Below are 72089 nucleotides of genomic sequence, written 5' to 3' on the forward strand. Positions count from 1 at the left end.
CTGTCAGCGCCTTGGGGAAAGTCGGCGCTCGGTATGTCAAGGGAAAGTCTCTCCCTACCTCTGGTCATATATCCATGAACATAATGTATTGCCGCTCATTCCTCTTGCTTCACACGATAACCAAATCAGTTAACAGACAGGGTTTTACATGTTTGACTTGTTTCAGCATGGAATCTTCGCCGAGCACAGAGTTTTACTTTTGAAAGGGCCTGAAACTAATTGCAAATCACCTCATACTGTATACCCATCATTTGGTGCAATGCTATCGATTTTAGCTGCTTTATCGGCATCTGTGGTGCTTCAGGAAATAGTTCTGTGCCTGAATCCTTTTTTGCACTGGTCATATAAACAGGTATTTGGGAAAATCATATCATCGTACTAATCTTGCAAGATCAGAAAATGCTACTTGTTGCTCAGTAGTTAATGTAATGCTATTGTTGTGCTATAACTTACCAAAGCATGTCAACTGAAAAACATCTAGCTGTATTCTCTTTTTTTTATAGATGAATATAGAGTTTAATAGGTTTAGCTTGAATCACCTGAGAATATTCACACTGTCTATATGTTAAATGCTAATGTAATTTTTTTTAAATTTTTTTTTACAAAACTGATGACTTCTTAACAGTGCTATTATCAGTCCTTTAAACTGAACCACTTTCACATTCTCACATGTGAGGAACTGGTCAAATAATGCCCTTGCCAATCAGGGCCTGTGTTCTGACCTTAACGTTGGTCCCTTTTAGTGGAAGGCAGCGTCTGATTGATATGAATTTAACACACGTTTGATTTTGTTCTATCAGTGAATATTCCACAGGCTGCACTTTATTTGCTTTTCAAAACCGAGAAAAACTAAACTCTTATCTTTCATGTTATTCTTTTGAAAAAAAATCGCATTTATCAATCTGTGTTAACCTTTCCACATATACTGTGTAATTAAAAAAGGAACAGTGGGAGCAATTATGATTAAAAAAAAAAGGGAATTTCCGATAACGGGCCCCTCCAAGAATAATACTGTCACTTGAAATAGCCTTTACATCATGATTGCAGTCTCGACAAAGAAGAATTGATAAAAAAACAAAAAACATAAACAAGACGCATCATGTCACATCAGGGAAGCACTTGTCATTCCTGGGGGAGAGTATGACTAATCGTGAAGCAATTGCCAGGTATGCGTCGTGGTAAACATAAACCATGGTCTTACGCAAACAGAGGCTCTTTGATTTCGCATTGGGTTTTGTTCTTGGTGCAAAGGCCTCACAGAATGCTACAGCATGATGATAAAAGACAAACGTCCGTGTCTGTGTGATTAGAGTAGAAGATAAACAGTGTATAATCATCCAATGAAAGGTACCAGTTAAAGGTGGAGTCAGCGATTCTGGAGAATGCTTGTTGTCTAAATCACTTTTTTGTCAGAATCAGTGAATGTCTCCTCACAATCCGCTGTCCATACTGTGTGTGCGCCGAACAAAATCCAGTGTTAATTCACATTCTAGGCTCTGTAAACTATTATGTAAAACAAATGGTATCTAAACAACGTGGGCCTAGGCTGTTTATTAACCCTGGATTTCTTTTCAGCGCAAAAACAGTAAGTACAGGTAGCAGATCATAGATATAGATATATTCACTGATTTTGCCAAAAAAGCGATTTCGACAACAAGCGTGCTCCAGAATCACTGACTCCACCTTTATTTGGATGTTGCTATTACAGAGGGAGTTCTCTGCTTTTGGAAGAAACACATCCCTATCTACTGTATCCATGGAAAAGCTGACTGATGATTTCACACAGAGTCTAGCATGATAACCATCCACTAATAACTTGGACTGACACCATTTTTTTTTTTACAGTGGGAATGGCCCATTTCGAATAGGATTGAATTGAACACAACAGTTCTATGGAAGCCGTTGGTGAATTAGCGGAGGAAGCCCCCCGTGAGAAGAATGGGAGTGTGCGTCGGTGCTCCCATGTGCCGGAATGGAAAATGTAGGCATGTGTTTGATGTGCTGACGCTCAGACAGGGTTACGCAAGTGTATTGTGCAAGTGAACATTCTTCCAACAACATACAAACTGTGTCTGTGGGATTGGTTCAGGTCTGCTGCCCTCTGTTGTCAACCTGCAGCGCACCTCAAGGAAATTTAAGGAACACTTCCCAAGCTGATAACACATGCATGACTTCAGCCATGTCAATAACATTGTAATGTTATGGTTGATGAAGTGACTGCTGCATGGTGTAAAAGATTTACATTTGAATTGATGTCGACGACTTCAACCGGATTCATTTGAATATATTCAACTGAAACAAAAACTTCATACAGACATTTTGAGATCAAATAGAAGGAAAAGACTTTGGCCCAATCCCAGGATTCTAATATTGTGCACAATGGGGCATGGGGGGCTTTCCAATGGAACTAAACCATTGGGAATATGATAAGCTCTACATGGAATTATCCTACTGTGTAAGAGAAAGTATCTGTTGTAAAACATTAAATAAAAAATTGATTTGATGCCTGTATTACGACAAAAACTAAAGTAACATATTCAGCAAGACAATAGAAACAGAGAGGATGACAATGGTACATAATGCAAATGACTGCCTGTTATGAGTTGAAAACCGTTTTAAGGAGGTACAAATCATAAATGTGGAGTGAGGAGTTTAGCATTTGAAATATGGATTAAACTTTCATTTCCATACGTTTTATTACAAGTGAGCCGAACAAATGTCATACTTCAAACTTATGACACTATCTGAATTTATGATAACTTACGAAATGATGAGAAGTTACCTAGAAATGAAAGGCGATATGATTATGATATGATTTGAAGGCCATACCTAGACAATACTAAATATAAAGTAGTGACCCTATATTGCTATATATTATTAAAAGATTGCAAAACCTGCTATATTCCGCTCATTATCGATATCACACTGACATTTAACCCAAAAGGACAGTTAATCAGGTTAAGGTGAGACACTGCAACTGAACAGGGAAGACTTTTTAACTGAAAGATATCCTGATGAAACTTTGCCAGTTCATGACTTACATTAAAATGACACATTTTTGTATTACAGTTTTTCAGAAATGTTTGAATACATTTTGCCTTATCTACCTAATTATGCGTACATTTGCTTCTCTTTAAAAAAAAACAAATAGCTAGATGTTTGATAAAGAGATGTTTCATTTTTTTAGTATCACATATAGGCTAAGTGTCCAATGTTTTTTTTCCATTACATTTCAAAATAATAAATGTTTCATATAGCAGCCGGCTGGTGTGTGGTTCAGAATGTATTCCCTACAAGAGGATCAAGTCTGCGGTACCAACAGCAGAGAAGCCAACAGTACCCGCAAATGGAAAACATACCCTGCGTTCCAAATCACATACTTTTTCTTTTTACTACACTGCATACTAAAGTACAGAAGAGGGCAACAGGAGAGAAAAAAAAATCAGATAAGTAAGATTTTTTTTTCATTATGTCCAGAAAGGTTAAGACGAATACTCTAAAATGCTATTGGAGTTACTGGGGCATTCATACTACAATTGACGTACATGTATTGGGACATCCTCAATCTTTTTCTGGCATACTAACTAGTAGGGATGTATGGGGATTGGAACGCAGGGCTGGTATCAGAAGCTCTGCACTGAGCCATGGAAGCGCCAGACAGACAGTGAACAAACAGGATTACAACATGCTCCATTTTACCTATAGTAGTAGCCTCAGTAGGGGATATATACTTTATCTAGGTAGGCTACTGGTTAACATTTAGTCAGAAGCAAGCTGAGTAAAACACCTTGCAATCTGGAGCTGTTTGAAGTCAAAATCTGCTGAATTTCTCTGCAGCACAGTGCTTAAAGCTGGGGGCCTACCAGTGGGAGCCTACAAGCTCCACTTCCCTCCATTCAAGATCAAAGGCGGTCGGCCTCAATGCTCAACATCAGGGTCACTGATCACTTTCATTTCACTGACTATAAGCTCTGATGTCTTCTCACTGATGTCTCTCTCTGTGAAGGCTGCCTCCATTCTACAATTAAATAGCTTTAAATTAGCTGGAACCATTGAAAAAAAGGGGATAACTCATGACTGGTGGGTGCATAACCATTGAAAAACTCAATATCGCTCAAAGTCGGACTTCTGAAACACACTGTCTAAAATATCCTTGGGGGTTGAAAGTGTGTGTGTCCTCCCCTCTGCGACAGGATGTGGTGAAAACCTGTCAGCGTTTAGGCGTTAGCTCAATAGTGTTAGCAGAGGTCTGCTTGTTCTCATGGTGGTAACATGCACCAATGGCGGCACCTCATCACATCTAGTATATTTAGTGGCCTTGATAACCCCTTTGAAGTTGAGACAGATAATCACAGCTCACACCCTAACATGTGTGGGATGCCACCTCAATAGCCGGATGTGTTTGGGCTTCAGCAGAGAGGAAAGAGGACACCCAGCCAGTGCAGACCAGTGTCACTGCTAGCTGTTTTCCTGAACCAAATAATCCATTCACACAAAACACAGTAGACCATTAGGAAAAAGTTTGTCTTCTTGAGATCATTTTAAGTTGTGAATACATTTCAGTTTATACTTTAATTAATTCATCTTTAATTGAAGTCATTTTTGTTTCATGTTTGTGGTTTTGTAATATTGATTAAAAAAAAAGATCTTGGCATATCAAGCAAAACCATTCCAGTTGACAGTTCACATTGCATGACGCACTGACCGGACAGCCACGGTGATCTCTGTTCAAACACACCACAGAAACAAGCGCTGAGCAGCAGCAATGGAGACAGAAGACAAACAGTGGAGTATTACCCCTTGAAACATGAAAGCACATCAGAAGTCTGTGCAGGAAAGGTTATCAAGGTGTTGAACAAGCCTCATCATGGAACTCTTAACCATTTCGGGCACCTTCAACGTTCAAATAAACTGCATAAGCAAGCAGAAGCTGCACTGCGGATTTTGTTTTGGCAATGTGTGTATCACATTAGTTAGTTGCTGGATGAGAAGACAACAGAGACTTAAAGCTGCTCTTATCACTATTTTTGCATCCACAATGGATTGAATGAGTGTAATGTGACATGGTTTACTCGTAGTACCAAACCCAAGGACAATTACAACCCAACTTTACAGTTCCTCAGCTGTGCAGAGCAGTTTAGCTTTTCTCTTCTTCACCAACTATGTTTCCAGGACGGAAACAAAGCTCTAGTAGACACACTGTAGGCCTAACCTACCTGCCAAGCATCACGGAGCAGACAAGATTTACATTGCCGTTACTTTGTCACCCTATTGTCCTCTGAAGCCTTGTATCGGTCAGACTGTGGTGTTTATTTTCATGGTGACCTGTGACCATACTTTCCATTTGAGAGACTATCTGTTGGGATGTATTAATAGGCTGAGGTAGCAAAGCACACACACACTTTCCGGGTGGGAATGTTGGAGGGTGTAACACACACTAAATGTTCCTTGTGGAACATTGGAATAGTCGATAATAGCGATTCAGATAAGGACTGCTCTGACTGATTGTGAAGCAGTTCATTTTGAAACGAACATCTAAATGAAATGTTGCCACAACTCATCAATTAAATTAAATGATTTAAATGTCCTTCTGTCTTATGAAAAACACCTCTATTTGCATTGATGTTGATAGGTGAAAAAGCAATACATTTTCATTGTCTTTAATAGAGTGGTGTATAAGGGGTTGCGGCCTTGGTCTGTTTGCGCTTCCACCAGTAGATGGGGATATAGGCTCACTATTAAATCCAAATGGAGACGAGCATCAGTGGGTAGCATAGATGAGGACACAACCACACTGCCAGATGGATACCAGTCCACTTACTTGACATGTTTACACTCAAAGATACTCATCCCGGTGTCAATGGGCAGTTTCTGAAAGGAAACTTTGCTGCGAAGAAGATGACATGCAGCTTCTCAGCCAATGCCATTGACTAGGCCCACAAGCAGATTATTTCCACTGTGAAGGGTGCCGGTGGTATTGTAGGCCTTACGGAGAACCCTGGTTGGAGAATTGTAGGCCTCCATTAAGAAGAGGAAGGAGACTGACAGCTGGCACCATGAGCAGACCAAACCTGAACTGATGCCATTTGCACGCACTGTTTAATCACTAACTGGTGCCATAACAGACATGGTCAACTAGCCCATCTAAGATCCCATTAATATGAACAACCTCCCTCTATTCAGCCAACCTCCAGTCTGAGAGGAGTCCAGGTCCCAACAGCACTCATCCCTGAAATGAGTGACTGTTCCCTGTTCTCTAAGCTGTATATTCTATTGCAGATGAGTGACGGAAGTCTGGATGACTTCTATGAGCATGAAAACCAGTCCACCAGCATTGTTGCAAATGGTCAAGTTGAGAACTGGCACCAAGTCAGACTTGGTGGGCCATTGAGAGGGTCCGATTCCTTCACAAAAAACATATCCAAACCCACAGTACAGGTCATCATCCTTAGTGGGGCTTCTCTCATGAACATGCTATGCCCTGGTGCTGCTAATAAATGTTCTGATTATATACAGAAAGTGTTCTCACCATATGACGTGTGGGATGAATATTTCCCTAAAAGTCTTGAGGCCAGAACACACAGCAGGAGAGGGAAGCGTGTTAGTAAACGCGATGAGCCATCCAGTGCCATTCTTGAAAACTGGACAAAGTGTTGCACTGAACTATTTCCTTCCTGGCAACTGGGGTGACAGCCCTCAACACTGAAAAACACCCTACTGCAAAAGGCCAGGTGTCAATACGCACAGTTGAGACGGATGTACCATTACTGGCAGTGACAGCAGCCAAATCCCTTAACAGAAATGAGATCGATGTGTAGCCTGACCAGTATTCCAAGCATTTACTGGTTGTGACACCGTCATCTTTTGGTGGCATGGACTAGAAGACAGGGTGGGATACATGGAGGAGCTTTGATGACATCAAGAGGCCCTTCTGTGTCTTGGCTGACTCCATAGACAACTGGATGAAGCAGGCACGCAAGCAGCTCTTCAACCAGAAAGGTACAACATTCTACATACACTACAGTGAGACCAAACAAAGATTACAGAGAGTGATTGTAGAAATACATTACTACAAATATTTCTGCCCTTACAGTTATATTCTAACAGATCTTGCACAAGTCTTATATTATTGTGTTTTCGCTAATTATTTGATCTAATTAATCTAATCTATTTTTAATCAGTTAGTGTAAATATAGGTGTGTAGTTTATAAGCGTTGTTTAAAAGTTAAATTGGAGGATAATGATCTGCTATTTGACCATCTTTTCCTGGTGTTGATATACGTGTTATGATGCTTTGCTTCGTACTAATACATCTGTTAAAGCCTCTCTAAAGACTATAAAAGTTGGCAGTTAGACCATCAGGCCCGAGAGGGTTATCTCATTTTAGGTTCATAACTGCTTTGTCTAATCAGCATCACATTCTTCCTGGAATCCACTTTCAATGTTGGGAATAACATCTTTCATTTCATTCAGGAAAAGGTCTGAATCTGTCATAGAAAAGGATGGGCTATATAGGTTTTGATAGAAATAACTGATTTAAATTGCAATTGATTGTGGACAATGCTGTTTTCAAAATCACTGTCAAAATCAGTGAATATCTCCTCGAGATCTGCTACCTGTTCCGTAAGCCTAGGCCTACTGCATTTGCACTGAAAAAAAATCCAGTTTTAAGATAGCCTAAAAAGTATAGGCTATATAATAATTTTAATTCCTGGCATTTCCAACAGCACCTGAATGCATCTAAACAGCATAATAATGGCTGGAGAACGCCACATGGTGGCGCAATTTACAAAGGCAAATGAACTACAAAGAAGTCAAACTTAACAGATATAACTGTATTCAAAATGGTGGAGAATTAGTTTTTAGCAGTGGCGACTGGTCATTAGGGGCAAAGCCCTACCTACTCCCACAAGAAAAATAAATAAATATATATAAATAAAAAAAAGTTCTGCGCTTTTAGTTCATTTTTAGCCGACCCTTTGTGTTTCTGCCATGTCCATGGTCTCTGCAGTAAGACTACGGCAGCCGTATGAGCCAGTCAGATTTGGTCCGAAGGGCTAAGGGGCAAGATCGCCTTTCGCCCATGAGCGTAATGCAATGTGTATTGCACTTGAAAAACTGCGAATGCGCGTGCTCATAGTATTTCTCTGTTAAAGTGGACGGAGATTATTTTACCTCAACAGGCGTTGCCCCTCCGGCATTGGAAAGGACATATATGGTTCATTCCACTAATACTGTGACAGTAGTGCCGGGAAAAGTCTAGTCCGTAGCCCGAAGAAGAGAAGGACGGAGAAGGATAACTTTGCTAACACAAAGAGGTCAGAGGCACACAAACAAAAACAAGTTGACAACATGAATGAAGTAGACCATTTTTGGAGCACAGGTTTTGATCGTTCAAGATCCAGTCCTCATTCAAGTGTACTGTGTAGGTTATGCCACGCAAGAGAAACGATAATAGTCAGCTATCACCTCAACATGAAGGAAAACTCCACCTTGAAATTTCTGTATCTGGCTGTCAGAGGCCAAAGACTGTAGCGGCACATTGAATTTTCTCCTGTCTATTTTTTAGTAAAGATGAAGGGAGCAATCCTTTCCTTCTTTGGCTAAAATGTGAAAGTGCACATTGATGTGAACAACTCATTTTGTGTTTATAAAATCGCCAGAATGCGAGAAACAGTGTCTTTGAAGCTCAAATTTTTCCTGATCCCCTTTTTTGTTGTGAGCCCCACCAGTTTTTTACACCTAGAAACACCACTGGTTTTTAGTATTAGTATTATTTAAGATAGATATGACATGTAAACTTATCCACTAACAAAGTAGGCGAGCTATAACAAATGTCACAACAATATCAGTCTGGCTACATGTGTAAATAAGATTTGAAAGAAAAAGAGGGTCCGTGTAATTATCACTGAATGTGCAGTATAATGCTAAAGCATTTCTTGGGGAGGAACTAAAGCCCTTGGTCTCCCGGCAGCATGATGACGTCATCCTGCTGACACGGAGGATGTGGTCCTTCAAAGCTGCAGATCTATTTTTAGCTCCAACCTCAAGGGCCGGACAGACAAACAGGGAGGGCATACTGTCACTCACACCACCTGCCACACGATCCGTGTTGGTTGCGCAAGAACGAGAGAAAGAATTTGTGTGTAGCCTAGGCCTAGCCTACAGCTGGTTTGACTTTCATCATGAGTGACAACTTCCAGATAATTCTGTTTAGGTTTACAAATGCCTTTATGCCCATGAATGAGGCCTCTGTATAATAAATAGGTGGAGAGTTAAAGAAGGGAGTGAAAGTGTTTGTGTCTTTTTTGGGCAGGGCAGTAATAGCTTGTAGGCCTACTGCAAACAAAAACGTCCTCTTCAGTACCTCATCCAATCATGTGGGGAGGATGTTTGAACTTCAACTTCACCAATTGTATACATGAAGGTCAATTGACTCATCATCAGCTATGGGGAAAACTACTCATGTGTTTTTGTAGCTGCAGAGGGAGCTTTGTTAAGTCTTCAGAAAAATAGATGATCAGGTGCCGTTATGCTTGAAAAAGGTAACATTGACTTTGATACGGGAAACCAGGGTTCAATTCCCAATTAGGACTGGACAAGTCAGGTGAGGGTCCTAGGCCAAACCCTAAAAGATAATGACCTACGTTCAGTTGTAAGTCGCTTTGGATAAAAGTGCAAAGTGTCTGTGCCGGTAATATGGTTTTCAGACTGCAGAAAGTAAAGCCATAGAAGAGAAAAAGGTGTATTTCTTTGACCTACCCAGTCTGTCAGCGCCAGAGACCAACACATGGCATCATGTGATAAAGTACAAACAATCAGAAGCAGCTCAGTTTTTTTTTACATTATATCGCTTTATTTCGCGTTCTCAACATTGTCACAGTACTAGTCTTACATTTATGGTCTACTTAGAAACAGAATGCATAATAAAATAAGAGCACCCCCTCCCTTCCCCCCCTTTGACTTCAAAAGTGAGTGTGAGAGGAACAGGAGTGTCTCAGGAACCAAGTCAGGAGCCAGTGAACTGTGTAACAGTTGGCCGTTTGGTCTCTCTACATCCTATGATAATACAGTCCTGTCCCGAGGCGGACTGAAGCAGTTGATGATTATGTTAGAATATCAGAGCAGGGAGCGGGAACGCAGCTTCAATGTAACTGCAGACATTGAGTGGTATAATAATAATAATAATAATCATTTACAAACTATTTACATATGGTTCCTTATTCATTACTACCGACCCCACCCCCTTGTACTTCCTTTGGAACCCTTCTTCATCAAGGTACATTAGATGGGTTGTCTTTCTATTTACACTCAGCAGTACACACTAGCTTTGTCTTAGTACTGTACAGAGGGGAAAAAGGAGGTGAAATGCACGCCACAGGGAGGACTTTTAAGATGAAAAGAAGACACACTATAGTGGACCGGAAATGATGATCTAAATGTAAACAAGCATCAGTCAGAGAAATCGAAGCTACATTGAAGGTTTTAGGGGTCTAGCGAAGCCCACTGCTTTATAGAACAACAACATTGAAAAGAAAAGAAAAAGACAAGAACAAAAGAAACGGTAGGCATCAATGGCATGCAACAAAAGCACCTCACACGGAAATCTGGACCAGGTTTTAAAACAGATCGGTTGTCTGAGGGAGCTACACTGAAAAATACTCTGATTCGACATAACTCCAACTGTCAATATGTTATGAAGCTGTGCCATTGTTCAGTAACAACTAGTCAGTCAGCGAGTCAGACTTTGGTGTCAGAGGTTGTGAATGGTCAACTGTTGGGCGGGGCTGTGGTGGTCCCATTCCCTATCCATTCGGTATAAAACTGATTTAAAAATGGAAAGACCATGCAGTAATGGCACATTTCTGACTCAGTAAAATCGAACTATGCTGGATTAAAACATCATCATTAGATTTGACAAGCCTAGAGTCACATATAGCATTTGAGTTGTTGCCATCAGTGCATAAAGCCTACAGAGATCATGAGATATTTTAGAAAATGGTACCACTGTCTAATAAGGCACCCTTTTTACAGCATTTACAGGTTATGACTAAAAGCTTCATTATATGGTTACACTGATTTTTGACTTAACTCTTTGACTTAAATGTGCAGTGTGTGAATATTAAGTGGCATCTAGTGGTGAGATTCCAAATTGCAACGCTCCCTTAGGAACCCCTCCCTTTTGAATAATTATAGAAGCTACGAGGACAAGAAGCTAGTTACTAAAGATGGCTTCATCCACCACCGCCTCAAGTCTTTCCACAATAGCGAATGATGAGGTGAAGATGTATTTAGTTATTTATTCTATAGTACTTCTTCTTGGTCTTCTAAAAGGTGCATTTCCTCAGGACGCCCACTATATATAAAAACACTGTATGGCCGTTTAAGTATTTCCATTCTGTGCTATACTGTAGAAACATGGCGGTGCAACATGGTGGTTTATAAAATAAACTAGTTTTATTTTCAAGCGTTTACCCACTAATTGAAGCATACTTAGAAATATTATATTCCATTTTTACCAAGTCTGTTCTGAAAAATGGCAATCAATTCTACACACTGCACCATAAATAAAGTTAACTGTCAGTAAAACTTAATTATTAGTCAATGAATTACGATACACCTTATAAACCATTTATATTTGGGGGCGTATTACAAAGTGGTACCTTGAACTTCTTCAAGGAAAGAAGTAGCCTATTGAATAATGCTGATTTCTACTGGACATCACCTGGCAACAGTTACGTGTGAGCCATCGACAGAGACAGATGATAAAAGGGTTCCATTCATTATAGTCATAAACCTGTCACTTATCCTTCTCATTTCCAGATTGACGGAGTGTGTGCTCTCTCCCCTGCTCTCCCTTTCCTCTCACAGCCTAGGGCCTGTGTAAACGTGCATGTTTTTATCTATGGTTGCCCCCCTTACAAAGGCCTTCCCTTTGTTTACATACCCTAGGCTGTGTATGAACACACAGCCTACTTTGTCTACATGTCCTAGGACACTACTATGTACTGTATGTGGATCAGGAAAAACAGATACAGGTTTGGTTATCCTCTGCGGTGACACAAATACATAGTCGACTTTAGTTAGCTGTAATTGAATAAGTCGAAACTATTCTACCATTCATATTGGAACAACTGTCAACTGTTAACACTGATATAGTTTGGGAAATACACAATAAGTTAGAAAATAGCCTCCAAATACATTGTTACATGCAATTATTTTGTATCTTTGACATTCGTTATCAGCGTGGAAGGTCCAGTCCCCTCCAACATCCATGTGGATACTTGCACTTCACTGAAACATTGAGGAGGAAATAACAAACGGACATTCAAGGGGGGAAGAAAGACAAAACTAACAAAACTAGCAAACATGAACAACCACCAGATTGCATTGCTCTTGGACAGAAATCAGGAAATACATATTGCACATACAAGATAAAAAAAAAATCCATCTCATTGTCTATAAGCAGATAGACTTCTCTGCTGCCACTGATATCAACTTAACAAGTGCTGTGTCCAACACTTCTGAACAGAAACTATGCTCCATCACACACCAGCCAGCCCCCTGCTTCCTCCGCTTTACACACACACACACACACACACACACGCACGCACGCGCACGCACACACACGCACACACGATGGCTCGGAGGTATTCAAGCAGCCATCCCATAATATGTCAGAAAGATGATTGATATAAAAACTGCTTTTTGTGAGAGTGCTACTACCACCATCACAGAATGATAATTCTTTTCCTGGTAGTATGGTGTCCATGTAGGTCTGCAGGGGGTATCCCTGTTGGAGAGACGCACAGTCAAACCAAAGAGGGACAGAGGCAAACACTCAGCCAGCTGAGAGCTTTTCCTCGTCGGCAGAGTCATGTTTCCCTGCTTGCTATACAGAGTGCACAGACTCAGGGTTCCATTTAAATACGCACAGAGAAATCCACTGGGGTCGCAGTACCACCACATAGGCTATAAAGGACATTTTGTATTGTTCATCGGACTCTAAAAAAATAGTTTAAAGAAATAAAATGCTGAAAGGACAAGCAGCCGGTTAGGGAAGGGCGGACATTCCTTTTTCTGCCAGCGCAGGAGAGAGACGACTCCCAACCAGAGTTAGTATAGTGTGCAGTGGATGGGACTGTTCACGCAGGTCGGCACTGGCCTTCAACAGAGTGCTAACTCAAAGGCAGCCACACACAGAAGTGTTTCAGTGTACTGAATTGCCTAACTATTGAAAAGCGTTTGATTGTGTTCTTAACAGTGAAACTACGCCACCTTATGTATGTGCGAGTATAATACTGAGAGATTTAATTGATGTGTTGGATCTGTAATAAGAATAATTATAGCAATAACAGTTGATACTATTACTTTACAAAATACTATGCATAATATACATATAGCATTTTTTTTTGTGTGACTAAATTAGTAAATGCTTCCAATACTTGGCACATTTATAATTGCTAACAGAGATATCACAGTGTACCGTGAGCTAACGCTACATTAAATACTCATACAGCTACTGCTGAGGATGACCGTCTGTTCAGCCAAACCACACACACGTTTGACACATTAAAACTATAGTGCGTAACTTTTTCCTATAAAACTTGGTTACATTCAAGCCAAAAGTGTCTCTGTATCTCTCAGTATGGCAGCGTTTACAAACTGTTGTTGCCCCCCCCCCCCTCGACACTGGTGCATTAGCTCATAAAAAATCCCATGAGGCGCAGAAGAAATGTTTCAGATTACGATTCTAATGCTAAGAAACCTGGACGTAGAGCAGAAGGTATAACATCTATGCGTGAACACCGAAGGCTTAACTCATCTCGATGATGATGACAGTGTTGTTGTAACTACTCAGAATTTCCACATGGGGGCGACGGAAGTTACGCACTATAGCTTTAAATTCAAGATTACTATTGACTGCTTCTGTAAAATACTAGTAAGCAATATATTTTGTCGACTTTCCTTTAATTTACTGAAGAGAAACAGTAGTTGTGGTCTTTGTGCATGCTCTTGTGTCGTCACATGTCGCTCTTTGAAGCGGGCAAACATTAGACTTGTGACCTGAAATGAACGGAAAGGTGAAACTGAAGGTGTTCACGTGTTCATATCCGCACCCAGTGAGAGAGAGAGAGAGAGAGTGAGAGAAACACTGAAGAAGGGGAGGCATAGGGATCTCCTCTGGCTTCCCATCCCCATCCCCAGACCAAAGAAACCAAAACAAACAACGCTGCACAGTGAGACAGTCATGTCGGGGGCAAAAAGAGCCTTGGGAGTTCAATTCAGTTCAGTTCAGTCAAAGAGGACCCACGTGTGTGTGCAAGCTCTTCAGACCACCGTGCTGATGCCGCTGTGCTTGGGCTTGGTGCTGCCGGCGCCGGGGGCCTGGAGGGTGGAGGCGGAGGTTGGTGCTTGGGGCAGTGTGCCTTTGTGGTGGGGGGGCCCTTGAGCGGGGTGGGCAGAGTGTGCAGAGTGTGGCTGCTGCGTGGCGTGGCTCCCATGAGCGTGCTGCTGGTGCGGGTGAGGCTGTGAGTGGGTAGGGGGGGTGGGCTGATGGTAGGCCTGGTGCTGGGTCGCGTGCTGCTGCAGGTGTGCGGGCGGGTGGTAGTGGTGGTGGTGGTGGTAAGGCGGAGGGTTCTGGAGGCAGAACTGGGCGTGTTGGTTTGTGTCGGTCTCTGCGCGGGCCGTGTGGTGCAGGTTGGATGGGTGCGGGGTGTGGGAGATGAGTGTGGGGCCGGGGCTTGGGGACTTGAGCCGCCGCGTGCCAAACAGCGAGCCCAGCAGAGAGGAGGAGTTGGGCAGGGACGACTGGCCGCTGCTGTGACGCGACGGGCAGTCCCGGCCGGAGGGGGTCCGCCGCCGCATGTGGGGGCTGCTAATGATGGAGCCCTGCAATAGAGAGAGGACAGGTCAGAAGTTAGGGCCATGGGGGAGAGAGAAAAAAAAAAGAAATGAGAGGAGAGGAGGACGTTTTTTTTGTCATTATGCAGTTGGAGACTAAAGTGGAAATGTCGATGATAAAGCGGAAATACAATTTTGAGAATAAAGACGAAATACAATGTGGAGAAGAAACTCCACAGCTTAAGACTGCGGTAAAGTTGACAGATTCAAACGTTTGATATTAATAACTCGTTAACAAAACACAAACGATGCATACCGTCGTATAGGGCAGACAATGGGCTACAAACTCATTATTGCCAAAGCGAGACGTCCTCTAAGCTCCACTCATAACATTGCTCTTTATGTGCAGTGGGCTGTGAGACGAGCACAGGGAGGGTCTACAAATGGCCACACTGAAGATACAACTATTTAGTACCTTTTCTTTTGGTCAGAGTTGAGAGGATGGCCTGGTTTCACCTACAATTAGGTTGTGGCAAAAATGCATCATTTGTCTTTTAATAAATGTAGCTTTGCTTAAGAGCTATTGATCCGGCAGGTTCAAATCTGTCAACATCTTTCCAGCTTGACCACTATATTTGCCGGTCAGTTTATCCCCGACATTGTAATTCGTCTTTATTATTCTCAAAATTGTATTTAGTCTTTTTCACGAAAACTTAAAAGTATTTCCACTTTATTCACTGTGCATTATAGAAAAAAATATATAAAATTTTTTCCACCTTTGACCCTACTACTCTTCAGTATGTTAACAGCAGGACAAACTAATAAAAAGGTGTATCACCCCACTGGGTTTTCAGTCTGTGAGTGCAGGCTTGTCAAAATCTTGACTGTATGGCCAGCTAACAGCTGATCTAAAATCTAACACAATTACTTGTGTTGCATTGTGGAAAAGCTTCTCCCTGACTTTATTCCAGTTGGTTGCTTTTGTTTGTCTATCCATACTAACACTTCACGGTCGTCTCTCTCTCTCTCTCTAAATGGTCTGGAGTCTGGAGGCTCAGCTGGCTGTCATGAGCAGACAAACAGCCTCTAAGTCCTCATCATACTCTCTCTTTCTCTGACTTCTGTGAGTTCATGTTACTGTTATATATCTGCTTCCCAAGGTTACGGTACCCTATTCACTTTCGGAGCCTATATACTATAGAACAATCTAAAGATGCAGCCCGAATACCGTTCACACATAAGTATGCAGTGCCGTTTTCAGCTGGCACGTTCAGGTTGACTGTCAACACACTGCTGAATAAAGTGATGTATTTAGATTTTTTTTAACTTCCCACTGAGCAAGACACACATTAAACACCTGATAAAAAGGGCAGAGTAACATAATCATGACAAGGTTAATACAGAACAATCAAACCAAGGTTTATGTTAAAGACAGTAAGCATACATTTAAAAGCCATGCATCACATGCAAACTTAACTATTTACCAATGACTCTGCAGATCCAAAAGAAAGTGTCACAGTTTTGAGGTGGAAGTGCTTATGTGTTTTCATAAACTGTTGTTAACTAAACTAATGAGAGCCAGCCTGATAATGGCACTGATTTGTTAAAGGAACCCATAAGCGAAAAGACAAATCTGTTGATATATGGTATCATATTGGATGTCAACATGGAGCTCATGTTATTGATATTTGCCCTCTGTGTGGGTGCTGAGGGCAGAAATATAATTTTAAACTAAGTTGATAAAGGAACAGGTCTCAAAGGGAAAATGACACAGGGACCTGTGTCCCATAGCACATGCCTAACTATTTCAACTCTTTAAACAGCTAACGACTTATTTAATTTAAAGTTTACTAACTTTAAATAAGCCCAATTTCTAAATAACCTACAGCTGTTTCAGATGTGTTGATTTAAAAATCAGTGGGACTTGTTGGTTTTGTTATTTTTATTGGATTCTTTGACAATATGAAACATGTAGGGGAGAGTGGGGTGAGTTGTGCCAGGGGGGAAGTAGTGCCACCCCTTGTTGCTAGAAAACCATAGAAGAAATTGGTCATGTGACCACATGTTTTTGAAGAGCCATCCATTTGACTCATCCTGTAAAGAAGGGAGACACATGGAATGAGAGGTAAGCACATTTAAGCTAAAATAAACAGTGTTTTTACTTTCAAAGTAAAATTTCTATGATAAAGCTTTTTTTTATTATTGTGTCTGAACAATTATAGACACGTTTGAAAACATTTGACACATGTTTTAGTGCCTTTGTATGCTACACTATGAGTCTATACAGTTAGCACGATGTTAGCCCTAAACTGCTGCATCATTATAGTTTTTCCAAAATGCTGGGGTTGGGGTGATTTGTGCCAAAGGGCCTGGGGTCAGTTGTGCCAGTGGTATGGCTGTATACGCTAGTCACCAAAAATAAGGTGATACAGTAGCTAAGAAGACTCTGACATCTCCATTCCACTTAACAAAACCACCGATGAGAGTTTAGATGGCCAGAATGATGATGGTGGAGACTTTGTCATTGTGAGCTTTGCAGGTAAAACCACCTAGACCTGCTAGGCCTTGTGTATATAATCGTAGTTTAACATCTGTACTTCCATGCGTATATTCTTTCTTTCTGCAGTACATTAGTTTTGGCAAATCAAACATAAAGGGGAGGAATTGCTTAAGAAGATCTGAGGTCAAAGACAGAAAGCGGTTGCGAGTCAGTCACTTCAAACTGTGTGAGCATGCAGTAGATGGAACGGACAAAGCACAGCCAGGTTCCCTTCCAGAGTGAAAGAGAAAGGGACACAATTCAGAGGATGGGCTTCAAATCAGTCGGGTTGAGGATGACTCGGAGCATCAACACAGAGTAGCCATAATAATATGAGTCAGGAGTGTTATTAGATGTGTCATGCTGTGTAGTGTACATCAAGGGTTATGTCTGCAGCCACGGCGCATCATTCCGGTTCAGCCCAGTTCATGCACAGTGACCAATGTGCTTATGACAAAAAACACCACCGAAACAGAATTAAAAACTCAAACTACAACAAAACTACAAAGACAAAAAAACAACAAAAAAAAACAACAGTCTTGTGTGTTCAGAGTGAACATCATAAAGTCAGAGGACAGCTCGGCAGCAGCAGGTGGCGTCCTACTTACTTCCATATTGCTGTCTAGTGATCCTGCACTGCTGCGTCTCCCACGCTTGCCTGCCCAGGACATGTAACATGACAGATTAGACACGCCAGCGGGTAAACACGGGAAGGTGCACATATCGCTTCTGTTAAGTTAATAACGGTGGTGCTAGTGGTGGGAGGGGCAGCTAGCACCCTATAAAGGTGGCAAGAGCAGCACACGACTAGCTAGCAGCAGTCAGTATAGCAGAAGGGAGGGCGAATAAGGACTAAAGGAAAGTGGATAAGCAAGTCACTGCTACAACTCCTTAAAGTTAGCCTCTGGGATGACAAAACGTTTCTACACAGCAGCTTGATGGACACCTGGCAGGACACCTTTCCATCAGAAGGACACCTGTAATCTGGCTGCATTAAAGGGGTACTCCTCTAATTAAGCATTTCATGTCCATGAAGTTGGAAGACTCACAAAGGACAATTTAAAAAATATATGTTTAAAATCAAAGCAGCAGAGGCTAACATATCCAGAATTTAAGTTTAGAGTATGAGTCACGATCCAAAAACACTGGGTGCTACATTTCCCATAATATAAACCAGTTACTGTATATATTTTTATTAAACCTTTCCATGTCTGTAAATGTATGATCATACAACCTGTAACTCCACACACCATGCCTCCAGTTTCAAACGGAAGATTTCTGCTAAGAAGCTAGAGCCCATGCCAAGATTACCCTGATGACATCACAATGACATCATCAGGGTTTCTTGGACATGACAATACTCCAGAGTTTCAGTAGCACTCCCCATGACTTGTAAACGGACCTTCTGTAAACCTTAAGTTCCATATAGTACCTATAGTACCTAGTGCGTAACTTCTGTTTCTTTAATTACAACATTAATTACAACTTCACTGTTGTCCCATCTACATGAGGTAAGCCTTCGGTGATAGACACTTTATTTTTTGGATTTGAATCCTTCTGCTGTACGTACAGATATTTTCTTGGCAGTAGAATCAATTCCTGTCCACCTGTCCACATCAGGCTGTAAACAATGGCATACTGAGAAATACAGAGAGATCTGTGTAGCTGTTAGGCGTTATCAACTTTGTGTCAACTCGTGGCAATGGCTTGAATGTAATGGACATTCATTCATATGGAGAAGTTACGCACTAGAGCTTTAAAGGTAGAGGAAGCTGTTTCTGTGCTGCATAAACTGCTCCTGACATTTTGACCTCCAAAATCCAGTACAGGGTGTAGTCTCAAGCACACTGATCCAACAACAAACAGCACAATGCACTAGCAGTTACTATAGGTAGCTTCACTTGTCAGAACCTGGCATTGAGGCCACTGAGTGTTTGTGTGCCGGGCAGCTCTGTGATTCACTACAACTCCCTGCCTGAATCAGCCACAGCACATTCATTCTGCTTACGGCTAAGACGCTCAAATTGATCACAGTGACCTACATAGCCCGACAGTGACGCAGGATTATTAGCTGATAGCCTGGACTAAATCACACCTGGGCCCATTAGCAAACACACTCATCTCTATTCCTTTGCTTCACTGGCTTTCATGGCTCAGGCGCTGTGTTCACTGATAGACTCTCTATTGACGGGTCAGTTGCATTGCAGTGGCTACCAGCCAAGTCAATACTGTAGTGTACAGGAAAACAGGAACTCATCTATGTCCAAGTTTCCAAATAAATGAATACATATCTGAAAGAAGTGAATAGTATCATGCCAGGACCCAGCTTGGGTAAGTACTCTACATGGTCTAGCAGAGCTACAACACAAGAGCTAGTATGTTAGCATTGTAAGCCCTGTTATTACCTGCATCCGAGAGGTCGCGTAGGGAGCTGCTGAGGGCGCTCCTCTTCAAACCTTCACCGATGGCGTAGCTGTCGTCCAGGCTCACTCGGCTCAGGTTGCCGTTGCCCGTGTCCTTCTTTAAACCTGAACTCTGGGACAAGCTGGGTCTCACCACCCCCTTCTGTTTCTCCAGCTCAGCTGTGCATGAGACACACAGTATGCAGAATTAACAGTAGTCCAGACACCCCCCTCCTTTGTCATTTTTTGACACTGATGATGACACTTGTTTGCTGTTACAGTTCATTTATAATCATCAGAGTTAAAGATGAGACTATTTCATGAACATGTAAAAGTGCCTCTTAGTCTTGTTTAATGGATATTTGTTGAGGATAAATATCTAGAGAAAATCATGATTCATTTGCATTACATTCTATCCGGTACTTCTCCATCTCTTGGACCTCAGCGATGGATTCTCGCAGATCGTCGGTGAACTTTTTGCGGTCCTGAGGGTTAGGTGCGTTGAAGTTGATGAGGACTTTGATGTCGGCTCCGGGAATGGCCGAAGTCAGACGGACTCCATTGGGATAATCTAAAGAGTGAAAATAGCGAGACTTTAAATTTTAGTATACATAACTCAGGGCTATTTCAATAACAGACAACACTTCTGCTACCATTAAGGTTTTAGTGTGCGTCAAATGCCTCTTGATCATCAAAAACTGTCGGGGTTAGGGTTAGTCGTTCCCATTTGTACAATTTATCACTTGTGGTCCCACTCTAGGACAACAGGACCTCATCCTGCGTTGGATTGTGTCCTAAACAGCACTAAACAAAATGAGTTTGTTTGAAGCAAACTGACACGCATTTAGAAAAAAGCTTACACAAAATCACTTACATTGATTCTCAAAAAGCATCACTTGCATTCCATAAAGTGAGAAGGACTGCCGAAAGCTGTATGTCACAGAGTTCTTCTTCTTTTGGAAAATTTTAGTAACCTATGGAAAAAAGCATAGAATATACTGCAGTTTAATCTTGTCATTGGAATGCCAAAGTAAGTCTTAAATGCGCTCAAAGATTCATATCTGCCGTACCACAAGAAGGTCATTGAAGAGGAAGATTTCCCTTTGGTGAAGGCCCAACTTTTGTGGTTTGTTGGGGTCGGGCACTTCAAAAAGTCTGCAGTAACACACCAGTCTCCGGTGGGGTAGGGACAGCACCTGCACACAAATGCAAATACATATTGCACAAGATACAAAAAAATACATCTCACACACACACACACACACACACACACACACACACACACACACACACACACACACACACACACACACACACACACACACACACACACACACACACACACACACACACACACACACACACACACACACACACACACACACACACACACACACACACACACACACACACAGTACAGCACCATTCTACAGTTGGTCTTGTGTTGCCTCACAGAAAGCTTTCAAGGTACCATCTGACAACAATATATCTTTTTATACATTCCATGGATTCATTTGTTCCATAAGGCTGCAGGCTATTTTTAAATATACTTTGCCCCAAGAATGTGACAGAAAGAATAATACTTACACAGCCCAGACCGTGGTGTAACGAGCCAATCTATGGAGTGAGAGATACATGCAAAAGTCATCTCATGATTTGTCAAAAAAAGATATGTTCGAATAATGTTCAGCAAGAAATATGAACTACATTTCAAATCCAAAAAAATTATTTTATGGGTCACAGATCATCTTTTTGTCCCAACTTTATTTGAATATGTTGTGTTCATGTTTTTCTACTGGTTTGTGAAAATAGTTTGATAAAAAGGGCATCAATTGACCAAAAGGAAGGGTGGGGTTTAAAAGCTATGGTGCTTAACTTCTGTTGCCCCCATAAGGAATTGCAAATTCTGTGATCCCACATGGATTTGATACAATCTGCTGTACGTCAAAGTGGTCTTTTCGTGGCTGGCACCAAGCCCAAAATATACTGTGTATTCCAATAAGTTGGCATGAAAGTCTACTCTGGCGCTAAAGTATCGAGTCCAACAGTGTAAAAAAAAAAATCTGTAGAAGAATTCTCTTTCATCCAGTTCTTTTTTAGAGGGCATTGGCAATAAATAGACTAGTGCTCTCTGACAGAAGTACATTGGGTAATTTGGGTAATTTGGTCCTGCTTGCCACTGCTACATTCGGCTCTTCAATGGAGGGGGAAGATAAAAGTGGTAAGTTGTACTGTACGTGCAGCAGCCCAAGGGCAAACTGAAACTTACCGGCTTTTTTCCAACAATGAGTTTTTCCACTTTCTGAACCTGGGACACATGATCTTCATTAGTCTTGAGTTCGCGCTTGCGGATCCTCTCATATATCCCTACCAGCATCTCTCTGGGGATGTCCTCCCCGTCATCCACTCCTGTCAAGAGGACCAGAGGGAGGAGAAGAGAAGGATTAGTGATTAGTTCCCAGATTTATGAGAGCTGATGAACCTTTCAATTAACTTACATTCTGCCATGCTACGCACATTTGAGTATGAGTATCCCCCCCCTTCCCCCCCCCCCCCCCGCAAGCATGCACACACACACACACACACACACACACACAGCCAATAGATGGAGAAATTTGTTAGCCACACCCCAAAGCCACTGCTAATAGCCTCAAAAGACAAGGGCAACAATTAAAAGTGCTTTGCCTCAAAAAGCAGAGCTTTTATTGGCCACAACCTTATTGGCACAGTCTTTAATCAAAGTAAAATGCATGCGTAAAAACTCAATAGCAGCATCCAAAGGTATCACGTTGCTTTGGTGACAGTAAGCTTGACGAGGTGCAGAAAGGGAGAGCAAAGTACCTCGAAGGTTCTTAACAAAGTCCTCTAGCTTCATCTTCCTCTCAGGCTTGACGTTGGGACTGTACATATCTGTGTTGAGGAGGATGATAGCAAAGGCCAGGATGAAGATGGTGTCGGGGTTCCTGAACTGTCGCACCACACCGGGGTTGCAGATGCAATAGCGTTGGCTGTGAAGAGACACAGAAACTTTAAAAAGGTCAGATATATTTTGCTAATTTCAAGTTCAAAATAGTAATTTGGGTTCATACTAGAAACAACTAGCTTTCATTGCGTAGTGTCCAAAAATCGTTTTATATTTCTCAGAGTGCCATTGTTGAATCTCCTCTGTTTAGTCTGTTTTAGAGTCCTTCCAAAAGCCCAGTCTGCTCTGACTGGCCCTAGGGTGAGGTCTGGGGGGTGCTTATCACAGGTGGAGGTAGTGCTAGGTTAGTTTGGTAATGAGGGGGGATGTGGTCTCTCCCCTTCATCATGAGGGGGGAAAAAAATCTTAACAGTGTTGTTGAACATAGGTTTTCTGAAAAGATGGAGGTGGAGCCAAAGAGAGAGGATGGTTCTTGTCACACTTTGGGAGTCTGTAGTCACACCAGGGACCTGTATACATGTTAATATAATAAGTGACCTTAAACGTCGAACTTAACTGACCTGAATTGATCTTTTCAGAGATAACAAACCCTATTTCCTTGATATTACTTTTGACATTTGTAATTATTTGGTCAAAGTTGTAATGACCGATGGGACATTTGTATTATTGTTTCTGCTATGACAGAACCCCATCTTTCGGCAGAAGATTTGGTGTCAGAGTCACCATTGAAAGGGTTACCGATACTATCTGGAGTGGGGCTGCTGCAGGCAGATCAGTTATCATTATCTCTCCAAAGTAAAAGTGACTGCAGTGTCTACTGAGGTCCAGTTATCCTTGCTCTGTGCTGATGAAAGCTCACTCTCTGTGGGTATGAGAGCGCCTTCCTTGAGGGTTGGGGGAAATAAATGAGGCACAAACAACATGAGCAGCCCTGGAGGGAGGTTTTCCTCAACTTTTTGAAATTCTTTTTTATTCTTTTTTTTCTCTAAATCACTGTCAGGAATGATCTGAGGAAAGTCCGGATTTAAAATGGCCTTGCACTGCTGCACTCCTGCTCGTATGCCCGAGAGAATATTAAAGGGAGAATGTGACTCATTGATGTCACTTCTCTTTTAGAGGGTAATGGTGTTTTTGAAATGGTGCATACCAGCTTATCCTTGCTTTTGCTATTCATGATTCCTGCACGCTGTTGTGCTGCTGGTAAACAGCACACATGCAATGAACCCAGTAATGATCCTCCTGTCAAATACGTTGGCAGTCCTTGTTGTGAAATAACGACTGCCTCGTTTCCACTGAGCAGCACAGTTTGGTTGGCATGACACGGTGACCCTAGGTTTGGCTTGTGTTTTCACTGCTAACAATACCCCTTACTTGGAAGGCGGGGTTATGCCGCACGGCGATAGCCTCGGTCAGAGTAGATACAGTCTAGGGGTCAGAGCTGTTGGACAGCGCTGGCTACGGCAGCTACATAACTATGGTGACATCGTAGCAGTGCGACACAGTGTAGCCCACTGATTAATTTGAATGAAGAGGAACAATGCCACACAATAAACATGTTTATCTAAAGACTCTTCACTCTTGCAGAGGTGAGGTGATTACAGACAACTGCTTAACTCTCGCACAAAATAACCTGTCGACCAAACAACGGACTGCAGTGTGTAGCCCCACCCTTATGGGACCCTTTGGGATGGTTTGCTACCTTAAAGGGTGACAAAAATAGGTGCAGAGACTGACCTTTTATCAACTTTTGAAAGTGGAAACGCAAATAAATGTGTTTTGAGCGGCAAAATAAACTGAGCCGCACCACTCAGTAGCAGTGAGACTTGAGCTGGTTTGGGAGATGAAACCCTGTCATGCGTTGGATCCCTATCCTTTTAAGTGTGTTTCTTACCTGTAGGCCTCTATCAAGCGCTCAACCTTCTGAGCTTCTCCCTGTACTCGGATGTGTGCCTGGAACTTCCTCAGTGCCTCGTCCAGCTCCAGAGCTGAGAAGTCCATTTCATCCACCACACAGCTGGTGAAAATCACACGTGGAAAAGCGGTAGGGAAAATGATCAGTTTGGATGGTATAATTGGAGTAATTTAGGCATGCTGCTTGGGATTCAGTGGTGTATAACTGCCTTTAATCAGTGGATCTGCATTAATCAGCAACAGAGACAGACGAGTGGAGTTCCATGCTGAATATCACTTTCAATATATGAGAGAGCTGCAGCTGTTGCTAAAAATCATTTCAGTGAAGAACTCTACAACAAGCTCAACATCACACACACATTTGACATATGTTCATCTGTATTTCCAACGAGTTGCCCATTTACACAAGTAGACAGAAAACCACATTACGTCAGAGTTGGGCTTCTGGCACCATTGTTGGTAAAATGTTCCATTCATTGAATCGACTTGCCACTAACTTATTCTGTCTGGTTTTGTGTGGGACAAGTAGTGTGCAGTGGATGTATTTAGAGCTGCTGCCTTCTGCTGGAAATAAGGTCAATGAAAGCAGTGTGCTACTAAACTAAAGCAGCAACAGTAAGTTGTACGCCAAAGCTCCAAAGGGCTGAGGAGGATAATCGCAAAAAAACGTAATAATTCTTTGTGGTTAGGTCACTAAAAGCAACCACTTTCAAATTAGTCAGTTTTTTTTCCTGCTACTAATAATAGTTAGAGCAACTTTAAAGGTCCGAAATTCTTGAGAAACCTGCAGTGAATAGCTCCTCATGACGTGACTGTCTGCACTGTGTGTGTGTGTGCTAAAAAAGAAATATGATGTTCATCCGGTGGGGCCCACTGTATCTAGCAACATGTCCGTTTACAGAGCCTAAACTGTGTAATGTACACACATTACGGACAGTTAGCTGAACGTGACATTTACTGATTTTTAACAGCAAGTGATTTTGACAGCAAGCGTTCTCCAGAGTCCACCTTTAATGAAGGCGGTTAACATGTAACGGAGTATATTTTTCCATTGTGACATTGAAACCTCTACTTGAATAAAGGACGTGATAACTTTCTCTTCTCCTTACTGAAGTGAGGAATGTGACTCCTCCAAATCCCTGACAACTGGATATTTTGCATGTCAGGATTTATAGACTTTTCTCAAGGAGCCCTTCAGATATGCCTGTCTGACTGACTGAGACTGACACACCTTTCCTGGTCCTTATCCTCCACTGAATCTCAATGATAGAGCAAGTGTGCTTCAAGTGTTTTTCAGATAGGTTCTCCCCGGTATAAAGCATAGTGGAGGCGCTATTTGAATGATGCAAAAAATCCCGACAGGAAGATAAGAGATCTTCACTGCCTCCCTTCCCTTTTGAAAGGACTGAAGGATATATAAACGGTGTCTCTATGTTTATCTGAGCATCATAGCAATTTCCTCCGTGGGTTCGATTTCAGTTTATTTCCTGGATGTAACTTGAGTCATTACATAATACTAAATGTTCATATAAAAAAGCAACTGTTTTTTTTAAAGAAACTTGATTGATGTTTACAGGATGGAGACAACATGATCCATCCACGCACACACGCAGATGTTTCAAAGAGCACACAGACATTACACGCTGCAAACTCACTCGAGGACATCTCTGTTGAACTGTTTTTGCCGGTTACCCAGGAACTCTCCAATCATCTGCCTACTCAAGCCTTTCCTTTGGAGCAGGAAGTGGGCCACACCCACTGGAGTGTCTGGAACAAAGTTTCTCTCTATCAGATACTGGATGCCCTTTTCTGGCTTCCTGGAGACACAGGAGAGAGAGAGAGAGAGAGAGAGAGAGAGAGAGAGAGAGAGAGAGAGAGAGAGAGAGAGAGAAAAAATAAATGGTGAGGACACAATCCTAATCTGTGATTATCCCACTGCACTACGGCCAATGGCCAAATGTGTGTCAGATGAGGGACAGGATTTTGGAAGGCAGGGAGGAGGGTAGTGGACAGAGACGGGCCAGGAGTGCAGTGGAGGGAGATACGTTGCTCTTTGATTTGGATCAAACATTATTAAAAGGAAATTAATGGTTGGCTCTAAAAGACACCATATCGGAAATTATTATCTATGATTAAATGGCATCACACAGGCCTAGATGAATGTGCCTCATGCTCTGCATACAGAGGAGCAGGATGAGTTCCAGACTCATTTGGACCTTAAGTAGAATAGACAGATAGTTGTGTTTTAAGTAACAGCGCTGCATATTTAACATTCCTTAGAATACAGTTTCATTTTGGGTTCTTAAACAAAACACATTATCTAAAGCCTTTTTGTGAGCAGTACAGTTCGGTTTAGAACGGTACAGCATGCAATTACTTGCATTTCCACTTTCAAAAGATGGGAAGAGTACCAAAAGAAGCATACCATACAGCATCGTCACCCTGTCTTTGGAGTACGAACCGTCCAAAAGGGTCCTAAAAGAGTCTCAAAAGGGTGGAGCTACACACTGCAGTCCGTCAACTGGTCAACAGAGTTGACACTTCCATGCAAGAGATAAACTGCCATGTGTAATCACCTCGGAAAGAGCATTTAGTGAAAAATGTTGGCGCGCAGCGCTGTGTTGAGCTCATTATCTTAATTGAATGTAATGGTGGGCTACACTGTGTCCTGCTGCCAGGCTGTCCTTTTGGTTCTGTACTTGTGGCTTTCGCTGTACGGCCTACTAAGTTAGCTTACTGTTGGAATTGGAAACGTAAGCCAGATGTAGGGTTACTGTTCCATACCAAACCATACCGTATCAAACAGAACTGTACTGCTCAGTGGAAACAAGGCATATATGATAACTAATGGACTGGATCTAATCCACATAACCATTGCTGTCCCTCATTATGTACAATCCCCTCCAAAAGTATTGGAACGGTGAGGCCAATTCCTTTATTTTTGCTGTAGACTGGAAACATTTGAGGTTGACACCAAAATATGAATATGAGACAATAGATCAACATTTCAGCTTTCAATTCCTGGTATTTACATCCGGATCTGATGAGAAGATAGCTTTTTTGTAAAGGAACACCACATTTTTAGGTGAGCAAAAGTATTGGAACAGATAGACCTAAAATAAATTAAAATTAATAAGACTTAATATTTTGTCACAAATCCTTCACTTGCAATAACTGCATCAAGCCTGTGACCCATTGACATCACAAACCTTTTGCATTCTTCTTTTGTGATGCTTTTCCAGGCCTTTACCGCAGCCTCATTCAGTTGCTGTTTGTTTTGGGGGGTTACTCCCTTCGGTCTCCTCTTAAGCAGGTAAAATGCATGCTCTATAGCGTTTAAGTCTGGAGATTGACTTGGCCAGTCTAAAACCTTCCATTTCTTTCCCCTGATGAACTCCTTTGTTGTTTTTGCAGTTTTTTTGGATCATTATCTTGCTGCATGATGGAGGTTCTTCCAATCTCCAGACTTAAATCCTGCTAAAGAGGAGTAACCCCCCAAAATAAACAGCAACTGAAAGAGGCTGTGGTGAAAGCCTGGAAAAGCATCACAAAAGAAGAATGCAAAAGTTTGGTGATGTCAATGGGTCACAGGCTTGATGCAGTTATTGCAAGAGAAGAATTTGCAATTATTAAGTTGTATTCACTTTAATTTATTTTATGTCTATCTGTTCTAATACTTTTGCTCACCTAAAAATGTGGTGTTCCTTTAAAAATAATTCTATCTTATGTGTTGTGTATCAGATCCAGATGTACGGTAAATACCTGGAAATGAAAGCTGAAATGTTGATCTCTTGTCTCATATTCATATTTTGGTGTCAAACCCAAATGTTTTCAGTCTACAGCAAAAATAAAGGAATTGGCCTCACTGTTCCAATACCTTTGTAGGGGACTGTATGTAATATGCATCAGATTGTGTCTGGGTCTTGGTGAATGGATCTTGTTTAGGCTAGTGAAGTGTACATACTTGTTAAAGAGGTTTAAGCCAATACGGTAGTGCCTCTTGCGCATGATGTCGTTGCTGAATGCAGGCGAGTCCCAGCTGTTGCGAGTCTCTTTGTGGTAGGTCTGCTTGCTGAGTGTCTGCTCCCTCAGGCTGTCCCTGGACGAGGACTCGGAGCTGCAGTTGATGGTGTCGTTGGAGTTGGATGTGCTGTTGATGCTGTCGTTGTCACCGTCGGAGAAATCAGACTCCGACTTGCTCTGCCGGTTGGCCGTGCCGTTGATGGCCAGGTGGGCCTCCAGTTGTCTCGGCCGATGGCGGGTGGCCTCCTCTTCCCTGGGAGGCCCCCGGGGCGGCAGGCTGTGGATGATCTGCTTGGGGCTGTTCTGCTGGTTGCTGAGGGTCCGTTCGTAGGCGTTCTGTCTCTTCAAAGAGCTGCGGTCAGACCGGTCGCTCAGCTCCACAGAGCTGTCGCTAGGAGGCTCGATGGTCAGTAAAGGTAGATGGTCTACCCGCAAGCGCTGCTCTTGACATTCCAGAGACGGTGTGCTGCGGCAGCTGGTGTCCGTGTCTCCCTTATCGTCCTTAGAGTGAGCGAGTGACCAGTAGTCCTGTGAGGAGTTGAGGGAACGCAGACGCAAGTCAGATTCTGTGCTGGAGGGCCGGTCTACAGATTGAGTCAGGGGCAGTGGTGGTGACAGTTCCTCTTCGTCGATGTAAAGGGTGACGTCACTATAAGATGCTCTCATCTCATCCAGTTTGCGGTGTTCTGAAGTGGTGTGGGAGGGCTTGACCTGGCTGCTGACTGGCTCCCTGTCCATATCCTGGTGGCCTCTCCCCAGCTCCGACGGCTTGTCGTCTCCATGCAGACTGCGACAGTTCAGAGCATCATCTATGGACTCGGCTAGAGACTTGACCTGCCTGGAGAAGGCATCTTCTAGTTCGGTGATAGCATCCGTGAAGTCGCTCTGTGTGGTTGGGGTCTTGGCCTGCATGCCCATCTCCCCGCCGTGCTCCGACTGAACCAGCGAACCAATTTTGGTGCCGTCATCTGTTAGTGAGACCTGCTTTCCCTCAAAGTAGGAGCTGTGGACTTTTTCAGGTCCTTCAAAGGAAAACTGCATTCTCATATTGGATAGGACAATCCTTCTGGACATACGGTTCTCAGACATAGAACTTCTAAGACGCTCAAAGTTCTTGTTCATCTGGTACTGGCGGAAGGCTGTCTGGATTGTGCGGGCTGCATGCCGGGTTATGAAACGGCCACCATATTTACGCTCTAGCATCTCCACCTGCAGGAAGAGAAGGAAATATGTTAAAAGTGATACCATTCTCTTTGGTATCACACACATTCACACTTTGAAGGTTTTAAATGGTGGCTATAATATATATTGGGAATGGTAAATCCTGACCTTCAAAATAGTAGTATGACATTATAATTTAAACTCGAGATCCACTGGATTTTCTAACTCTTTGAACCACATCTCAAACTATTTACCAAGACTTTTCTACAATGTCAAAGAGACGGCGGAGCTAGTTCATTGTGTCAACCTAGTTTGGAACTTTCGTCAAGTCGTATTTCATACATCATGTTATGAGGCCTGCGCAAGATAAAAGAAAAAGCTAGTTAAAGCACCTTGTTTTAAGATTAGTTTGTCAAACTGACTCTAAAAACTTTAAAGTGTGCTCCAAAGCATCTGTTATCAGCCTCATGTCAGTTATGATTCCAGAAAGGCAACTAGATGTAAATATCAGAAATCATCCATAGAATGTTTAAGCATAATCCACTTTTCTGGTTTCCGTCAATATTTGTTATATACAGTATTCCAAGCAATCATAGTTTTACATAAGTATGACTAAATATTCTACTTCCAGAAGAACTCCTGAAGTTGATCACTGCAATACATTCATCACTATCACAGCCACTCATTGTGTGAGGCAGCAATGAGCAACCTACAAACATTGAATTTTTTAAAGAAAATACAGAATAAATCTTCATGAAAAAATATTTTGTCTGGCGTACCACTTAAAACAACTCTCTTTCTAGAAAACATTCTCTGGCTACAACAGTAAGACTGTTACCTTAAAAGATGGATTTGACAGATTGATGCATGATGTTGCTGTCCTATCCCTTTTTGTCAAGGCTTAAAAGACGATGACGACATTTAAAAATTCATGGAATTTAGGTTTTATTTGACTAGAATAGACCCCCCTGGGAAGATGGATTACGTTGCATTGTCATGGGAACTCAGTTCAACCGATAAAATGGAAATGGCCCCAATAATGATGAGGAATTGCTCTTGGAAGAAGTACAAAAAGTATACCGGTATATAAGGAAAATTATGATCATAGCTGGGTACTTATTACAGAAGATGGCCTATAATATAAATTGATTCATTGCCGGTGCTGCAGTGTCTCAATATATTTAATTAAAAGAAGGATGAACATCACTATACTTAAAAGGAATCAGCTTGGCATTTATTACATAGTGTACACTTAACTGAAATGACTAAGAAATAGACCATTACTACAAAAGTGATAACATAAAATTAGGGCTGTGCTGCATTTTACTTCTGACCCAGTGTGAGGGGCCAAGTGGGCCAGTGTGGAATCAAACATGCCATAAAGAGCACGGACCATAACAGTGAGGCTCCATCCACCAGGCTATAACTTCAACTGCTTACTGAGTAGTGTTCATCCCACACAGACATGGCTGATTTGGCCAGAAGTCCCAAACCAGAACACTATTATATGACTGAGATTTGACCACCAGCTTCAGCTTGTAGGAGAAAAGGTAATACAACACCCTTCAGATGATGTAATATGTACACACATAAAATGAAGTGTGCTAGATTATTAACTCTACACTTTAATACTTTGGCAGTTCTTTCTTAATAAATAATTCAGAAAAGCATTTTTATTCCATTTTGACCAGTTACGTCATTGTCCAACAGGTGCATTGTCACCTTGAGGTCTTCATGGCTCCACTCCTTTCACAGTAGACTACCATTGTATTACTGTGGGTCTCAGGTATGTGTGTCGCTATGTCAAATTCTCAAAAAGGCTCAACTCTTATGTTGGAAGGATTTTGTTTTCTTTGGACTGACTGAATGTGCAGGAGAAATGACCCTTATTGCTCCTTTGTGTTTCAACTTTTCATGAGTAGGTGGAGCATCTGTCCCTTGTTGGGTTTGTCGGGGTTGAGCCCACTTTGGATTGGATCCAAACTGTCCATTAGCCATTTCTGGATCCTATTCCAACATTTTGGACTTGTGAACATTTTGACTTTGCAACTCTTGGCAACTTGGCAAATAAGGAAAATATGTTTTTTGTCTCCCCCAGTTCAGTTAACCTCATACATATTGTCTTTATGGCTTGATACACAGGCTGTAAACAAGACACGTTAAGTTACGAAACCGATTTGATCATGAACATGTATCCACTTAATAATGAAGGGAGTGAAAAACTCAAAAATCTCAAGACATCAAACATGAACGGACTATGTAACTTCTTAGGGAAACACAATTAAGTATTTAGGCCCACTTGGACTCTCTCAGATTTGAAATGAAACTGATTCCTTTCCTGGTACTAAATAGCTGCTACCACCCATGTGTTTATATCATACATACATGTTTGAATCTCCTCAATGGATTTACAGCGCTAACACTCATCAGAAGATGTTTTCCATCATTTCACTTTAGCAACTTGTTCCTGTCTTTTAGGCGCTGACCCATATGGATTATTTTACGATAAATGATAGGACGGACGGACGGAAAAAATAGGTGGGTGTGTTAGCAAGCAACATATTAAGTAAAGTCACTGGAAACCCATCATTTCTAAGTAAAACCAAGACACTGCACTTTAACATTGGCGTCTATCGGCCAACTGTTGGCTGATGATGATTATCCTAGGCTATAATGGTCAGATCAAGTTGGCCGGCAGATGAACCTGGTCGGGGGATCTACTGTCTCTGTGTCCCCTCCCCCCTCCACCCTCTCACCTGCTTGTCCTGTAGGTCTGATGAGAGCTCATAGCTCTCGGAGAGCGAGCGGGAGCGCTTGATGGCCTCCTCCTCGGCCTGCTTGCGGAGGATGGACTGGGAGTGCTGGAGCTTGGGTCTGCGGGGCCGCTGGTGGCCTGGCAGGAAGATGTGTCCGTAGAGCTGGCTGCTGTCCAGCCCACCTCCACTACTGTGGGTCACAGGGACGCAACTGTAGCCACCACTGCTGGGGTCCAAAGAGGCACCCACCTCACTGCCCGGAGCATCACCTTCCACACTGAAACACAAGAACACACACACACACACACACAGAGCACAGACACGGTTAGTTTAGCTGAGTCATCGTCCTGAAGGAGGCAGGCACTGCTTTGTGTTAAAGAAAGGAGCATGTGACAGATGGGAAAATTGAACTTTGAGACTGCTGCTGGCGGGGTATAAATATGAGTGAGAGAATTTATAGCAGCAGTCTGAATGTTACTGGTCTTCTTTACATATTCCCTTCCCACTGCAGGACATACCTCAAGTCATGCCCAGCAGCTGTAAGACTGTGCACCACTGAAGCTCCATAGGAAGAAATGAAACGTCTAGGATTAGATAATAAACACTGAAATCACTATGATGTTATTAAAGCATATAAAGCATGGACTTGTTCAATAAGATCACTAAGGATCTTTGTCTGCTAATCACATACTGCACTGGACAAACCCCGGCAGTGTTGAACACATACATACGACCTTACAAAGCCAGGCTGCAGCAGATACATGTCAACCAAAGATCTGTTATCTTCCTCCACACCTCTTAGACTGTCTGGATTTGTTGTGAGGGCTACAGTGGTGGCATGGACCAAGTGTAATCACTACAACTAAGAACAAAATAAAACATAGCCTTATTTGAATGAAGTTTTTTTTCTTAGAACAGAGGCAAATACCAACACAAAAAGACTATAATGCATGATGTATTCAGGCATTTGAATTACATGTATTAGCAATCAAAGCAACAACATCATACTGTAGCTGTGTGAATGGTGTAATAAATTGCCCGGATCACTTCTAAAAATAACACCTCACACAGAAACACCATGGGCCTTCTACATTGCAACTCCCAATGAGGTAAGAGATCATAAAAAAGAGTATTCCGGTGACTTATCATTGAACCTCACCCTTATTAAAACATTGGACCAAAACAACTCTGACGACACATTCATCAGGGTTGGACAAGACAGTATACAAGTGTAGTAAAACTTCTCATGACCAGTAAGCTGACCTTTCTGTCTAAAACCACTGGAGTGTTCTTTGTGCAATGAATGGCGAGGGAATAAACATATTGTACTCCCGTCATGGATCGGTTGTATACAGCCAGTAGTTTACAATGCCACTATCAACAAGCAGAAAGCAATAAACCCACGTTACAAAGTGCAGGCCTATGTTCACCTCTGTGCAATCGGGGACCTTAACAGCACCGTCAACCAGTGGTTTAAGATAGGAACAACGTCTCCAATTCAACCAATCAAAGCCAAGGGGTGCGTTGACACTATTATAAAGCTATGGTCCCAAACAGGTCATTTTCTCAAACCATTTCTGGTGAGAATTTGAGCTTTTCTACCTTGAAAAGCCTTTACTGTTTGGCTAAATACAATCAACATAATTTCTTTAGTTTGTCATCGGCCGATGGATGAAGTGGAACAAGGACGCTCCATTCTAGAGGCGTCTATCACTGCACAACCTTCTGTCTATGTCCACAAGGAGCTCAAAGAAGTAACGTAATGTAACTTTATTTGAAAAGGGACAATGTACACAAGAAACATTAACCTTATTTAGAGCAAGGAGAGATGCATTGTACCAGGTTTTAGAAAACTGCTATTTTCCACCTGTAGTCCCTGGGCAGGTAAGAACAATAAAAAGTACTAAACTAAACCAGACACAATAATATCTAGACATGGGATTAAACATTAAAGGATATACTATACAATAATATAAATACATATTAGCCAATATTGTAAGGAAGCCACTACCTAGGGTTAGCCATTCAAATGACTGTCCCTACAAGAAAAACAAAAGCTTTTTTCTCTTTTCCAAAGCCTAACATAACCTCTACTAAAACCACTAAGGATCTGGAGTATCCGTGTGAATTATGATGTTTTTTTTAGCAGTCAATAGGACAAGTGAAACTTCTATATTTTGTTGAGGAAATCGATAGCGCATGTCTGAAACAGGAGGCTATTAGCTTCCCCTAGCCGCTGTTCACTACCAAATACATCAGGCAAGTAACACCCCATGGAACCACCATGAACACTTTTTTGGGGCAGCAACAGATGAGCTCCAGCTCAAACAGCGCGCCATGTTTTACCGTAATACATAACTTGAACGAAAACGGTGTGTGACATGGACTTCAACGTTGCCCTTTTCTTCAACATGAATTAACATTAACCAAGTATACTCTTGGTGCCTAAGAGTATCATTAGCTTAGCATAGAATTAGCTGCATCAGATCAGAAAACTTAAAAATAACTTTTTATAATGGTTTTCACTGGAATTGGAAAGCACTGACATTCACTACACTCATATGAGTTATATTGCAAGGCCAACAGAACCATCTGATTATTTTTTTTCATTTAATCTGGCAGACGCGTTGCCCTCCAGTCAAGTCACTGAGTTGGATAACATCTCTCATTAAAGCCTTGTCCCTCTGAGCTGGACACTCCATGCTCATTACAACACAAACCTCTCTGCGTATCTATTCTCCCTCTCATGCACCCTCAACACATTTTTAAATTCTCAAACGACTAAATCTAATCAGACAGAAAGTCCTTTAATTAGACTGAAGGGGTGGGCTGTAATATGTCTGCTCCAGCAGAGGATTTCAAAATTGGAAATATCCATTTGTTTAGACAGAAGAGAGGCTTTAGCACGCTTGAAATGTGGCACTCAGCTTGGAACAAGGTTGAGGCAGACGCTTGTAGGACTGAAAGCAACGATGATTGCACTCGAAGCATCTTTATATATTCAGTTAGCTGCTTTTGCTGCATTAAGAGTTACTGAACAAGATGTCCTCCTCGCACACAAAGAGCCTGTAATGTGTTGTCAACAAACCAGGAAGGGACTTGTCCAGGACAATCATGCTCACATAATATTAAAGACACTTTTCAATATGCATTAAGCCACTCATCTTCCCGCTGCCCGCCGAGTTTGAGTCAAAGCATTACTGATCCTATGTTTTTGGACCAGGGGAAAATATAATTTACTTTAGTAGTACCTGAATTTTACGGTTTGTGCCAAGCATTGGTCCATTCTCATTAAAATAAATAGCCTTCCCTCTCAAAAACCCAATTTTGAGCAGAGGCAAAGTGGATTAAAAGGAAGAGATAAATGAGAGTCCAAAGGTCTTTCAATATATCGAGAGAGGGAACCTCATTTTGACCAAAGAGGAGTCACCCTCACAGACAATGAACTTGCCCTCGACTGATGCAATGTCATGTCAACATCCATTTTAAGATTTCCAAAGTAAAGACCAAAATGACCCAAACTGCTTACCAGTCACTCACACACTGTAAACACAACAGTGTTAATTAGGGCAGTGGTTCCCAAACTGTGTGCCGCGGCACACTGGTGTGCCGTGAGGCAAGTCCAAGTGTGCCGTGGGATTTTGTGACAACCATAGCCTACTGCAATATAGTATACAACTATACAAAAATAATTATTTTAATTTACTATATACTACTTTGAATGCACTCATTCCATAATACAGTGTCAAACTCTTTATCTAAAAACTATTTAAAAAATCCTCAAAGAGGATCCCACATTTCGCTGTTCGCGCAGTTGCGCAGGTGGGAATTTAATTTAGACTGTGACACATCAAAGGCAGTAGGTCAACACAACATTAAAACATAAACAAGAGGGAAAATGGAGCGCTTTCTCGTGCGGAGCAAACCACCAACCACCAGTGCAGAGACTGCCGAGTCCGACAACCCACCGAAAGAAAAGAGGAAAAAAACTGTCAGCCGACAGTATCATGAAAGTTACCTGTCTTATGGCTTCAGTTGGACCGGGGATGTCAACATTCCTCAGCCGGAGTGCGTCCTCTGTCGGGAGAAGTTAGCTAATGCTAATATGGTTCCAAGCAAGCTGAAGAGGCACTTGGAAACCAAACATCCCTTCCACGCTGAGAGAAACCTGGCCTATTTCAAAAGAGCGCGGGATCTGAACCAGAGGCAGCAAGACCGTTTGTTGGATTGCGTGAAAGTGTCTGAAAAGGCAATGGAGGCTAGTTACATGCTAGCGGAGCTTATTGCAAAGCAAAAGAAGCCTCACACAATAGCGGAGACACTCATCCTCCCTGCTTGCAAAATAATTGCAGGTGTCATGCTGGGTCCAGATGCCGCAAATGAGCTATCCAAGGTGCCGGCATCTGATAACACAATCAAAAGAAGAATAGATGACATGTCAGAAGACATTGAACAACATTTAACAGAGAAACTGCAGGCGAGCGGCAGATTTTCTCTTCAAATAGATGAATCGACCGACATAAGTGGGGCTGCCCAGCTCCTGGCAAACGTCAGGTATGTTGACGGTGACTCTATTAAAGAGACTTTTTTCTTCTGTAAAGAAATGGCAAGCCATACAACGGGAGAAGAAATATTCAAGGTAACTGATAACTACTTAAAAGAAAACAATCTGTGCTGGAGTATGTGCGTCAGTCTGTGCACGGATGGTGCGGCATGCATGACGGGGAGAGTGAGAGGCTTTATTGCAAAGGTAAAAGCACAAAATCCACAGATAGTGACCAACCACTGCATTTTGCACCGAGAGGCATTAGTTGCCAAAACCATGCCCCCGGAGTTGACTGAGGTGCTGAATCAGGCTGTGCAGATGGTGAATTACATCAAATCAAGGCCCCTGAAATCTCGCCTTTTCTCCCAGCTGTGCGCTGAGATGGGAGCCGACCACCAAAGCCTGATCCTCCACACAGAGGTACGATGGCTGTCTCGGGGGAAAGTCTTATCCCGTTTTTACGAGCTTCGGGAAGAGCTTTTGGAATTTTCACGTGAACACGCTGTCCCACATAAGGACAGGCTCGCGGATGAGAGCTGGTGCGCCAGGCTGGCTTACCTTGCAGACATATTTGGGCATCTCAACGAGTTAAACGCAAAGCTTCAGGGCAGGAATGAAAACATTTTATCATCCACAGACAAGATTCGGGGCTTTATGGGCAAACTGACCCTGTGGCGCGAGGCTTTGGAACAGGGCTCCATGAACATGTTCCCGCTGGCATCAGCTGCGCCACAGGCAGCCAGTGAGCGCGCTATATATGCCGAACACCTTCAGACCTTAAAAGAGAGGTTTGAGCGCTATTTTCCACGTGTGGCGGACATCGAGGACAATGACTGGATCCGAGACCCATTCAACCAGGAGTCCGAGTCCTCAACCGAGAAGCTCACTATGAAGGAGAGAGAGGAGAGCGCAGAGCTCCGTGCGGACCGCACGCTGAAACTGAAATTTAGTGAGCTCACACTCGATCAGTTTTGGTTGGTTTGTGCATCAGAATATCCAACCATCTCCCACCACGCTATCGACCAACTTCTTCATTTCCCCACCACCTACCTGTGTGAGTTGGCGTTCTCCACTCTTGTTTACATGAAGAACAAGACCAGGTCACGGCTCTCTGTTGAGCAGGACTTGCGAGTGGCCCTCTCCTCCGTGCCACCAAGGATTAAAAAAATCTGTGCGCCCCGACAGGCACATGTGTCCCACTGATTTGTTAGTAGGCAGAATATTTACAAAAAAAGCCTGATTCTAAATGTTACAGTTATAATTTGTGGGTCAGATTCAGGACCATGCAGCTTTCTCATGGACAGTTCTCTGCTGAATTTCTGTTTCCTTTGCCTCACCTGTCTGGTTGAAATGGGTGTGTTTGATTAAGCCCAATTTGATAAAGTTTAAATATTTTTGTGAAGTATTTTGTTAATAAATATTTCATGAGTAGAATAGTTGTCTTTGTCACATCTTGTTTGAAATAATTATAAACTTAACAGATAAACAGATGATATTAGTGATAACACGTGTTATAAGGCTATTTTGCACAATAGGTGTGCCTTGAAATTTTTATTTGTCCTTTGGTGTGCCTTGGGCACAAAAAGTTTGGGAACCACTGAATTAGGGGGCCAAGCCCGAGTAGGGCTGGGACCGCGTTTTGCAGAGCAACGCGGTTCCCAAGCCCAAGCCCTGCGGGGCAGGGAACCCTATTGTTCTTGTAGAGATTATTAGGGGGCCAAGCCCGAGTAGGGCTGGGACCGCGTTTTGCAGAGCAACGCGGTTCCCAAGCCCTGCGGGGCAGGGAACCCTATTGTTCTTGTAGGGATTATTATTAGGGGGCCAAGCCCGAGTAGGGCTGGGACCGCGTTTTGCAGAGCAACGCGGTTCCCAAGCCCTGCGGGGCAGGGAACCCTATTGTTTTTGTTGGGCCTTTTATTATTATTCTTTGGACTTACGTAAAACTGGTGCTGCAGCCCAAACCGTAAAGGGTTGGGACATGCCACTTGCAGGGCTTATCCAGGTCCATGCCTGGTACGCAGACAAAAAAATTCAGACATGCCGGCCACTAGGTGGCGCTACAACAAAGGAAAAGGCGTTTTGGGCTATAACTTCCGCACCGAAAGTCCGACAGTCAAAAACTTTATATCCTCAGATGCCCACAAGTCAGCTGCATCTTTTGAGATAGGCCACGCCCATTTGCGTATATATATATTTTTCGCTATATCGCAAAAACTGTGTCAGTTACCAAAACATACTCCTCCTACAGTTCTCGCCCGATTTGGACGAAACCAAAAGCATTATGCTCTACTGACTGCCACAAGCAAAAGTTGGTCAAATAATCTTTCTACGACCATCGGAAGACCAAACGGTAGCGCTTTAAAGATTTGCGAAAATCCCTTAAAAAAAAAAAAAAAAGGGATTTTCTTGAAACTCAAGGGAGACTATCATGGGGCATACCTGAGTCTATGGCAAAAATATGGGCAAGAAATTCCTATGTGGGCCGGACTTATTAAAAAAAATAGTTTTTCAATTTTTTTGCCTGTTTTCGCCATTTTCTAAGTCTTTCGGCGGGAAAATGGGAAAATTCAAAAAAGTGTCTTTACAATGGAGAGTTTGACAATTTGATTTTGCTATAACTCCCCAACCGAACATCGCACATTCAAAAACTTGACATCCACTTGTTTGGTACATTGAGCTGCATCTTTCTATCTAACGTAGTTTTGCGAATGTCATCCATAGGGGGCGCCAAAACCACAAAAAGCAAAGAAAACGCGTTTGGGGCTATAACTCCCACACCGAACATCGCACATTCAAAAACTTTACATCTCCGGATTCCGTGCAGCGAGGGGCCGGCGCCGCGGACGACGGCGCCCGATCCCGAGTCGCGTGGGAGGCTTGGCCCCCGTTCACAACTGCTTGCAGTTCTAGTTAGGGGGCCAAGCCCGAGTAGGGCTGGGACCGCGTTTTGCAGAGCAACGCGGTTCCCAAGCCCTGCGGGGCAGGGAACCCTATTGTTCTTGTAGGGATTATGCTTATTATTATTTGGCGTCGTCTAGAACTGGTGCTGCAGGCCAAACCGTAAAGGGTTGGGACATGCCACTTGCAGGGCTCATCCAGGTCCGTGCCTGGTACGCAGACAAAAAAATTCAGACATCCCGGCCACTAGGTGGCGCTACAACAAAGGAAAAGGCGTTTTGGGCTATAACTTCCGCACCGAAAGTCCGACAGTCAAAAACTTTATATCCACAGATGCCCACAAGTCAGCTGCATCTTTTGAGATAGGCCACGCCCATTTGCGTATATATACATTTTTCGCCACATCGCAAAAACTGTTTCAGTCACCAAAACATACTCCTCCTACAGTTTTCGCCCGATTTGGACGAAACCAAAAGCATTATGCCCTCCTAACTCCCACGAGCAATAGTTGGTCAATTAGTTTTTCTACGACCATCGGAAGACCAAACGGTAGCGCTTTAAAAATTTGCGAAAATCCGTAAAAAAAAAAAAAAAGAGGGATTTTCTTGAAACTCAAGGGAGACTATCATGGGGCATACTTGAGTCTATCGAAGAAATATGGGCAAGAAATTCCTTTGTGGGCCGGACTTATTAAAAAAAAGAGTTTTTCAATTTTTTTGCCTGTTTTCGCCATTTCCTAAGTCTTTAGGCGGGAAAATGGGAAAATTCAAAAAAGTGTCTTTACAATGGAGAGGTTGAGAATTTGATTTTGCTATAACTCCCCAACCAAACATCGCACATTCAAAAACTTGACATCCACTTGTTCGGTACATTGAGCCGCATCTTTCTATCCAACGTAATTTTGCGAATGTCATCCATAGGGGGTGCCAAAACCACAAAAAGCAAAGAAAACGCGTTTGGGGCTATAACTTCCACACCGAACATCCCACAGTCAAACACTTTATATCCACAGATGCCCACAAGTCAGCTGCATCTTTTGAGATAGGCCACGCCCATTTGCATATGGGATTTTCTTTCGCTACATCGCAAAAACTGTGTCAGTCACCAAAACACACTCCTCCTACAGTTTTTGTCCGATTTCGACGAAACCAAAAGCATTATGCTCTACCGACTACCACGAGCAAATGTTGTGGAAATAATTTTTCTACGACCATTGGAAGACCAAACGGTAGCGCTTTGAAGATTTGCACATTAGCTACCTTTTACCAAACTGCTCCTAAATCCAAAACGATTTATCCTATTAACACCAAACTTCACACATGTGTTTGTCCTATGGTTCTCAGGCTGGTTCTACTTTTTCCTTAAATTGCTCCAAAAGGGGGCGCCAAAAACACACTTGAGCATCTTTCTCTGCCATTATTTTTGCCTTTTGGTCTATAACTCCCACACCGAACATCGCACATTCAAAAACTTTACATCTCCGGATTCCGTGAAGCGAGGGGCCGGCGCCGCGGACGACGACGCCCGATCCCGAGTCGCGTGGGAGGCTTGGCCCCCGTTCACAACTGCTTGCAGTTCTAGTTCCTATTATTATTATTTTTCTCCGCGTAAAAGTGGTGCTGCAGCCCAAACCGTAAAGGGTTGGGACATGCCACTTCCAGGGCATATTCAGGTCCGTACCCCGTACGCAGACAAAAAAATTCAGACATCCCGGCCAGTAGGTGGCGCTACAACAAAGGAAAAGGCGTTTTGGGCTATAACTTCCGCACCGAAAGTCCGACAGTCAAAAACTTTATATCCACAGATGCCCACAAGTCAGCTGCATCTTTTGAGATAGGCCACGCCCATTTGCGATAGGATAAATTTTTTGCTACGTCGCAAAAACTGTGTCAGTCACCAAAACATACTCCTCCTACAGTTTTTGCCCGATTTGGACGAAACCAAAAGCATTATGCTTTACCAACTCCCACGAGCAAAAGTGGGTCAAATAGTTTTTCTACGACCATTGGAAGACCAAACGGTAGCGCTTTAAAGATTCGCGAAAATTCCTTAAAAAAAAAAAAAAAGGGGATTTTCTTGAAACTGAAGGGAGACTATCATGGGGCATACCTGAGCCTATGGCGAAAATATGGGCAAGAAATTCCTATGTGGGCCGGACTTATTAAAAAAAAGAATTTTTCAATTTTTTTGCCTGTTTTCGCCATTTTCTAAGTCTTTAGGCGGGAAAATGGGAAAATTCAAAAAAGTCTCTTTACAATGGAGAGGTTGACAATTTGATTTTGCTATAACTCCCCAACCGAACATCGCACATTCAAAAACTTGACATCCACTTGTTTGGTACATTGAGCTGCATCTTTCTATCTAACGTAGTTTTGCGAATGCCATCCATAGGGGGCGCCAAAACCAGAAAAAGTAAAGAAAACGCGTTTGGGGCTATAACTCCCACACCGAACATCGCACATTCAAAAACTTTACATCTCCGGATTCCGTGAAGCGAGGGGCCGGCGCCGCGGACGACAACGCCCGATCCCGAGTCGCGTGGGAGGCTTGGCCCCCGTTCACAACTGCTTGCAGTTCTAGTTCCTATTATTATTATTCTCCGCGAGAAAGTGGTGCTGCAGCCCAAACCGTAAATGGTTGGGACATGCCACTTGCATGGCGTATCCAGGTCCATCCAAGGAACGCAGACAAAAAAATTCAGACATCCCGGCCACTAGGTGGCGCTACAACAAAGGAAAACTCGTTTTGGGCTATAACTTCTGCACCGAAAGTCCGACAGTCGAAAACTTCACATCCACAGATGCCCACAAGTCAGTTGCATCTTTTGAGATAGGCCACGCCCATTTGCGTATATATACATTTTTCGCTACATCGTAAAAACTGTATCGGTCACCAACACATACTCCTCCTACAGTTTTTGCCCAATTTGGACGAAACCAAAAGCATTATGCTCTACTGACTCCCACGAGCAAAAGTTGGTCAAATAATTTTTCTACGACCATCGGAAGACCAAATGGTAGCGCTTTAAAGATTCGCGCAAATCCGTAAAAAAAAAAAAAAAAAAAAGGGATTTTCTTGAAACTCAAGGGAGACTATCATGGGGCATACCTGAGCCTATGGCAAAAATATGGGCAAGAAATTCAGATGTGGGCCGGACTTAATAAAAAAAAGAGTTTTTCAATTTTTTTGCCTGTTTTCGCCATTTTCTAAGTCTTTAGGCGGGAAAATGGGAAAATTCAAAAAAGTGTCTTTACAATGGAGAGGTTGACAATTTGATTTTGCTATAACTCCCCAACCGAACATCGCACATTCAAAAACTTGACATCCACTTGTTCGGTACATTGAGCCGCATCTTTCTATCTCACGTAATTTTGCGAATGTCATCCATAGGGGGCGCCAAAACCACAAAAGGCAAAGAAAACGCGTTTGGGGCTATAACTTCCACACCGAACATCCCACAGTCAAACACTTTATATCCACAGATGCCCACAAGTCAGCTGCATCTTTTGAGATAGGCCACGCCCATTTGCATATGGGATTTTCTTTCGCTACATCGCAAAAACTGTGTCAGTCACCAAAACACACTCCTCCTACAGTTTTTGTCCGATTTCGACAAAACCAAAAGCATTATGCTCTACCGACTCCCACGAGCAAATGTTGTGTAAAGAATTTTTCTACGACCATCGGAAGACCAAACGGTAGCGCTTTAAAGATTTGCCTATTAGCTACCTTTTACCAAACTGCTTTTAAATCCAAAACGATTTATCCTATTAACACCAAACTTCACACATGTGTTTGTCCTATGGTTCTCAGGCTGGTTCTACTTTTTCCTTAAATTGCTCCAAAAGGGGGCGCCAAAAACACACTTGAGCATCTTTCTCTGCCATTATTTTTGCCTTTTGGTCTATAACTCCCAAACCAAACATCCCACATTTAAAAACTTTACATCCCCGGATTCCGTGAAGCGAGGGGCCGGCGCCGCGGACGACGACGCCCGATCCCGAGTCGCGTGGGAGGCTTGGCCCCCGTTCACAACTGCTTGCAGTTCTAGTTCAAATAGATTCACAGGGGCATTCTATCAATCAATGTCTATGTTTCTATCTCTGCTACATGTCAAATCTTTCTATCTCAAGGTCCTGTAAAACAATTCCAATGAAGCTTCACTTGTGTCCGTATATTTGCTTGAATGATATGGTGCTGGTTAAAGTCACTGGAAGGATATTTGGCCCAATCAAAAAAAAAAAAAAGTGACATATCCAAATCTAGAAACCAAATGCAAAAATAAAATAAAATAAAATTTTTATAAAATAAAAAATTAATGCCAGCCCATTATGAACAAAGCTCACCAATGCAATCTTTGTGCCATTGTCATCCATGGTGGATCTCCAAGGCCATCCAGAAAACTTGTCCAGAACCACAGTAGACATTATACAGTACAACTGTTTTCACATGCTGTGCAAGGACTCTGTGAGAGCTAAATCAACGTTGACATGTAAAAAATCAGTAGGGTGCACCTTTAAATCTTAAACAATCAACCTTCTCTTTGCCATGTCGAGACTGCCATCAAATAAATGTGCCAGATGCCGTTTTTCAAACTTCCCATGAGCAAGGGATTACAATCGCATAAAAAGGTGTGCGGCGCCTCACCTTCCCTATTGCGTTTGAATAAGTAAGTTATTCAATTCAAAAGCCCCACAACGGATTGCTCGCATCCCATGGTGGTGCATAAATTGCTGGCTGATAGAATTTTAATGACTTGTTTATAGTGGAGGGCAAGCGATGGATTCACTGGAGGAGGTGGGTGATGTGAGGACAGGCTCTTGTGTCAACCCCTCTCCTGGAGACACCGTGCTCTGTGCCAATGAGTGGCTCCTTCAAGAGGAACCTCGTCTCGCTGTGTCACTCCGCAGGGATGAATTAATTACTCCGAACTGCCACTCACACAACGAGAAAGAAACACGCGCGCACACACACACACACACACACACACACACACACACACACACACACACACACACACACACACACACACACACACACACACACACACACACACACACACACACACACACACACACACACACACACACACACACACACACACACACACACACACACACACACACACACACACACACACACACACACACCCTCTTCTGCTTTTCTTTGCCATGATCGGTATCCAAACTGACTGTCTCGCTTGTAATTCACAAGTGAGCCACTCTTGCAATCAGTTAAAGTTGCTTATTAAAGCTGGAGTCAGCGATTCTGGAGACTGCTTGTTGTCAACACTTCTTTTTGTCAAAATCTGTGAATATCTCCTCACGGGGCCACTACCTGTCCGTACTATGTGTGCCCTGAAAAAGTATACAGTGTTAAAATACAGCCTAGGCGCTGTAAACGGGGTATGTTGCTGCCTGATCGCTAGGAAATATTCACCGATTTTGAACAAGCATTCTTCAGACTGGCTGACTGACTCCCCCTTTAAGTTGGAGGTCACTTGATGAAGAGCAGTAAAATATGACTCAGCTGTATTCGCTGGCTTGGCACGCACAAGGACAATCAAACCACTGGCATCATCAATGAAGCACAAACCTCTGCCGCATCACTGTATTCACCATTAGTGACACATGCAACCTGCATCAGGGGAACATTTCGAACCAAATACCAGTGAAAGTACCGTCATCAACTATTAAAAGTATTACGCACAGCACCAGCACACACACACACACACACACACACACACACACACACACACACACACACACACACACACACACACACACACACTAGTAAGGGCTTACCAGCTGTCTGATGCCAGCTCCAGTAAGGACTGAGTCCTGTCAGAAGCACACTGTAGACACCACATGTTGCCTTCTGAGTCCCTACACCACCAGAGCCATCAGCACCTAGCTCTCTGGAACTCCATCCCCGCTGGGCTAAATCTAAAGCTTTGGTAGCCTAACCGCACAGCTCCACTCATGGGATACCTCTGTTGCCTCTGGTCTCACTTCCAGAGCCTTCATGAGGAGGGGCGTCAAGCAGGAAGAGGGAGGGAATTCCTCCAGAGGAAACTGGGTCGTGTGGCAGCAGATCAGGAGGGTCTTAAGACAGGAAGGGGCAACAAGTCAGAAGTATATGGGAGAGAGAAAGAGCCAGCCCTGGGGACGATAGCATCAGTCATGGGGCTAATAATAGCAAGAGAATCTGGATGGGAAGAATGAAGCCATTGGGGGAAACCCCTGGATAAACCATTAGAGCTGCTGCTTGACTTTAGCACAGCTGTCCTCAACATTTAAAGGAATAGTTCAAATTTTTATTTTAGCTGGTTGCTTCAGTCTTGGCGACAGAAACCATTCATATTATTGTGTGAGCATTTTGTAACAAGAAATGGGCAAAGGTCACTTATCACTAGTTAGCTTAGCTAATTTCTTGGGTGTAAACAGGACGTATCTTCCAACAAACAAAGCAGAGCGAGCAACAGCTGCAAGGCCAGTGGATCTGCTGTGCTATCCTTTAAACAACCAACCAAGTTAATAGGGAATGTTTGACTCACGTCCCCCTCCCGTCCCTGAGCTGATGTTTAGGGTGACCCCCCCCCCCCGCACACACACACACACAAACACTCCTATTCCCCTGTCTCAGCCCAAAACGTGTGCAGTAAGGGGGCCTATCCATTTCCGTGTAATGACATCATTACCCAAACAACGGGCGTGTATCGAGTGGACCAAAGATGTTATCAAGCCAGCAACAGTGAACAAGGCAACCGTGCATGTGTAAAGCACCGTGATGATGCAGTTAATAGATTGAGTTTGGGGAGGGATCCGCTATGCCTTTAAGGGGCCTCGCGATGTCGTCTGAATCCGCACTGTTAACTGCTGTAAGATCTTCACTTCAGACATGCAACAAGAAGACAAACATCACTTAAAGCCTCTTTATAATGTCAAAATATTATTACAGTTCACATAATGAGTGAGAATGAAGAGGAATATGGTGCAGAATGGTCTCTCTTATGGCCCGTTATACAGAGCATAATCAAAAGGAGCAAAATATCTCCCATATGGCCAAGGTTCATGTAAAGTGTAGCAAGGAGAAATATTGAGAATGCAGAGTTCATTATAAAAAAGGGAGATATAGGATGATATCTACTAGGACAAAATGTGGACAAAAATTCCCTGACCCACCCATTCCGGAAGTAGAACTCTGGGAGATCTCGACTTGTGCCAGAAAAATATGAGTGATGCATGAAAGGTGAAATTGCTATTAAGACTTGATAGCTGGCCCAATCAATGAGTTCAGGTGAAAGTAGGACCTCATTTTAAACACCAAAACCAGCCCCAGCACTACCTAAAGCCAGCCAGCATGCTTTCCATGTGCATTTATCCCCACTGTGAAGCTTAAGGTAAAGCTGCAGCAGTTAACACCCACTACATCTGTTTGAATGCAGAGAGGATATACATAGTTGCAAACAGCTGCCTTTTATGAGGCCTTGGGTTATTTTTGTCCTTTGTGTCTCTCGTCTCTTATCTTGACAGCGAATAGCCAGACCGTACACTATAGTTGGAAGGGATGTGATGCATTTTTTAAGCCACAGATGAGTTTGAGTCTGCGCCATTTGCTGAAGGGGCTCGTAGACTCAGTGACATACTTTAAATGAATTCAAGGTGTGGTAGTCCCATCACGCTGATAAAATAAAATAGAAGTTGAAATTGGGAGCTCTAGGTGGCTCCAAAATGGTAAAGGAAAAGTTAACCGTTAGAAATCATTATAGTTGTTTCATTGGCGTACTGTATCACCTCAGTTAAAACCTACATTCATTTCTGGCGGATGGGCCGTTGGGTACGGGGCGGGCACTTGACACAATAAGTGACCATCTACATATTGGTTTCACCTCCATTCCTCACCAAAGTCAATGTTGCCATGGCACCTGTCAAAGTATTCTGATGGTATATGTACTTATTTGTTGGAAAAATGAAAGGTTCAGTATGCGGAATGGTCAGTTTAGCTAACTTCCTGTCAGTGACTGCAGTTAGCAGTTGCTTTCAGTCCATTCATGTCAATGGGTCAATGACTAGTCTATAGCAGTGTGCATTGTCATCTCCAAAAGTGTATTTTCTCATGCAACCACATTAACAGTTAGCAAGCAGTCACAACAGCACTCCAGGGCCCTAGCTTCAAGCAATCAAAATATCAAACCAAGAGATTACAGAGCAGTGGTTACCAGCCTTTTTGTCGTGCTAACTCAAGTACCTCACCAACATTTGATTGAACCATTAACACACTACTCACTTAGCTATTTAACTGTTTATTCATTACCCTTAGCTTAACATCTGTATCAACAACTTTACATCAGGTTCCACTTATGACCTTTGCAGATGTGTGTGTAGAATAGAAAAACACATGAAGAAACCAGACTGGGCTGTACATGACAAGAATACCTAAAAAGATCACTTGAGTTATGTATACTGTCAATATGACCTTTTACGATAGGACAGTTTTAGTGAAATATTGCCCTCCTTTTTACTACAGTCAGATTACTCGTGTCCATGACGATGCCCTGTTGGTTAGATGCTTCCCTAATGTGTTTATTATCCGTCTATCACACCTTAAAAAAGCCGCTGAGAATTCATAAAACAGCTGGTCCTTCAAGAATAGATCAATAATCCTGTGTGTCTGCTTTCACAGTGAGTTTGCAGACAGATAACTCAACACCAGACGGTTTCTTTTTAAGGGCTTAAGTTACAGACACACCTGTCACATGGCCTGTCTGGACTCAAACGTGGAAGCCGTCCTTGTATTAATCCCTAGATCAGATGCAGCTCAGCAGCAGGCCAAACAAGAGGGTGTCACAGCTCCGGTCAAACTATTACCGTCAGTTAAAGGTCACCTATGATGCAAAAAGCACTTTTCCATGGTTTTTCAACATTAGTATAGGTTGTGTCTAGAGACTCCCAAAGTATGAGAAAAAACAACTCTTTCTCATTTTCTCAAAATCCATCTTTCTAAAACTTTTTTTTTTTTTTTAAAGAGACAGGCTCTAAAAGAGAGCGTTTCATACACGGGCTGAAAAGAGGACATTCAGCAATGGCACTGAGAAAATTTGAAAGGGCTTTTTGGACACCCAGTTGCTGGTGGAAACCCAAATTATAATTTTGAACCTGAAAATTAGATACTATGTCACCTTTAAGATTTGACTCTCCTCCTAACAAATCCCTCCATCTACAATTTCCAATCCTCCTACATTCGGGGCCGTAATGATACATTTCACGTATTGCCTGAGACGGGTTTTCATCCGGCAGGGCCAAAAATAGACTCATTGACAGACACTGCATTTTCTGCTCCGCTTGGTAAGTAAATTGACCAGACTGTGTGAGCAGGGGGTTGCTGGAGACAAATGTGTCTGTGCGTCAACCTCCCCCAGATGCTACGGTCTGCAGGCTGAAAACAACAGCAGCGCTGATTAGAAACACACTGAGATTCACCACACAGAGGCACCGGGGCAAGACACTTCCAACAGGGAGCTCTGGTGAATAAGTAGTTACATGCTACCAAATGACACAGAGGCTGCACCATGTGCTTGTACTGTTCACCCCACATGATAGGACACAATCAGCCTTCAACCCACACAGTATAGTGCAGTCAGTATAGAAAACGTTCCATGAAAAACATTCACCATGGTTCAATTTCACTTGTGAGAGGAGTTTCTGCTTTTCTTTGTTTTCTATAGTATAATTGCACATTAAAAATCATTGGGAGTTAGACAGTTAGTCAAACAAAACAGGAACACTGAATGTCAATACTGATGTCTTGCTGTGAAGTTGTGAGGGCTTTTTTTCACTATTTAAGAAGCAAATTGTACATCTGCCGATCATCCAGCATTTCCAAAGCACCACCTCCTGCCCAGCATCCAACTGTGGGCTCTGTCTCTAGGAGAAGTTATTGTTGTCCACTCCCCACTCCCTTCTAGGGATGGTAGGATGGCCTAGAGGAATGATGGCAGACCAGTAACCATGAGGTCTCTGGTTGGATCCCCGGCACCAGACAGAAACACTTTTCCACAGTATGTGAAATACACACATTTTTATGGACCTGTTGTTGTCTTCTGCATTATGTCCAGGAAATACGTGCATCCTGTTACATGAACACATAACTGTGGATGTGCAATTCAAAAGTTTACTGTGGAGTTTTCTGTTGAATAAAGAAAAATGCCAAAATGTTAGGTTACCGTTCAATGTTACTCATCAAAATGCATAGTGTGTAACCTTGATGTCTGAAAACCATGATGAATGCATTCCTGCACCCTGACTAAAACACTATATTTATTTAAATATTTCATGTTCCTTCTCCTTGCCAGCATGCCTCTGCATATGTATGTGCATTAATGCCACCTGTAATAAATCAGTGGAATACAGTGTATCAACTGGCAGGAGTTTGTATCGCATCACACGCATGCACGGGCATGTGCCACCTTGTGTGGTTGCCCCGGACGCACTAAAGTGACCTAGGCAAAGCATAAACAGCTCCATATATTAGACTATATTTAATCTGATCCTTTTTACAATGCTACTCACCCTATTATGACTTAAAGGCATGCTATATTCACAATTAATTAGTACAGGCATGGATGCTGTTTTCCTGTACCCTACGCCATCTTGGAGCAAAAACTGTCGCCTGTTTTCACAAGTACTGACTGTATATAGGGCACACCAAACCCATGACAGCACATTTATAACTATGTCCTCTTGCAAGTATCATGTCCTGTTTACAGACACTCGGAAATAAGTTCACTTTGATACAAAAACAAAGGTGCATCACTCTCTCTCTCTCACACACACACACACCAGCATGGCCCAGGCCTGGCCCGGCAGGCTGATTGTGTCTCTGGCTGTCCCACTCTGAAGCTGTTTGGCTCCACTTCAGCCCCGTAATCCCTGAGCTCAAACCCACCCACGTGTGGCCCTCAGAGGCAGGCGGTGGTGGCCCTGCCCTCTCAGCCCCAAGCCTCTCAACCAGAGAGAGTGGGGATTAACTCAACCAACCGCTGGCTCCCATGATGCACACGCATGTTGCTACCAGCCAGTGTAGAATACATAGAAGAAGACACAGAACACATTGGTTCCTTAAAGGCAAGTTAATAACCGCATGCATGCATCTATACATTTGTCGACCATTAGTGCACACACACACACACACACACACACACACACACACACACACACACACACACACACACACACACACACACACACACACACACACACACACACACACACACACACACACACTCGAAGTAAGCTGCAGAGTCCAGCAGCTAGCAGATGTAGACACAGTTTGATAGTATGTTGATGACCATATGGCACTGAAATCTGTTCAATGTTTATGCCATGCTGTGGTGTGGTAGCCATTTAGGCCGTAGTGCTGTTATTCAGCTTATCTCTGCTAATCCTCCCGCTATAACTCTTCCTCCATCCTGTTCCTGAGCGGCCTATTGGCTCTAGTGTCCAACCAACACCATTAGGACACAGTTTATTTATATAGCACAATTGAGCACAATTCAGACACAAGGCAATTCAAAGTGCTTTACAGGGGGAACACAATACATCGACATTTGACACTAGAACAGGCAAACACAGGCAAACAAATTGCCAAAGCGAATAAAATAAATAGATAAATAATGGCAAAAATATATCATTGCAGTAGCATTTTGTATTTCTGGTTCTGTACACAGTTCACTGCTGCATGAAAGAAGCTTTTTAAATAAAGAGGATTCTGCTAATGCAATGTAATCACTTGTGGTGCACTGTGATCTCATCAGGCTATAGATTTTAGGCGCAATGGTCAGTTTTAAGCAAAAAAACTATGTGTTATCAACTCTCCTCTTTCAGTTTAACTTGCCCCATCTTTTCATTTCTCCTCTGTTGTGTGTTTTGACTTCACACATCAATGTAGGTTTTGTTTCAACATTGGTGGGGAGAGGGGGGCATATCAATTTTGTTTGCATCAATTCATTTCCAGCACACTGGTGTATTTGTATGCACCAATGTGTGCCCCTTTTCTGTATACATTTATGGTGGAAATGTCTTTATTTAAGGAGACAAACAGGAGAACATTCAGGTACCCGCTGACACACATGTAATGGAATATAATGCAGTAAGGCTCTAAGTTATTCAAATATCTATTCTCCTGTATTGTTCAAAGCTTTCTTCGCACATTGAAAACACAGCACATCATTTTGTGGCATGTTTTTTATAAGAAATCATGTGCATTTCAACAACAAATCTATTTAGAGTATGAGACCCTGTTAAAGCCCTATAGGCTCCAAAAATGCCATGACAATCACAAGAATTTTTCCTGAGGGGGCCATATCCATTAACCCCCCCCCCCACCCCACCCCACCCACTCCCTAAAATCTACGCCTATGTGGCCAGTGTCAAGCCAATCTCAAACAGACCCTGCGTTCCGAATCGCATACTTTCTACTATTTAGTATGATCGAAAAAATATTATATGTCCCGATTCTTGTGGCCAGATTTAGGATGGTTAGAAAGACCCGGATGTCTACTACAACCGGCCAAGATTTTTAGTGTTGAAAACAGCATCCTATTTGGGCGATTCTGAGCCATAATCCAGTGCGAACCTGAAGTGACGTCACATCAACGGGAGCCTCCATATGAAAACAAACGGGGATGCGACGGATATTAAAGCAAGAGGCAAGATCAAAACGCAATGTTATGCAGAAAAAAATAAGTAAAAGTCCCAATAGTATACCTACTGCATCCTGACTAGATTATTTTTAATGTCGGATGTAGTATGTAGAGTAGAAAAAATAAAGAGTAAGCGATTCGGAACGCAGGGACAGTCTAAGCACACTCTGCCAGGCTGCTCTTCTGTGGAACACTGAAATGTTTATGTATACTAATGAAGCAGCATCAGCTCATCCACCAGCGCCTCAGGTCTACGTCACTGCGAGCCTCTCATCTGCTTCCACTTCAAACCAAAAACATGTCAGGATCTGTTACGTGTGTGTGAGGGCCAGGGGCACGTCTCAACAGCACTTGACAATGTGTGTTTGTAAATCTAGGCTTCTGATTCACTCACTGTTTATCTGGTATCACTTTGGTATGCCATTGTTTGGGAGTCTTTTTATGGACATAATCACCAGTTAGTTGGACTTCCTGAGCAAGCTGGTGCTGCTGATGACGCAGAATCACATATCTATGGAGGACATCTTAAAAATGCTTCCCGTCTTGAATCATTCGGATAGCATCATGGGATAGCGTCGTCGGGCTAGCTTAGATTGTCTAGCATATAAGCACTGTAGATCGGAATTGAGCAAACAATGATGTGGAGTACAACTGCAGAACGGTAAGCCAACTTATATGAAAGTGAAAACAAATGGTTAAAATGATTATTCATTATGCTTATGCCCTGCTTATTCCTATTCACACTATACGAGTGATTTATTTCCATGTTGGGTGGAGAACTTTGATGCTGCCAAGGCTTAGTTTTATCAAACATTCCATACACTTCTGCAGAAACTGTGCCCCTCTGTTCCAACTTTTTTCACTTTCACTTTCCCTTTTTTTTTTTTTTGTTGTTACAATCTGCACATTTACACCCTCTAGAGGTGAAATTAAATGGACGTTTTCAAAGCTCATTTGCTTAACCACTGGATGTACAAGTCAATAATGAATGAACCCGTTCAGATCCCCTGACCATTCCAATTAAAATAACTTTTCCAGGATTCTTACACAGAGAAGAAAAGGGAAATTCGAGAGGTTGCAATAATATATATTCCAACATTGCATCCAAAAGCTACAACAAGTCAACAACTTCAACACGTTTTACTGCTGTAATAACAGAATAGGGTAAAAATAAATAAAAAAAAAGACTCTGGACTGACCGCCTGTGTTTTTGTAAATCAATAGTTATGTGAATATTGGTAAAATAATATAACGTATATGCAAAGTGCTTGAAACCATCCCTTAAGTTATGATAAAAGTTATCCATTGATAAAAAAATATGAAACTCAAGTTTTTGTTTAGGAAAAGTTCTTTAAAGGTCCCATATTATGCTAAATGCACTTTTTAAATGTGTTCCAACATATCCATGCGTCCACGGTGTGCCTAGAGACTGCCAAAATATTAAAGAAAATAACAATCTCTCCTTTTCTCACTCTCCCCTTTTCTGAAACCCCCACCCCTCCCCCCAAAAACACTCCAGTCAGAATTATCCCCTTTTCTGACCTCACAAACCGTAAAGCCAGAAGCTTCCACTGTGCAGCCCACACCCCTATTTTTTATTGGTCCACGGCCCTGACAGACAGAGGGCGAGGCGTATCTGGCTTCGCTTCCGGACAGGGGGCGGGGAGAGCTCAAAGATTGTATATTTACGAGGGGACCTGCAACTCTTTTTTAAAAAATAGGCCATTGTGAGATTAGCTGAACATCAGCATAGTACAATAAATTATCTGAAAGTTTTTTTCAGCAAACAATTAAAGAAAAACGTATTAGGGACCACTAAGACCATATAATATGGTGTATAATAGAACCGAAAAGTGTATAATATGGGAGCTTTAAAGACAATGTATATACAATTTAATATTGGTTGGTGTCTCGTGTAGGTTTTCCTTGTTCATTCCTATGGACGGAAAAATAACATTATACATTTTATTTGATTTCTTATGATCTAAGGGCAGTTAATGTAGCAATCAAGAGCCTAGGCCTAGGCTGTGTATCTACACCGGAATTGTTCTTCAGCACACACAGTAGCTGATCGTGAGGAAATATTCACTGATTTTGACAAAAAGTGATTTTGACAAAAGTTTTTGAGGAATCACTGACTCCAACTTTAAGTAGTCCTTAAATTCCACTGACTGTAATTACAAAACATCCTACCAGCTGTATGATGGACAGACTGGGGTATAAAGAGAGAAATGAAGGAAGGCTTCCCCACCTCCCTCTTTCTTCCCCTGCTCTCCTCCTTTACTGTAAGTCTCTTCCTGGCTATCCATTGCTCATCACTGGCAGCGAGTGGGCAGTCACTGCTGCTGCCAAAGTGACTGATGGGCAGGACCCTTCGGCCGTCCACTGTATGAGCAGGAGCATCAGGGCAAAACTGATGCAGTGTGAGATGCTATGGCTGAGCTCATGACAGGCTATGGATCTGCCTGCCGCCCCTGCAGCTTTCAAGGGCATTTTGTCCAAGTGAGCTCAAAAGGATGGGTGAGCCTGGGAGAACAGCTCTACATCATATGCTGCCAGGCAAAGGGACGACTCAAGAAATTAAAGGGGAGGGGGGGAGGGGGGAGTAGGCATCTATTATAACACATGGGGAAGGCCAAACCCATCTGGTTCACGCCTAACAGTTCCTCAACATATCAGAGACATGATAGGTAATATAAATCAAAATAAGACATGCCATTTTGTGCTATTGTGTTAGTTTCTCTTTCGATACTTATGCATACATGATGACCAATAAGAAACAGTTTCAAATGTCATCATTGTTTTATTTTTAAAAACAACAGTGAGAATAAGTTAAATTAAAAAAAAAATATTCTGATACATGTGTCATACAGCAGAAGCCCTAAGTAGTTTGAGAAAAAAAAAATAGGTACTGTTTTTTTCTTCCAAATGCAGTTAAGTATCTATTTAATTCTATTCTATTTACTTTTTCCAGTATACTGGTACACCATGCAAGACTGTGGAGCACAGTGGCTACATCTGCAGTGAATCAGTGACACGATGGGCACCAGAGATGCCAGAGATATAAAAACAACTGAATCATCCCACAGGATTGCAGTGAGGATGACAGAGATATGAACCTACCTTCATTTCACAGAAGCTTGAGTGAAGTATAGGTGTACTCCAGGTTTGACTCCTAACTTAACTTGACTGGAAAAATTTAAATTCCAGGATAATTTTCCAACATGAGGTGAGGAGCGAACGCCTCTCTCTCCAGAAGAGCACAGATCTAGTTTGAGTTGATGTGGCTATAGTAAGCAGCACCACCACCCTGCCTGGTATACCTCTGCAAGCTCCTGTCCCCTTCTTCCTTGCCTGTAGAACACACACTAGGGCTATTGAAGTACAGGCAGCACCTCTGTCTACTCGCTGGCTATGGACGCTGTTGATGTTGGCATACGGGCCAACGTTCTCTTCTCTCTCCTGCACGTCCCCCCCCCCTGCCCTAACGCTGAAGCTTTCACCTCTGCCAAGGAGAGCTGTGACGGCTGTAATGGAAGAAAGGTTGTGTGCTGGCGGTCTGTTCCTGCCTGTCAGGGGAAGGGAGTGGCAGCCTGGTGTGAAACACTTGATTACCCTGGATGATTGGGGGATTATTTCTGGCTTCCAATTGCAAACCTTCCTAAAACTGAAACTCTATGCTGCCTTGTTTCCTGTAATGAGTCCAGTTGTTTATCAGTTTGACTGCCCTTCATCTGACTACAAGTACTTTGTTTAATTGCACACAGCACGTAACAGCTCTCCCCTGTTCCCGTCAACTGACACCGCGGGTGAACCCCCCAAAGACATGGGGAAGTAGTTGAGTGTGGGACACTCCCACTGAGTTCTCGTGAAGAAGCAAATATAGCTCAGCGGTCATGGGACAATGAGCGTCTGAGAGACTCAAAATGGTCTGAGAGGCTGAATGGAGTTTTCCATGTTTAAATCTAATTACAAATACATCAATAAGTAATAGAATGAGGCCCACAAGGAAATGGTTCCTCCATCTTGAATGCCCTAAAAGCACTGAGACAGAGGAAGACAAGGCACTTTTTCTCAGTTTTAACAGCTGGTTACTAGCATGAAGTGTGCTACAAGTAACACACTACCTGACCCTTATATTTGCTCAAAACTACACTACTATTACTTTTAATAATATAAGGTACATATCGTTATATGAATTGGTCAATGGCCTACAGTATGTGTAATTTGAAAGTTGTAGCTTATAGTGACAACAAACATGTTTCTATTTTACAGCACATTTAATGTACGGCCAATTTCCACAGCGTGTATCAACATCATTAGTAAAAGCAGGCAGTTGAAACACAGTCAGTGGAGACACACTGTACACAAACGGCCTAGCACAAAATGCTAAACAGACAAGGTTAGTCACTAGCTACTGAAGAAAGTCCCACATCTAGCAGCTAAAGAGACAGATAATTTTTCTCAGGATTTGGTGGCCAAAAAAGAGCTAAAAGAATAGTGAATACAGGATTTATCGCAATGGTGGCATGATCCATGACTTTAAATGAAGCTAATGCTCTTTCATGTCTGCTAGATAGATAGATAGATAGATAGATAGATAGATAGATAGATAGATAGATAGATAGATAGATAGATAGATAGATAGATAGATAGATAGATAGATAGATAGATAGATAGATAGATAGATAGATAGATAGATAGATAGATAGATAGATAGATAGATAGATAGATAGATAGATAGATAGATAGATAGGCGATATAAATGTTATGAGGTGCATATGTCGAATGAAGGAATAAAAAAAATGCCCCAAAGTGAACTTCAGCCGAAGAAATGTTCACTCTTACTGTACAGTATTTGCCCTGATGGATTACCAGGAGAGAGTTTACAAGCCATTACACAATCCACTGACGCATTAAAATGAATGCTGAGGCCTGATCATGACTCCCATTCCCTTATACTCCAAAAAGATGAATCCACCATATGTTAAAAGTAATCTGCATAATTTACCTATCAAAGAATTGCTGATGCAGGCTGGAAATGGAAAAACTCAAACCGTTGCTTTGCGACATCAAATTGTTATTGCTAATCCAAGCAAATGCCACATTTGCAAATAGCATCTTTGTTGCCAATTGTATTCTGTCCAGTGGGTCCTATCTCACAGAGCTGTCAATATAGCTCGGGATGAGCAACAGAGAGCATACTTCATGCATACCAACATATACACTGCCAGTAAGGCTGACTGAGGTAAAGTTAGCTATTGTTAAGACATTCAAGACAGTACTTGCTGAATAGGAAGATTTAAGAGGAATCTGTTGGCAAAGCATTGTCCACTAAAACTGCTTACTGTGTGTCTTAGTATATCCTCAGTACTTAGATCTTGTGATGAAGGGACCTCTGGTTGACTCTTCCTGCTCATTGAGATCCATTTTCCTTCCCTTGAAGACTTCCTCTTCAGATGTGACCTATGCTAACCTTTTGAACCAGAAGGCTAACTCCTGCCTATATCTCCAGACAGAAGGGGCCCCTCCTGCTCCACAGTCACAGTAGGACTGGGTATTGGCAAGTGCTTCAAAATACGATACGCATCACGATACATGGGTCACCACATGATATTTCCTGATACATCGCGATACGATAACTATATGCGATATCTTGCGATATTACACATAGGTCACTACAATGTAAAAAGAGTTCAAATACAAGTTGCTGTGTATGTTCTGCGTGGTCTTAATACATCACATTGAGTCAAAACTATTTCAATCAACACATTATTTCAAGTTCAAAACCCATGCCACTAGCCGTACTGCAACGTCTACAGGAGCAGAGGTTGTAGTTCACAACCCTTAACCCTAAACTTAAAAAACTGGAATATTCTTTTCAAAACATACGATACAGTTATCACCAAAATAAATATCACAATATATTTAGCAATTTCTTTTAGCCCAGCCCCGATGTGTAAACAACTTGTTCCAAAAAGAACCTTCACAACAGGACAAACCTGAGCAGAGACACAGGGTGGTGTTCAGACATGTAGGTCACACGCTCTTATCTCTAGTTGAGAGTGTTCTATCCCAGCAGTGTCTACTAGAACGTTTACTATTGTTCTGTGTTTTAATTTAGTTTGAATGTTTGCTTTTCTATTTGATGTTTTGGATGTAATGTATTTTTACTTATTTTACTCCACAGCACTTCGGTCCGCCTCGGCTGGTATACATGTGCTATATAAATAATAAATAAAGTTGACTTGACACTGGTGTTATTCAAATTAAACATTACCAGGAAGGAAAGCAAAAGGTGTGTCTGCTGCTTTTCCAAGGAAATGCATGCTAAACACTTCTGCTCACTTTTGCCTGACAACGACTCTCATGAGTATAAGATGGATGGCAGGATATACCACAGCATGCGCCTTATCTGTAAATGCAGCCGTGTTAACCTGTTTGATCCGTGTGTCAGGGCGGTTAGTAACCCTGAAGGACTTTTATTATACAGCCTCAGCACAGTCGGAAGGATCGCTTTCATTTATTCCTGGGAAGAACACTAAAAAACTCAGCAACTTTTACATTCCTGTAAAATATGATTTGGGCACTCAGCAGAAGTTACTTCCCCCCGAAGCTAAAAACAAATATGGCTGTTGTGAAAAGGAAAGCATTGGCAATTGTTTTTTAAGGAGGAGAAGGTTAACAGTACGATATATCAAAAGGAACAGGGAGAACATATTTGGTGTACTCCATTCAAGACATTATTTAGCAGAAACTACTTTTGAGGGGTTAACAATTAAACCAATTGTCAGCAGTTTTTTTTTAGCAAGGCCCCATAGGTCCTTACCAGATACAGTATACAGTATGTCAACCTGAACTCAACAGTAGGAGATGGACGAAAATGGACTGGGAAGCACTGATGATTACTCTACCTCTCTGGCTTTTGTTTGTCATCCAGACTTCAACAGAGGGAATTCTCCTCAGGTAATGTTTTTTTTATTTTTTTTTTTTTATTTTTTTTTACAGAAGACCTACAGGAAATCTTGTGTCCTGAGGGAATACATGCGGCGACTGACTCTCTGCCAACTGAACAGCCTGACACGACCTGTTAAAACTAATCTCTAGGTAGGGCCACTCCTCCCTACTTTGTCTCCCTTCCCTTCCCCGAGGGCACATGTACAACTTCATAACACCACGTTGTTTTCTATCATTGGAAAAGAGATTATTTAGCTAGAGTGGAACCTTACTGACCCGGAACTATAAAAATGGGTCATGCACGATTCAATTGAATTCCAAATACGGATGTAATAGAAAATAACAAACAAAAGATTTTTAACAAGCTTTAGTATTTGCATGTGGTGAATCTAGACAACCTGGGAAAGCATTTTAAGCTTATTGAGTGTTCTTATCTGAACTTGGCCCAGCATGGTTAAAGGTGAAGTAAGCAATTTATTTATGTTAATATAACTTAAATCACTCTTTATTCATACAGTGATAACTTATATAGTGTGCGCGTTTCATAAAGCCGATCTCTCAGTCACTCGCTCTGCATGTAATCGTCAAATAAACTTTTCGGGGATCCCACTACTGATAACCAATCAGAAGAGAGAACGCTACAAACTGGGACCCGTCTCATTGCCGGTGCACATGCAGAGCGACAGATGGGTGAATGTGTATGCGCCTACAATGGCGGAGCAGGTAATAATCCTTCCCAATGTCTGTTTTGATGGTTTTTATAATGTTTCATTAATGTGGTGACGTGGGGACGAGGGAGGGGACCGCTAACTGCAGTCACTGACAGGAGGTTAGCTAAACTGACCATTCCGCTTACTGAACCTTTGACCCACGAACCTGGTGCGTAGAATAGAACATTCTCTCAGGACACCTGTGGGAGTTCTAAATCAACCACTTCATCCAGAGGTACATCTTGGGTTCATCCCTTCTCTTCACATTCCAGTGCTTGGAAGCGCATCATCAGAACCTCTTGAAGTGTTTTCCCTTTGGTAGGAACACATGGAAAAAGTCAGCCGCCAAGCCCACAATCACCATGGGCCATCTGGCTACAAACGCAGGCCTTAAACCGCAAGTGGAAAAAAAAAACACACAGCTCCCAACTTGATCCTAATAACATGTGCTCCACATCTCTGTGTCTCTATGTAAGGTACTCTAGGCAATGCCTTTTAGAAAAGACCCTTTGAAAGGACAGGGGATATTTCACTGTTAAACGATGAGAAAATATAACCCAACTTAGAAATGTGCTTTGTCTTTTTTTGTCAACGATGGAGAGATGACTGTAAATCCAGGGGAAAGAGAGATTGGGTTGGAGATTGACATGGTCCTCCTCAGCTCAAGCACCTGTTTATTGAATAGATGTTTCTAGTTGCACTTTGTTCATATCTATCTATGTGCACAATAGGAACCAGGGTAAACCCATCCCATCCCATATGGACTTACTTCACAAACACACAATCAGAGGTTAAAAAATATGTCAGCAATGCTCTGCAGATGCAAAATTACAGATAAAAAATGTGGAATAGGTACATTTGAATGGATTACTCTTCTAAGTTGCCCCGACGATAACAGTAAAAGCTTGAATTAAAAAAAAAAGGATCCCTAGAGCAGAAATCAGCTTAATGGTCACCGCAGCCAATAACAAAGCTATAACAAAGAATACTCTCTTGTATACTGCTTTCGCCGGCTTGAATGAGCCATAGTTCACTTGTAACTGCAGCCTTTTCGTAACAGTAAAACTAAAACGACATGACACACCATCGGTCACAATGTACTGTGTCTCTAGATCGCCTGATATGTGTGCTGCTGACAGTAATTGTGGTAATAATTAAAAGAGACAGAACGCGCACCAGCAGAATAATCCCCTGTAGCTTTTCCCTGCCACATGTTAGCGCCGGGTCTTATAGCAACTTGTTGACACCAATCCCAGAGACCCAGTGGGCCAATGCTAGCCAATGCATAAACAGATTGTAATCTGAATTGCACACTAGCGGATCCACGCAGCAGCATATCACTGGGCAGAGTGAGGCTAAATGATCACCCTCACATCCGCTTCATTTAATGAAGTTTATGTGGCCTAGTGAAAGATGTACACAGTGTTGAAGATTTCTGAAATAATTTCGGGGTGGAACTGTTTGGTGTAACTGAGCGCCAACATCCTCACACTATACTTCATCATTGAGTAGTTGTAGGCATTATTGACAGGGCCAAAATAGTTCACTTGTTAACCAAGGGTTTTTTTAAGAATATCGACAAAGAATGTGGTGGATTTGGTAAATAAGATTGAAATTACAATATATCACATGCACAGCTTTTATCCAAAGTGACTTACTGTAGGTAGGAAGTTAGTAGGGCTGCAACTAACGATTATTTTGATAATCTGTCGATTATTTTCTCGATTAATCGATTATTAATAGATTAGTGTTTTGGTCCGTAAAATGTCAGAAAATGGTGAAAAATTTGGTTAAATTTTCCAAAGCCCATGTTGACGTCCTCAAATGTTTTGTTATGTCCAAAACACACAGATATTTCAGTTTACTGTCATAATAGGGTTAAAGAAACCAGAAAATATTTACATTTGAGAAGCTGAAATCGGAGAATTTGGACATTTTTTATAAAAAAATTACTCAAAACGATTATCAAAATAGTTGCCGATTATTTTAGTAATCAATTAATATTCGATCCGTCGATTAATCATTGCAGCTCTAGAAGTTAGCATTAAGGGTCTTGCCAAAAGATCCCCACAGGAGACAAAATAGAAAGGCTCATGGGTAGACAGTAGTCGATGTTCACATCTGATAGCAGCCATTACTCATGCTAGCAAAACTTAGCATGACAAAATATTTTTCTACACATCCAAAGAGTTCTACAAAAAATATATGAGAGCCGGATAATCCACCTACACTTGGCTGAGGCCTATTGAAATAAGTAATTATTCCAGCAGCCTGATTGTTCATTTTCAGTCTACGATGAGCCATGTCAATCTAATTCTTCCAACACAATGACGCGGATGAGTCAGTGTCATAGACTTAGATATATGTCACATTTAACCGGTCAAAACCATGGTCCTGCTCCTGGAGTTGTCTTGCTTTGTAAATGCAATGGACTTGACTTATATAGCGCTTTTTAGTGCTTTACATTTCTCACCACATTCATACACACACTTATACACCGATGGCAGTAGCTGCCATGCAAGGCGCCCTCTGAACCATCAGGAGCAATGTGGGGTTCAGTGTCTTGCCCAGGAACACTTCGACATTTGGCAGGTAGGCGGGGGATCGAACCTCCGACCCTGCACTCCAGAGGCGACCTACCAACCCACCTCGCCACTGCCGCCCTTTGATAATGAATGAGGGGCCAGCAGCAGAGCCAGCCCGTCTCTTTACCTGCCGCCTCTGAAATGGAAACGCGACATGACTCATCACACACAGCTTGTCCTAGCCTTTTCTGGCTTCCTCTGAACGCTGCTCCCTTGAATAACTCCTCTGATGGGCCCATGATTTATTTAACAGATGCTGATTTCTCTGGCATTACAATAGCCCCAAATGCTTCAGTGTGCACTTGATTGGTGGAAGGGGGCTGCTCCGGCAAAGAATTGGGATTTGTCATCCCCTCTGAACACCTTTTTGCATCGTCAGTTTTGTTTTGCTGAGGTATGGCCGAGTTGCAGATCCAAAGCAGGCAGTACATTTTTAGGAAAATATTAAGACGAGAAAACCAATTCCTTTCTTTTTTCATGACAGCAGCTGTGATATACGGAATCTCAAATCATCAAAAAGAAATACGTTTAGTAAACTACCCTTCTTGAAGTGTAAAACAACGGCTCAGCCTATTTTAATTCACGACCACAAAGGATTTTGTTATTGTAGAATGATCTGATAGCAAGCAGCTTAATGCTGCATAATCTAACCAACCTGAGAATCCTGCCTCTGAGGACATCTAAACCAAGAACCCCCAAAAAAAACACATCCGGCCTCGGAGATGGAATTATATCCAACTAAGATCACACATAATCCTGTGCCACAGGGCCGGAGCCCCAAGCTCATTATTGATGAACTAATGTGCGCTTCGCTAAAACCTATTAATCCATGTTAAGATAGGCACAATGATGAGGAGAAACGTCGTAAAGTCGGAGGAGAGACTGCTAGTGGCCCTCCATCTCATTTGCAGTAATGGAGAGAGTGTTGCACTAGAAGAGCCTGTCCACTTTGCAAGGGGGGAATGCTGTCTAGGTCAGCATAGAGAGCGGGCTTGATGTAATGAACTATTCTTGGGTCTGTTTATAGGGATCGATAGAGATTCATCACACGGTCGTCCTGTGCTAAGCTAAACAGGCCAATGACTCAGGATGCAGCAAGAAAATGAGCCCACAAATAAAGCCAGTCTACGAAGCTGTATGGAGGACACCATACCACAGCATCTGCATGACCGCATAGGAGAGGGTGCGGAGCCACTAAAAAAAGGACAACAACAACAACAACAACAACAACAACAGTCCAGGCACTGTGTGAGAAGCGGAATGTCCCTTCAAGTCCTAGTTGAGTGGGGCTGAGCCGTGGGTGTCCTCCAACACAAACATCAGCTGCTATGACATCAGACTGTACAGGGGAGGGTCTTGTAAGGGGGGTGTGGGTGGGGAGGGTATGGGACATGCCAGTGCAGCTGCTGCAGTCATCTCTGCCAGACACCTGCCTGGGCCAGCGGGTGTAAACAAGAGTATATATGTTGGCCCGCACTGAGCACTTTCTTCTCATATTCTCTACCTCACACAGGAAACGTGCACACACACACAAACGCGCACACACACACACACAAATGTGCACGCACGCACACACACAGACACACACACACACACACACACACACCAAAAGCAGACTATGAAAGACATTATAAAATATAAGTAAAAAGAGCAGACACATGAGAAGTGAAAGCAGCAGCCCTACCGGCAGAGAGGGACTCAGTGAGCGGCCCGGGAAACAGTCGACACTGGCGGCAGGGAAGCGAGGGACCATCCTCTCCAACACATTCACCACCGGCTACACACAGAGAGAGAGAGAGAGAGACGGCTTGGGCCCTCCTGTGCTCTGAGCCTCTCTCTCTCCACCTCTGTCACTCTCTGACACACTCTCTGGGCCCCTCCCCTCTTCACTCTCTCCCTCCCTCTCCCTCTCACTCTCACTCTCCCTCTCCCTCTCCCTCTCCACCTCCCTCTCGGTGGAGTTGTATGTCCAGCACGATTCCAACCTTGGCGAGTCCTTGCTTGTGTTGGCAGTGCTGCAAGGTCATGGTTTGATTGTGCACCCAATCCCCTACAGTAAGGTCACATTCACGTCAGCCTTGTTTAGTGCGCTAAATCCCGGGAGCGCTTAACCCCCTTTGGGGCGGTCTGTTTTGGTTGGTTTGAACGCAGTCCCAGGCCTCTAGTGTGAACCAAATAACCGTCTGCTTTAAAGGGGCAATCTCAGGTGACGATGTAGGCTATGGTATGGATATTGCGAGAGATTTGCCTCTTTACCCACCTAACTGTCTGACCAATAATTGAACGACATTTCCGTGCACGTGATCTTTGTTTACATTTCATAGTGGTATTGAATTTATCCATTGTAAATGCAATCCATCTGAAAAACTAAACTTGCCCTGCGTTCCAATCCCTATACTTCCATACTATATGCCCGAAAAAGATTTAGGATGTCCCAATACAATCAATTGTAGTATGCTGAAAATACATAAATGCCCCACTAACTCCAACAGCATTTTAGCAGTATTTGTCTTCATTCTTGACATTTCTCGACATAATGAAAAAAAAATCATCCTCATCTGATTTTCTTTTCTCTCCTGTGGCCCTCAAACTCATCTGTACTTTAGTGTAGTAAAAAGGAAAAGTATGTGATTTGGAACGCAGGGAATGTATCAAAGTCACATCTGGTGTGCAACAAGGAAGCGGACTATGAGGTGTGAACACAATATAAGAGACACAATGCAATCAGTGTGTGCTGGTTTTTGATCACTCGTGTGAGAGGTTCATTCATTTCAACTATCATCTTTTTTCCTGCCGTGGGTAAGGATGTGATAATTAACCAGATGAGATGCTTTGAGTTGGCTTGCAGAAAAAAAAAAAAAATCCAGACTTCTTTGGTAGCGGGAAATAAATAGGAAGGCATAGTGGGACGAAGAAGCAGCAGTGCAGACAACATCTACCAGGCTTCTGAGAAAAGGCTTACTGTCAGTTTTTCTGCACATAACTTAATAACAATACAGATTGAATCTTTATTGAATTCTAGATTTGACCACAAATGGGAGAGATTGTAATGGTTTGATAGAATTTCCAAAAAGATGGCAGACTTGAAAAATAAACCATTTCATATTGAATATCTTCTACAAGCAGCTGTCCGAGTTAAGCTGTCTCACATTTTTATGAATTGAATACACTTCTTATTTATGGGGCGGCTGTGGCGAAGCGGGTAGGGCGGTCGGCCACTGGAGTGCAGGTTCGGTGGTTCGATCCCCCGCCTCATGCCAAAGTGTCAATGGGCAAGACATTGAACCCCAAATTGCTCCCGATAGTTAGCTTGCGTGGTAGCTGCTGCTATCGGTGTATGAATGTGTGTCTGATTGGGTGAATGTGTACAAAACAATGTAAAGCGCTTTGAGTCCGTGAAAAACCAGGGAAAGACACTATATAAGTGCAGTCCATTTACCATAGCAGGAGACTTACGGCCTCCACACACATCCTACCTCTACTGCGCGTCTGCGTCTGACTTTTTGTCACTGACCGTGTAATCAACCTAGAGTGGCCACACATCCAACATCAGACGCACTGCAGACAGCCGTCTGAGGCACTCAGGTGTACACCATTAGTGGAGCAAACAAGACTATCGAGCCCTTGTTGAAGAGGTTGTCTCGGTACGCTTCTTAACAATCACTGGTGTGGTTCTTTTATGGTGAAAAAAACGTGACTGGTCTTAGTCTGCAGAAAGAAGCACTGCGTAAGAAACGTAGCGAGCTACACTATGCATTATGGGAGAAGAAAAAACATCTAGTTCCTGTCATTTCTTTCTGTAGTTTTTCCCCCATGGAAATGCTCACCAATTCTAAAATATCTGATGTGAACCAAGGAAGCGAACTAAGCATACTATCAGCTGTGAAACCACAACCAGGACTCTGCCTGGACAACACAGCAGTTTAGTATAGAGATGACTACATACAGTGGGTGTTAGGCAAATTTGCCCATATGATGCCTTACTGTATTTGAGTGTTTTCTAACCCCTCCCCCTCCTCCTCTTTGGGAATCACATTCATGCGCTAAAAACTACTGACTGTTAGGCCGAACAAGAACTGCAGTTTTCAATGTTGGAGTCAGATTCTTTTGAGGCCCACCTTGACCTCAGCCTCAATAAGACGCTTTGTGGTGGAGTGATGACTGACTCAGTCACATATGCAAAATGTTACATTTTGAACAAAGCATCAACTGAATCCCTGTTATCTCAGAGTTCAAATGAATTGAACGCGAAACGTGAAAAAATTGCCTCAATTTGGTACCAAATTGCATAATAATACTAAGCTGATACCTAGGTTCGAGAAAGAGAAATACGTTTTAACTTTGGTTTCAGACTGAAATTCATCAACAGCTTTTGGATGGATTGCCATTAAAGCCTTGACCAACTACTACAACAACAAAACATTGATATGGAGGACTAGGGGAGAACGGGGTTGGTAGGCACACTTTTTACTCTAGTGTGAATTGCCAAAACATCTTTCAATAGTCATTCCTACATTACATTTAAGCTTAAGGTGTTGGCTTGAAATGTGTATCCCACTTATTTTCCAACTTATTGTAATAAAAAATAAATTAATCATCAAAGACACCCTGACACATTGTGACAACTAACCCCATCAAGGGGTCCGTTATCACACACTATGGGGTTGTTTGTCATAATGTTATCTTAATGGGAAAGAAGGCAAGAAGGCAGAACTACATTTGCAAGTTGACTAATATACCTGCATAATTTAATGCATCTAAACACAAAATGAGCAAGGAAGACAAACAGGGAACCCATATTAAGACCAACCTATGTAATATAGAACAAAACAAATAGGTCTAACAATTATAGCCTACTCAACTAGGCTACACACATTCACTATCTGAGTAACAGTGATGGCAAATGTAGGGTCTGCTCACTCCATCTAAGCAGAGCGTGTGTGCCCACTGGTTGCTATCCTCTTCATCTGATGAAGACTCCTCCTCCTGCCTTTAGCTCTTCTGTTTCTTCTTCCCCAGCTGGCGTGGAGTGCACTGGGTTGCAGTAACCTTGGCAGCTGGTCTAGATTGGGATGCAGTGGGTCGTTTTGATTTTGTTGCCCTTTTTTTCTCTTGCATGCTAGCTGCCTTTTCTTGCTCTATTCTCTCCTTCTCTGGGGTGTCAGTGAGGATACAGCTTGACATTTTATTTCGTTATTGGGTTCCTTTCCTGGCTGCAGCCTTTGGATAACATGTGACAACCAACCCCCCAAAACAATGTGACGACCAACCCCAACTGGAATTTCTTGCTAGCATCAAGGCTTACAACCATCCAAGAACTAGTTAGCTAGCTAACAACAATCTCAACTATAGCTTTCCCTTCACACTTTTTAAGGGAAACAAGTGTTTTTTTTGAATAAACCCATTGTGTAAAAGCTTAGAAGAAAAATACTGAGAAGCTAAATATTTCCAATTTGACATGAAAATCACAAAAAGTCCTCTCACCTCAAATTCAGCTGTCTAACTCCAAGGAGGACTACGTAGGTGAACTCTGATCCCAATTCTGGATATTTCGAAACCAAAATTTCACAGACAGCACCTTTTGTTGTCGAGATATAACGATCGTGACAACCAACCCATGTGACATATAACCCCCGTTCTCTCCTATAGGTCTCCCCCAACAAAAAAGTTATGTTGTGATTTTATATTTTGTCTAAAACGATCAAAACCGGCTGAGGAACAAGCAGATGATAAAACACACAGCACCGGGACCTGACAATACAACGGTGAAGAAACCTCACGAGAAGCAGTAGAAGACTTACTGTTGCGACAGTTTACAGCTGGCATGGAGCGGCATTAATATCCTGAGTGAGCCTCTCTGTCCACCTGGGAGGAGGTTTGCCAGGGGTCGTGCCCTCTTCTAACCCTCGCCACGACAACTGATGTGTTGGCACGGCAGTTGGCGGTATCAAGATTGGACAAATGAAGATGGACTGATGGGAGAGAGTGGCGACCGGTTGCTGTGCTCTATAGAAGTGGGCCGGTTGGGATTACTGGTAATGGGATTTCCCCTCTAACGGTCCTTCTGGCACGTGGTGTTCCCGTTTAGCTCAAGTTCAGCTTTGGCTATAAAAGCATCGCAGTGGTTTAAAGCTTTCCTTTGCCGGTCCCCTGTGCTGTCAATGTTATCCCTATAGCAGGCTGTTTAGATCAGTTGTTGAAAGTCTATTTCTCAGTCAGATTCAGAGGATTTCACATCTTGCCAACAGAGTGAGAATACCTAGAAGTTAGATTATTTTATGCAGACAAAAGTTGTAAACAAGGAAATTATGTTTTATTATCCTTTAACAAAAGAAGGTTTTTCCAGTGATTTAACATTGTTCTTCTTTCATACAGTATCAAACAGCAGAGGTAGAGTAATCAGCCTGTTCATTTGGGTTCTGACACAATCACACATGTTAACCCATGAAGAACTTCATGAAGGCTTCCATGGATTGTAGTTTTACAAGGGCTGTCAAACGATTAATCACAGGGTAGCTGTGCATTATTATGAATTATTCCGATTAATCGGCATTCGAAATTAATGACAAAATGGTGGATATATATATACATTTAACATTTGTTTTTTTAAATCATGGCAAATCCAAATGATAGTGCTAATACTGAAAAATAAAATTAAATCGAACGTAAATATACCACACCATAATTGATCATTAGTGTGCCGCTGCGCATTGCCATTGTGCCCAGTAGCCTACAGATCCTGGGTCAGCCATAATGATGGAATGACGACAACTGCAGAGCGGGTGGTATATAATGGGCGGGTCATTCTGCACATGCGTTAAAAAACTGAATTCCAGTAATGAATCACCCTGCGTTAACACGTTCATTTTGACAGCCCTAGGTTTTACATAGTGGGCGCGGTTGTTTTGCCGTGATGTCACTTATAAGCATTATCTCAGACTTGACATCCGTACATGTAAAATTGGTGGACTGCACCTTTACAATTGAAATGCTGGAGCAGTGCTATTGAACGACTTGACTCGACATTGGATACAAATGTTGCCTTTGACACTAAACAAGAATGAATGAGTTCTGTAACCTTCCTGACCATCTCTAAGTTTACTATCTAAAACAACCGTTTATACTTTAAAAGGGGACCACCAGCCTGATCTGAAAGCACAGAGCAGCTGCCGGATGATGAGAAGAGTTTTTAGCTCTGACCATTTAAATTAAAATGTGTTCAACAACAGTGGCTCTGAACCCTGCAGCCGTTGCTGGCGGCCTTGGGTTGATAGGGGTTGAAACAGCTTGCTCAATAGCATCTCAATGGATATTGTGGTTGGGTATCATCACCAAAAAACTCCTGTAAAGTCTCTGACATTTTTATTTATAACTTCTACCCTTAATAAAGCTAATAAGGAAGAGGAGAGCGTCCATTATATCTCCTCTATACCACTTCTGCCTACCTTTATCTCTCCTCAACATCAAGTTCAATAAAGCACACATTGTCTAGCTTCCATGGGGCAGAGGTATACAGTAAGTGGCACATAGTTGTTGGGGCTGGGCTGGAGACTGAGAGAGATAACAATAGCTGGAGGCTTGTCATACTGTAATGACACTAATGAGGATTCTCCCTAAGCCTCTGAAAGCAGGACAAGCTTGTGACATCATCACAGGGATCAGCGGAAGGGTTTTACACATCGCAACTTGCAGCAGTGTGTGTGTGTGTGTGTGTGTGTGTGTGTGTGTGTGTGTGTGTGTGTGTGTGTGTGTGTGTGTGTGTGTGTGTGTGTGTGTGTGTGTGTGTGTGTGTGTGTGTGTGTGTGTGTGTGAAGGTGTTAATGCTGTGCAGACAAAACAAAGCCAGACTGAGCCAGAGGAAAGGCAAGGGAAGCCTTTGGACATTTAACATCTAATTCAGCTCGTTTTGTTAAGTGAACATTTTAAATGGTTAAGTTAAAGGTCACATATTCTGCTTATTTTCAGGTTTAAAAATTGTAATGACTGTTTCTACTCAAAACTGTTTTCATGGTGTAGTGTCCAAGAAACCCTTTATATATTTGGCCTCTCAAACATCTCTTTAAGCCCCGCCTTCCAAAAAGCCCAGTCTGCTCTGATTGGCCCCTGGGGGGATCTGTAGGTGTGCTCATCACAGGTGGAGGTAGTGCTAGGTTAGGATTGGGTTGGTAAAGAAAGGGAGTGGCTTCTCCCATTATGATGTCATAAGGGGAGACACATCTGCCTGGGGTTTTTGGATCAAAGGTTTTCAGAAAGGTGGAGATGAGGAAAAAGAGAGAGGGGTTGTTCATTCTCATACTTTGGGAGTCTGAGGTCACACCAGGGGCGAACCACATTATTGTCGAAAAACCTTGAAAAAGTGCATTTTGCATTATAGGTGACCTTAAAGAAAGGAATATAATTATATTAGAACAACTAATACATACATTAAGGAAAATTGTTTTTTTGAGTTCCTTCCTTTTTTTAAATGGTGGTTATAACTTTTCAGCAGAAAGACATTTCCCAAAACATTCCCTGCATTCCAATCCCCATACTTCCTGTTTAGTATGCCAGAGAAAGATTTAGGCTGTCCCAATACATGTACGTCAATTGTAATATGCTGAAAATGCATAAATGCCCCACTAACTCCAATAGCATTTTGCAGTATTTGTCTTTATTCTTGACATTCCTTGACAGAATAAAAAAAAAACTTCCTTATCTGATTTTTTCTCTCTGGGCCTAAAACACTTCTGTACTTTAGTATGTAGTGTAGTAAAAATAAAAAGTATGTGATTTGGAATGCAGGGACCCTCTCAGTAAAACAACAAAACATTCCTCCCTGTGGTATATTTCCTTTTTCCTACAGAGATTTCTGAGACTGCATCCATTCCTGCTTGAACGGTAGCTATCACCGCTACAGTTTGGCATAGCATTACGGCTGCAAATTCATCCCCAGGGTGCCGTTCATGTCGGCCTCCGATATACAACACACTCACACAACATCTAAATCCATATATCAGACGGTGGTTAATAAGTCAGTGTGAGGAAAGAGAGAAGCTCCCAGTTGGCCCTTGTTTGTGTTCTAGAAGTTGTAAAGCAACTTTGATTTAAAAGGGGGAAAGAGATTAGAGGCCTGTGCAGTCAGCTGAGGGAGG

The 72089-nt window shown here is 42.5% G+C and overlaps 2 protein-coding genes across 3 annotated transcripts; one reads left to right on the plus strand and one right to left on the minus strand.

Annotated features, from left to right (window-relative positions):
- Window positions 1–9978: 9978 nt before the first annotated feature.
- On the minus strand, window positions 9979–32829 carry iqsec1b (IQ motif and Sec7 domain ArfGEF 1b). Of its 2 annotated transcripts, XM_080026130.1 has the most exons (13): window positions 32560–32829; window positions 28584–29851; window positions 26275–26436; window positions 24600–24722; window positions 22627–22793; window positions 22055–22194; window positions 21373–21402; window positions 20856–20981; window positions 20660–20759; window positions 20195–20356; window positions 19789–19965; window positions 17992–18041; window positions 9979–14892 (listed from the first exon to the last, which is right to left on the minus strand). In XM_080026130.1, exons 2-13 carry the CDS (start codon window positions 29843–29845, stop codon window positions 14332–14334), a joined length of 3060 nt encoding a protein of 1019 aa, XP_079882256.1. In that variant the 5' UTR covers window positions 29846–29851; window positions 32560–32829; the 3' UTR covers window positions 9979–14331. The 2 variants fall into 2 exon arrangements, with proteins under 2 accessions (XP_079882256.1, XP_079882257.1); XM_080026131.1 differs by lacking the exon at window positions 17992–18041 and having other exon boundaries at window positions 14745–14892; window positions 32560–32676.
- A 3628-nt stretch (window positions 32830–36457) lies between these two features.
- On the plus strand, window positions 36458–38308 carry LOC307249795 (zinc finger BED domain-containing protein 5-like; the record flags this gene model as incomplete). The annotated part of the gene is made up of 1 exon (XM_080026647.1): window positions 36458–38308. One exon carries the CDS (start codon window positions 36458–36460, stop codon window positions 38306–38308), a length of 1851 nt encoding a protein of 616 aa, XP_079882773.1.
- Window positions 38309–72089: the final 33781 nt, after the last annotated feature.

The sequence above is a fragment of the Ammodytes marinus genome (genome assembly GCF_949987685.1).
Source record: "Ammodytes marinus genome assembly, chromosome: 4".
Classification (NCBI taxonomy): Eukaryota; Metazoa; Chordata; class Actinopteri; order Uranoscopiformes; family Ammodytidae; genus Ammodytes; species Ammodytes marinus.

What these genes read in the sequence shown, in the direction of transcription:
- iqsec1b (XM_080026130.1), bottom strand. Translation starts at nt 29,845, where the DNA reads ATGCTAGAGCGTAAATATGGTGGCCGTTTCATAACCCGGCATGCAGCC. An exon ending in CGCTTGATAGAGGCCTACAG is followed by an intron (nt 22,794 to 24,599) that starts GTAAGAAACACA and finishes GTCTCTTCACAG; the next exon opens with CCAACGCTATTGCATCTGCA. An exon ending in ACGCGACCTCTCGGATGCAG is followed by an intron (nt 18,042 to 19,788) that starts GTAATAACAGGG and finishes TGTCCTGGGCAG; the next exon opens with GCAAGCGTGGGAGACGCAGC.